At 36.8% G+C, this 72089-nt stretch overlaps 2 protein-coding genes and 1 long non-coding RNA gene across 15 annotated transcripts in view; 2 read left to right on the forward strand and 1 right to left on the reverse strand.

The window, feature by feature from the left end:
* Nucleotides 1-2317: 2317 nt before the first annotated feature.
* Nucleotides 2318-4015, reverse strand: LOC103095384 (uncharacterized). Its single transcript, XR_461547.3, has 2 exons — nt 3775-4015; nt 2318-2769 (listed from the first exon to the last, which is right to left on the reverse strand). It is a non-coding gene; the product is annotated as an uncharacterized LOC103095384 (long non-coding RNA).
* A 104-nt stretch (nt 4016-4119) lies between these two features.
* ZC3H11A (zinc finger CCCH-type containing 11A) lies at nt 4120-58396 on the forward strand. Of its 11 annotated transcripts, none has more exons than XM_007481196.3 (19): nt 4120-4255; nt 12298-12360; nt 13604-13661; nt 17608-17799; nt 20629-20748; nt 24470-24593; nt 39330-39533; nt 39658-39774; nt 40296-40376; nt 42351-42461; nt 46907-46966; nt 50276-50374; nt 50917-50985; nt 51473-51979; nt 52110-52189; nt 52610-52949; nt 54893-55059; nt 55785-55852; nt 56283-58396. In XM_007481196.3, exons 4-19 carry the CDS (start codon nt 17746-17748, stop codon nt 56536-56538), a joined length of 2457 nt encoding a protein of 818 aa, XP_007481258.1. In that variant the 5' UTR covers nt 4120-4255; nt 12298-12360; nt 13604-13661; nt 17608-17745; the 3' UTR covers nt 56539-58396. The 11 variants fall into 11 exon arrangements, with proteins under 11 accessions (XP_007481258.1, XP_056671736.1, XP_056671740.1 ...); XM_056815758.1 differs by having other exon boundaries at nt 51476-51979; XM_056815762.1 differs by having other exon boundaries at nt 42402-42461.
* An 8402-nt stretch (nt 58397-66798) lies between these two features.
* Nucleotides 66799-72089, forward strand: part of SNRPE (small nuclear ribonucleoprotein polypeptide E) — a 5615-nt gene continuing 324 nt past the window's right edge. Inside the window, exons 1-4 of one of the 3 annotated variants that reach the window (XM_001364939.4) lie at nt 66870-67085; nt 67516-67542; nt 69587-69649; nt 71197-71275. In XM_001364939.4, the coding sequence (XP_001364976.1) occupies nt 67032-67085; nt 67516-67542; nt 69587-69649; nt 71197-71275 (223 nt within the window). In that variant the 5' untranslated portion in view covers nt 66870-67031. Of the gene's footprint in view, nt 67212-67515; nt 67543-69586; nt 69650-71196; nt 71278-72089 lie in introns of those variants that run through there. The other 2 variants (XM_007481198.3, XM_016430088.2) reach the window with 2 other exon arrangements.

Here is a 72089-nt window from a genome sequence, read left to right on the forward strand (position 1 = left end):
GAAAAACAACTGCTTGAATACATGGGTCGAGGGGATATGGCTGGGGATGTAGACTCTAAATGAACATCCTAATGCAAACACCAACAACATGGAAATGGGTTCTGATCAAGGACGCATGTAATACCCAGTGGAATTGTACTTCGGCTATGGAAAGGGTGGGGGGAGGGGAGGGAGGGAAAGAATATGATTCTTGCAACCAAGGAAAAAATGTTCTAAATTGACTAAATAAAATTTTCAAAAAATAACAACAAAAAACTCCAGTACTAATTAATCTCTCTCACTTTTGCTCAGAAGGTGACAAGCAGCTCAAGAAGCTCACATTCTCTTGACCCAAACCAGTCACTTGGGAAAGGGAAGAGAGAAGACCTTCTCCACCCCAGGTCTGTTCTATTTGTTCTGTTTCATGATGTTTTATCTCCTCTAGGTGGAGATGAAAGGGGAGGGGCTCCGGAGGGAGAGAGAGAGAGAGAGAGAGAGAGAGAGAGAGAGAGAGAGAGAGAGAGAGAGAGAGAGAGAGAGAGAGAGAGAGAGAGAGAGAGAGAGAGAGAGAGAGACTAGTTTTCCAAAAGTGTATGTTATTCCTGAATTCAACTGTGGTATAAACTCTCTCTGAGTAAGAGGGCCTGAGTTCAAATGCCACCTCTGATTTTTTTTTTTTAATCCTTGTCTTCTGGCTTAGTATCAGTTCTAAGACAGAAGAGTATTAAGGGCTAAACAACTGGAGTTAAGTGACTTGCCCAGGGTTACACAGCTAGGAAATATTTAAGATCACATTTGAACCCAAGGCCTATTGACTCCAGTGCTGGTACTCTATCCACTCTCTAACTAGCTGCCCTTCCTTTTCTTCTTTCCCTCCTACCTCTACCCCACCACTGTCTTGCCTTCCTTGCTGATTGCCACAGAAATGGTTTGTGGTATTTGCCCTAGGTTTAAAAATTCAAAATTCCTAAGCTGAGAATACCTGTGGAACCTACTTTACAGGATAATTGTAAGGGTCAAACGAAATCACCTATGGAAAGTACTTCACAGATTCTAAAGCACTACAAAATATCTGCTGAAATTATAATGGAACTGGCATTTGAGATGGGACTTAAGAAGATGGATAAGATTTGAAAAGGTAGAAATGGAAGGAGAAAATATTCTAGGTAGGAGCTATCTAGGCCCACAGCAGACCAGGCTGGAAGGGGTAGAGTACTTTGACTCATTGTTGCCAAACAATAATGTTACTGTAAGTTAATTCTTTACATGAAACAAATTGTTACAATTCAATATTTTATTTTCTGAGCCTTATCTATGCCAACTGCTTTCTCCTAAACCTTTATGTCAGTGATGGGGAATCTTTTAGAGATGGAGTGCCAGGCCCCACCCCTCAGACCAAGTGCTGTGCCTGCCTCCCCCAAAGAGACCTCATGCTATCCCCCCCCACTAAGTTTGGGGCACACCCTTACCCCCCCTTTACCCCTCACAGAGGGAGAAAGTACTCCCATTGGACTACTAGGCAGAGGGGTGGTTGAAGTGAGAAATGTCCTCAGCCAGCATAGAAAAGAGGAGGGGGGAGTGGCCTGAGCACTCTGCTTCCTTTGAGCTCTGCCACCCGTGAGCTGCCCATCTTACCCCCTGTGCACTCCCATTGGGCTGCTGGGCAGAGATGAGTAATGTGAAAAAATGTCAGGCACAGTGAAGAGGGAAAGAACAGCTCCGCAGGAGTCCCTCTGCCTTTCTAGTAACAAACTGGGGTGGGGTGGGGGTGGAGGCATCATGAGTGCTCACACAGAGTGTTCTGTGTGCCATCTTTGGTATCCATGCCATAGGTTTACCATCAGTGCTCTACATGCTTTGGACCAGTTGCTCCTGGATTGTGACTACTTTCTTACTGGCCTAGCATTTGTTTTTTCTTTTTTAAAAACTTGTCTTCTGTCTTAAAAACAATGCTGTGTATTGGTTCTAAGGCAGAAGAGTGGTAAGGGCTAGGCAGTGGGAGTTAAGTGACTTACCCAGGGTCACATAACTAGGAAGTGCCTGAGGTAAAATTTGAACCCAGGTCCTCTGGACTCTAGCCCCAGCACTTTATCCACTGAGCCACCTAGTTGCCCCGCTACATAGTATTTCTTTATAAATTTCTAGCTTTAGTTTTTGAATGTTACTAGTTAGTTTTTTTCATGAGTTGAGAACAGACTTAGAACAATGCCTCTCTCCATACCACTCTTTCCTCCTTAGTGTTGTTGATTCTCTAATGCATGTTTATTACTCAAAATCTTAAGGATTTGAAACAAAATCCTACTGGTCAACTGGAAAGGTAGAATATCAGACTGAGAAGGATTGAGACTGAGAGTGTACCTGGGTAAATCTGAAATATATTTGGTAGGCAACAGGAAACTTGAATAATTTTGAGCAGAGGATGACATAATTAGATATGTGTGTAAGGAAGGCTTAAAGGGAGAAAATAGAAGACTAAAAATAAACTCAGAGTTTTCTCATCTGATATACTGGGCAAATCATTCCAATTCAAGGTAGATAGGATTGGGTGGGGGTGGGGTGGGGAAGAGTAAGAGAAAGAAATTCTCTTTCCTTTCCAGGCGGATAGAGGTGAAAGTCAAAAGACAAAGATCATTCTCTTCCCTAGAGCTGGGTTCTCCTGAAGACTTCCAGGGGCCATACTTCTTGGAACTCTTGTATCCAGAACTGTAAAGCAAGGTTTTAGAAGTCTTCTTGGCAGTCAATGGCAAATTGTTTTAAATTCTTGAAGCTTGATTCAAGACTTCTTTACACCTTATAGAGGGCATAACAAAAAGTATAAATCTTTTTAAAAACATGTCTAAAACTATAACACCTTAAAACTTTCTAAAATGCTAACTACTACCATTATCTCTGTTATCTGGCCACAGTTTGTGTTATCATAATAACTGGTAGTAATCAGTTGGTTTTCTGACCATTCCCCTTCCATCACAGACATTTAAAGGTATTTGAACTTCAGGATCTCATAGTTATTTTCTGATGAGGACAGTGAGTCTCAGAGAAGTTCAAAGCTATTATGTGCCACAGGTTGGAACTGCTTTTCCTAACTTTCTAAATTTCCTAACTGCAAGTCCATCAATACCTCCACAGTTCCTTTTGAGATGCCTGCAATACTCCAAGACACTTTTGAAAATAAATTTTTATTACCTTTTTTTGCATTGCCAAATTTTCCCATTACCCCTTTCCCCTTCCCAAATATTAAATATTTTTAAACAAACAAAAAAGAACAGAAAAGTCATGCTAATGCTTGAAAAAAGTCTGAAAGCATGTGGAACGTACAACCACTCATGGTGGCCTTCCCACTTCCACAAAGGTGAGAGTATCTCCTAATATTTATTTTTTGTAATTTTTGTGACATTTCCTTTTTTTAACCCTTACCTTCCATTTTAGAATCTAAGTTGCATGTTAGTTTCAATGCAGAAGAGTGGTAAGAGCTAAGCAATGGGAATTAATGACTTGCTCAGAGTCACAGAACTAGGAAGTGTCTAGACTAAATTTGAACCCAGGACCTCAAGTTTCTAGGTCTAGCTCTCAACTCAACAAACCACGGAACTGGTGAGGCATTTACTTTTCATTGTTTTGCAGACATTCTTTCTAGTTACATTGTTAAAATCATTCTGTATTCAGCAAAGTCCCATTTAATACTAATAATAAGCGTCCTTTAAATGGCCATATTATTTGAACTTGCACAACATAATTCTATTGGCTTAGAATCACATTTCACACAATAATAGTTTTGAGCAATGCAAATCCAAATACCTGTATTATTTTTTTCTTCACCCCAAAGCAGGAAACGATTGAATATAACAGCAAAATATGAGGATGGGGTAGATAGGAAATAAAGAAGCCAAGTTTCACTCTCCACTGCCTATCTTCCCGACTCTTAAGTCCCTCCCTTGCCTCCCCCGACCTCTTCAACGTCGGACATTAAGGACGCCATCTTGAACCTTGCCTCTCCAAGGAAACTACAGCTCCCAGAACTCCGTGCGTCACGAGCGTAGTGCTGGCACGGGGCGTGGGCAGGAGCCATCTTGGTTGCTGGCCGGGCCTCGGAGCTGGGCCAGTCGACCAGGCGCCATCTTTGAGGCTGGCAGCCCGGAGGGTCCGTGGCTGGTGCGGGAGGAACGAAAAGTAGTGGCGGCAGCGGCGGCGACAGGCCCTGGTAGCGGATGAGAGAGAGTCGAGGCCGCAGCGGAAGCGGTGGAGAGCGACTTCGGTCCAGTTAAGTCTCTGCTTTCAGGTAACTAGACCGTCTTCCCGACCCCGGAGTGCGTCCGGTTTCGGAGGGTGTCGGGGAGCCCCGGTGAGGGCGGCCTAGGAAGCCCTGAACGGGCCGTCTCGTCAGCCTAGCCGTAACGACCCCGCCCGCCGAGACGCCCCGGCTCCCCTCCCCCCATCAGCTCCGCTCCTGTCACAAGGCCGGCGGGGGCCCCCTCCCCGCCCCCACCCTGGCCGCCCCCCGCGTCACGGCCGAGCCGAGCGGAGCGGAGCCCGGACTCCTCCCCCTGCCTGCGCGGCCGGGCTTCGACCCCTGTTTCGGGCCTGCGGCCAAGTGATGATACCTTCTCTGGCCACCCAGCGTCTCTGGCCCGGCCCGAGCCCATCAGTCCGGAGAAACTCCCCAAAATCTGACCCGGAGGGAGCGGACGAGCTAGAAGCGGAGGTCCCTGGGTTCGAATATCGACTCGGGCCGGGCATTGGGCTTCGTTGCAGCTCCAGTTTCCCTCCTCTGTTTAAAAAAGAAGAAAAAGACGACGAAGAAGAGGCTGGACTAGATGATGACGTGGGGTCCCTTCCAGCTCTAGTTCGGGGCACCCCCTGATCCCTCGTAGTGTTGAAGAAGGGCGACAACCCCTCGTTGCTGTGGCTCCCGGGAAAAGGAATATGTTGTCTTCCCGCCTTTCGTTTGCCTTCGTTTCCCTTAATTTATGGACCTGAAGGACATTCTGTAACCAGCCACGGAGATGCTTTTTTAGGGACAGTCCATCACCATTTCTTAGGTGCCTACTGTGTGCCAAGCTTTGTGTGCTGGGAGATACGAAAGAAAGACTCAATGACCAAAGTAAAACAAAGTTAAGGAACTTTTCCTGGTCTTGAGGTTATCTGGAAATGCAACCTATGAGTTATTTATTTGCAGATTGTAAAGTGTTTCCACTACACTAAGGAGAGCAGAATCTGGTGAATTCTTGATACAAATAGCAAATAGATCTGCGGTTTAACTCTTGTAAACATGTAACATCTTTCTCTTGGCTGCATTGTTTAGGCTCCCCTCTTCCAATCAAATAAGAGGTTGGTAGTTGTAGGTTTTTAGTTTAAAATGGGGAGGGAGTGGGGAGAGAAAAAGACTGGAATTTGCTGTGATTGACCACTATGTGTCTTATCTATCTTGAGGACTGGATTCTTGGGTCTTATTGGCAACTTGGGCACTAAAACTGAAATGCCTGAGAAATAGATTAATGATCTTTATGATTCAAAATCCAAAAGTATTAAAAGGATAATTGTATGGTGTAGTGGAAAAAACACTGGACTGGTGGTGAGGAGGCCTGGTTTCTAGGTGACTGAAAATGACCTTCATTTTCTCAATCTGAGTTTCTTCATCTCTAAAATGAAGGAATTGAACTGTGGTAGCTAGGATTCCTCCCATCTTTTTTATCTTCATTTTAAGACACATTGGAGATGTTTTCTTTTTGTTGCCAATTTTCTCATCCAGGTAGGACCATATATCCAGAGGGAACTTGGAAGTGAGAGAAAAGATGATGCAAGTGGGGAAGAACAGCAGTATTACTCCAATAATAAACCTATTACAAGATTCTTGCATAAGCTTTGGAAACAGGGAAAATACTTTTGGTGTGTTGACATCTTCAATTTCTCCTAACAGCATAGACAGCATTTTTAGTGATGTTGGGATTCTGGCATATGTTTCAAGTATCCTTATTAATACAGGTGAAAAGAACAGTAATTACTAACTTTTTGTGTGCTGTGGACCAACCTGGTCTCCTACAGACCCCATCTCAGAATGTTGTAAAATGCCTAGGATTACAAAGGAAACTATAATGAATGACAGTTTTAAAAATATTTTAAAATAAAAATTCACAGGCTCAAGTTAAGGACCCTACATACACACACACACCATAGAAATAAAGATGGTTGCAAATGAGAAACCTATTGAGATAGTTGTCTCTTAACAACACGAGGGAAAGACAGACCTCATCAAGAACTAGTCCATGCCCCAAAAAATCATTAAAGATTTGAGGTCTGGGGTATCTCAAATGCCACAACTACTACTGCTGTATTTGTGCTGGTGCTCCCAAAGCAGGATGAAGACTGTTTTTAATTGCAGGTCACACAACCAAACAAATCCTGTTACTTAGTATAAGACCTCCATTGTGATACGATTTTTTTTTTATATTAGCACATGATAAACTTGTAGAACTATTTGTAGCAGCTTTCAAAGAAATGTCCCCAAGGACAAGATCACCTGAGCACCTTCACCCTTTAGCAGTATCTTTAGACATAGCTTTCAGTTTCCTGGGGTAATGCTAATAAAGTTGGACTGGCCCAAGGAAGTAACTTTGGAGAGGGAGATTATACCTTCTATGTACTCTTAACTTCCACTACTCTTGGAAATAAATGTAGCACTCTGGACTGAAGTGAGAGCTTTGAATATTCCTCCACTTTTTACTTTACCATTGATAGAATGGAAACTATTGTCAATCATAAGTCTTGCAATAAAAAGAAAACTTACACTACAAGTATAAATAACCCACTCATTGCCAATATAATGGTGCTGCTGGAAATATTTTGGAAGCTGAGAATTTCTCCAAGGACCAAGTGCAATGAACTTGTTTCTGGCCCAGAAAAATGAGCAGTTCTATCCTCTCCATTGGAGAAAATTTATAGACAGAAGATTTAATTTTTCAGAAGTTAACAGTCCATACTTAAGCTCTACCTCCCAAGTTAGGGATTCAGAATATTAATATGAAGTAAGATATGAGCAATACAAAGAAACATGTGTTGATTCTAAGATGTAAGGTAAGAAATTTAAAAAAGAAATACAAAGAAACAAAAGTAAGCAGAACAAACAAAGAGCAATATATAAAATATCTACAACAATGTAACTGAAAAGATCACTTAAAGAGGGTAAATTCCAAGTAATAGAAAAACCAGCTAATGTCCAGAAAAATAGGTAATGAAATTTCCCTCCTCTACCATGACAGAAAGGTGGAGGACTACTAGGACAGATTATTACCTAGATTGTCAAATATATTTATTAGGTCAGCAAGTATTTATTATATTTATCATGAGACAAACACTGTACTAAGTTCTGGAGATAGAAAGAATTGCAAAAAACAGCCCCTGCTCTCAAGGAGCTCAAAGTCTAATCGAAGAAACAACATGCAAATAACTACATACAAACAAAATATGTACAAGGCAAGTTGGAGGCAAATCTCAGATGGAAGATACCAAGATGAAGAACTGGGAAATGCCTTTTTATAAAAGGTAGGACTTAATAGCCAAGACTTGCAAGAGATGAGGAGGGGAAAAAATCCAGTAATAAGAGGACAGCCAGTAAAAATGCCTAAAGTGGGGAAATGTAATGCCTTCACTGAAGAAACAACGAGGAGGCCAGTGTCATTGGATTCCAGCAGATATGGGGAAAGATTGAGGTATAAAAAGACTGGAAAGCTAGAAAGGGGCCAGGTTATGATTTCAGATAGAAGATTTGATCCTTGAGGTGATAGGGAACCACTGGAGTTTATTGAGTAAGGGAAGGGCAGTGGCATGTTAGCTTTGTGCTTTAGGAAGAGAAATTTGGCAGCAGAGTGAAGGGTGGATTGGAATGGGAAAAGACTGAGGCAAGCAAACCAAAGGACAGGCTAGTATAGGAGTCCAGGTAAATTGGATGTTTTGTTTATTTTTCCCTATCACAAGGGAAAGTGTCTTGGTAGTGTTGGTAACATTACTAATGTAAAGACAAAAGGCATCAGTAAATGTATTTTTCAAAATAAAATGACACTTGAAAACAGCATCCCAATGAAAGACTTTATTGAAATTCAAATGCTATATCTCAGTTACTTTGTTAAGCTTCTTGTTATAAAGAAAATTTAGAAGATTTCCTCAGGATAATAATTTAGAAATATAAGCAGATCCTTGTAATTATATGAACCCTGCAGTAGAGGGCTGCCAGGTGATCACTTTACAAACTTCTGGCCTTATCACCTGTAGTAGGAACTGATATGTTTATAGTTTATCCAAAAAAGGAGACCACTCCTTTGCCGGGATAGCAATAGTGGCATGCAAAAGCCTTATATCACTCCTGCTGCAGCAACTGTTGATAAATACTGGAATGAAAGGTGTTCAAAAGTATAATAAGCAATGCTGTCCTGATATATTTGTAGAATAAAAGACTATGGCCAGCTTTAATCCAAGTTGCTATCCAAGTCCTAAATGGCCCCATCCATAGTCTACAATCCAGATGTCTCTTTATAAACTGTCTTATCTCAAAAGTGGATAGACCAGGGGCAGCTAGGTGACTCTGGATTAAGAGCTAGGCCCAAAGATGAGAGATCCTGGGTTCAAATATGTCCTCAGACATTTCCTAGCTGTATACCTTGGGTAAATCACTTAATCCATTACAGTTCTTCTGCCTTAGAACCCATGCACAATATTGATTCTAAGATGAAAGGAGAGGGTTTTAAAAAAAAAGATGTCAAAACTTTAAAAATATTAAACAAATGAGATTTCCTAAAGATAAATTTAAACTTTAACTGTGATTATTGGCTTTTAGCTTGCATATTATATACAGATAGCATAATTTAGAGTACTTACAGTTCTATTTCTTTTGTGCATATGAGGTCAGTAATTACAAGCCAAAATCAGGTAATAGTGTTAAGTTACTACTAATAAACACAGTATAGCTGGCATATGTAGATATATATGAAAACTTTTGATTTGTTTTTTAAATGCTATAGAGATATTTGGGGAAAGAAAGGATTGAGACATACCTCATCAACAATATAAAGATTTTCTAGGGAATCCTAAATAGAAATGGAAGGTTGGCTGAAATAATATCTGAAGTGTTTGAAAAAATTATAAAGTACTAGTTGGCATAGAAAATTCCACCTTTTTTGCCTCTCCTTTTTGTGTAATATAGCACTGAAAGACATTGCACTAGCATTGCCTTGGGGTTTGGGTAAGCAAAACCAGGCAAGTGACTTTTTAAAATACTTAAAAAAAATAAAAGATAGTGATAAAACCATGTAGTAAAGTGAACTGATTTTGGTTTTTATTGTATCTTTGTTGTGTTTATTTTTTTTTTGTCTGAATATGTGAGGTCATGAAAAATAAAAACATTTCTCTCCCCTCCCCCCCTTCCCCCCTTCCCCCTCTCCCTACCTTTTTTGGGTAGAGATTGGCATAGTATCTTTATTCACCTCCCTGTAGTCAACAGTAAGCTGCCAGGTATTATTTGCTTTCCTCAAAAGCATGGGGTTGTTTAAGGGGATCTAATATAATGGAATCCTCTAGTTTCCTTCATGTCCATTACTAGAGAAGAAATATCCTTCACCTTACTGGGGACCCAATATTGTTTTATGTTAAATTCATGGGATATTTCAGGTAACTCTAAAGGTTCCCATCTGGCCCGAAATCACATCTAGTGATTGCTGAAAGGGATTGCACAAACACTGAGCACGTAGCATCCCTTTCTTCCATTTGTTGGCCTCTGTACCACCACTCACCATGATCCTAATGGGGCTAGGGCTTTTGGAAGAGAGCTCAGGCTTGGGTAGGGTTCAGTAACCAGGTGCTTAATTTTCCAAGTACTGTTTTTCAGGTATATTCATGGCTGGCCATCAGTCACTTTCTTATAAATCCCATGTTTTAGAAGCTACATCCAAATCATCTTCTCAAGGATGGTGTTATCTCCTTTCTGCCCCCAACTTTGTGAATTCTCCATTTGCCCAGTCACAATTGTTCCAGCATTCAGCTCACATTTCACCAATTTGATTAGCCTATACATTATGATTGTGTGATGGAGATACATAACGAAAGTCTGAAACCATTCCAGTGAGGATCTACCCAGAAGGCAGGTTCTGCAAGTCCATTTACTTTAGGAACTTTCTTCCCTTCCATAGTAGATCTCCCTCTCAGAGTTGATGTTTGCATCAGAGATTCATTTTTACAAGACCAAGTACAAATAACTCCATATCTTAATCACCTAAAAAGTGACAAAGATCATGTTCCTTGTGGGGACTTTTACAGATTTTGTTGGCTCTGTAAAAAGAGGGTCTCCCAGGCCATGGGAATCCAAAGCAATAAAGCCTTTTAGCACTGGCTCACTTGGGGGCCTTCAAAACTTTTTTTCAATACCCCCCCCCCACACACAAACATTTTATTTATTTTACAGTTGCATATACAAACACTTTTTGACAATTGTTTTCTGGCATTTTAGAATTCAGATTTCTCCTTCCCTACTCTACTCCTCTTTCCCTGAATAAAAAATTCTTGACACCATTTAAAAAATCATTTCAATCATTCCACAACAATTGAGCAAAGCTCAGTCTCCTTATTTGTTAGTTTACTGAAAACTGAATTACTTCCATAATACTGATCAATTTTTAAAATTTATACTTACTGAATTCCACTCCTCAATTTTTAAAATTAAATTTCAAAAAATTAAATTAAAAGGCCCTAAATATCTATTTGTGAATATATCAATTTTTAACAATTGAAGGGTTTTTTCTTTAAATTGATCCCTTGGGAATTTGTAGAACAAGGAGAAACCCAAGTTAACTGGCCAGTGGAATTAAAATATTTACTATAGATGCCTTTAAATAAGGACAGTAAATGGCACTAAACATGCCAAAAAATTTTTTATAATTTATAATGTCATGATTAAAAGATTTGCACAGGATATAGTTAAAGACACACAGAAACAATTTTGGCTAAGTTACTCTTCATTTTCCAAAGAGAATGCTTGTCTGACTTTTAAAGTAATCTGTTAAAAAAAAAAATCCAAAACCCTGGATGCCTCATGAAGCTGGTTTCTTGGCTTGTCAAAAAATTACTTTGGACATTTTTATCTTGACTAAGAATAAACAGTCTGCTTTTTGGTGTGTCTGTTAATTGGTAAAATGAATATGGACAAGGTGATCCTCACCATGTAAAAGTTTTTACATTAAGATGTATTATAGTAGGACTGGATATACAATTATTAAAAAGGGGAAAAGTGTGGGGATTTTCTCTTAGTAAAACTTTTTTAAAACCCATTTTTATTTTAAGTAATACAAGATCTGATTTTTTGAGAGCATTGTGAAATTATAATATGAATAATTCTGAGTACATTAAATTGAAACATTTTCTACAAACAAAAAAGTTTTAAAGATTAAAAGGAAAGAAGAAAAGTGGGGGAAAATTTTTTTCTAGACAATCTCATGGATAGAGGTCTCATATCTAAAATATATAGAGAACCGTGTCAAATTTAGAAGAATAAAAAATAAAAATAAAAATAAATGGGCAAAAGATATTAAGAGAGTTTTCAGATGAAGAAATCAAAGCCAAATATAGGTATATGAAAAATGTTCTAAATTACTACTGATTAGAGAACTACAAATCAAAACAATTCTGAGGTATTATATCAGCCTGGCTAAAACAACAAAATGACAAATGTTGGAGGGGATGTGGGGAAATGGTCACACTAATGCACTGTTGATGGAATTGTGAACTGATCCAACTATTTTGGAGAGTAGTTTGGAATAATACCCAGAGAGTTCTAAAACTGTGTACCATTGCTGGGTGTGTTTCCCAAGGAGATCAGGGGAAAAGGAAAAGAATCTCTTTGTTCCAAAATATTTATAGCAGCTCTCTTGTTGGTGGTAATAAAGAACTGGAAATTATGGAGAAGTCCATCAGTTGTGGAATGGCTAAACAAATTGTCATATATGATTGTAACAGAATACTACTGCACCATAAGAAATAATGAGCAGGTTAATTTTTTTAAAACTTGGAAAGAACATGAGATAATGAGGAGTGAAATAAATAGAACCAAGAGAACATTGCATAGAGCTGCAGATTTAATATTCGAAGAATAATTTGTGAATGTTCACATCCAGAGATGAGCTAAAAAATGGAACCATGAAAGATATCTATCTTTCCACATATATCTGTTGCTGAATGATGCCTTCTTTGGGGTAAGGAGGGAAGAGAAGTACTGAGATACCTGGGAATAAATTCTAATAATAAATTTTTAAAGATCTGATTTTTCCTTCTTTTTCATTTTAGGTTTGGGGATATTCCCTGCTCCAAAAAGTCCTGGAAATTTGACTAGTGTTGTGTGAGTAAAAGGTGTCCACATTTTATTTTAAAATGCTAAATAGTATTTAATTTTTTGTTTCATCTTGGATAGAGTTTGACAAGATTTAGCTAGAGATTGTGCAGCTTATATAAGAATCAACATTCTTTTAAGTTATTGGGGCTGATTTAAAAATCTAGAGCAAACCTTAAGCATAGTAATATTTTTATTTAAACATTTTTGTTACATCATGTCACTATCATTGCAAAATTAAGAGTTCACTTATCTGAATAGACATTTTATAAATTCCTTGTTTGTAGTCAGTGTCTTAAAAAAATTGAAACTGAGCTGCTCAAGCAAGTCTTTGCATGGCTAATACTTAATGCCTTGCTAGTGGAATTATTGATTTAAAGGAAATGTTGTCTTTCCCCAAATGTTAAACTCCCTATGTTTTATAACTGTGTTCAGGATGGCTTCTCTGCTTCTCTGCCTTCTTTAGTTTGCTATACCATACCATTCAGTTGTCACTATTCTAATCATTTCCATCTATTTTGTTAAAGATCATTTGGAAATGCTAATGTTATACATGCATCCATACTATACACATTCATATGTGTAAGACTTATTTCATCAACATTTGTGGGCTGGTCCAAGATTCAGCCTTTTAAAAAAAGATACCTTGATTCTAAGTTTGTATCATTTTTTAAAATGCAGTCAAACCTAAAGATTTTTATGATATGCTTTAAAGATGAAAAATCACTCAGATGCTTTGATTATGCACATTTGTGTATATGTGTTTGTGTGTATAAAACAATTTGTATATATGTATATGATTATATACATAGATATACACATAACTATACTTTCACTTGCAAGTGTATTTTCAGTATACAGATAATAAAGATGGGGGAAGGTTTCTGTTTTTTCTTAATAGGTGAAGAAATCTTGAAGACCAGAATTGGATATTATTCAATTTTTTGTTTTTCTTTTTTTAAAAAAAAATTTAATTGTCCGGCTGTGGAAGATGGATCTTTTTTTGTAGCCCTTTGAATTTCAAGTTCATCTTTAAATGAACTACTTTTTTTTTTTTTTGGAAGAGATAACTAACCCTGGCTGTCTCCAGTCTGACAGAGGTTATTCGAATGGACTTATTCTTCCAATAGTTGGGAGATGTTTAAAAAGCACAGCCTGTGTTTGAATTGTGGCTGAGAGGTGTTTCCTTGGCAATGTGAGGAGGAAAATTCTTTCTGCCCCTTTATTATTAATTCATGGATTGAGTGTTGGTTCGACCTACAGGAGTAATAAATTGGAATTCATTGAAGACAGACGTTCCTGTTGAGGTCATCCAGCTAATGTAAGTATGGAGATAGCTCATTTACCATTTTTAAAAGAAGTAGATATTTATATAATTCAAACTACAGTTATTTAGTATAATAAGTTTACATAATTTTCAGAAGCACAAATTGAGCATTTTATGCTTTTTAGGAAAATGAGCATCTTTTACAATAAGTCTGTAAGAGATGGATTTGTACTTGATTTTTTTCAACAGATATTCTAGCACTGAACTTGACTGTTAAAAAAATGGCTTACTGGCTAATTGAATTTAATTTTATTTGTTATTCTGTTTCTTTTTTTTTTAATGATGAATTTTTCTCAGAGAATACAAAGAATTGTTAATTCTTCTGCTTATATTTTGGGAGAATATAGTTTTCTGGTATAGCACCTACATTATTAAATATTGAAGGCACTACTGTCTGTTACTTAGCCTAGCCATATCACTGAACTTTATATAACATTATAACTGTACTACTTCAAATAAAGTTTTCCTGTGAAAATATATTTAAAAACGCTTCTCACAAGTGAGTGAAAAGTTGAACTGTTTACTGATAGCACCTTTCAGAAGTCTCTGTCCTTCACAATCAATTCAGCAATCTCATTTTTTTCAGTGCCTACTTTGTGCTAAGTACTATAGGCAGGGTAATAACCAAGACAAAAATATCCCATCCCACCCCAGCTTCAAGTATCTTAAATTTTGCCAAGTTAGAAGGAGGAATATAATATGTACACTGAAAAGTAAATAAGATGTAATTTTAGGGTAGAGAGAACTTTTTCTAAGAATTTTTGAATTAGGAAAGACAATCAAAGGTGTCACCTAAACTGTGGTTTGAAGAATGCTAATGATAGTAAGAGGTAGAAAGAAAGAAGGAGTCACAGAAAAATGAGATATGCCAGGGGGGCCAGTTCAAGAATTTTTGTGAACTTGTAGTTAGCATGAAGCTTCTTGATATTTTTATCTTTCACTTAACCAAATACTGAAGCCAAAGAATGCATGAAATGAAAGTTCCATGATTGATCATCTATGAATTACTTCTTAGTGGGCTTGAGTAATAGAGCTGTCTGCTGCACATTGAAACAAGCCTGAACTTGGTGAAGTAGATGTGACAAGGAAATCACTTTAAAAGACTGATATATATTAATTTAAGGTCGCCAAGGAATTCAGCTATGTAATTCCTAAATGAAACTCAAGTCAGCAGTCAACCTTTTATAGAGTTTAATTACAAACAGGAGGAAGAAAGGAATTAGAGATAGAGAGAGAGAGGGGAGAGAAGGGAATAGGGCTTAAATACCCCTTCTGTTTAGGTTGGACCAAAAGGCCCAAGCCCTTAGATAGCTGAGGCAAAGAAAAGAGATCAGTCCCTATCACTCACGTGACCAAAATGGAGAAACAGTCTCAGGGGTCTCCACCTCCAGCTTCCTTCAGAGCAAAACTTCTCAAAGCACCACCTCTCAGAGACAAAAACCTCTCCAACCAACCACCCCTCAGTCCTCAGACCCCTCTATCTTTAAGGAAACCATCCAAGTTCCCTCCACTCAGTTCTCACATCTACCAATCACTGTCCATGTCTTCCCTGTGTCAGTGGTGGCTCTAGCTTAACCCAGGACCGCCCAGAGGTCTGTGGCTTTGCACATGTCTGTTGAAGGTCATATTCTCAAATAATTAAATCTTGATCCTTTGCTGCAGCCCTTCCTAAATCCTGTTAGGACTGAGTGGGGTGGAAATTGTATTTTCCAAGACCTGGTTCTGTCATTCCAAGTATCTCTATTGTATCAATTCTAAAATCAATCATGACTCAAAGAACTTCCTGTTCTATGCTTAAGCATAGGTCAAAGCCCTTTCCATTGTTCAGCAAAAGGTTTCTGTCCTACAGTAATCTTAAGAAGGGAGGAGGAGGAACCTCCCATGCCAATGGGGTTCACATTCCAATAGAGTTCCCACTATCAATAGGAAATTTTTCAAGTATGAAATTTCCCAATGGTGAAATTTTCAACATTTATAAGTCTAAGAAATTTTAAGGTTTACATAGAAGAGAGATTAGGTAATCAATGATAAGTATTGATTAGGCACCTACCCTGTGTCCAGTACTATACAAGTTGCTAGGGATATAAGTGTGAAAAATTAAGCTATCTTTAGTTGCAAGGAGCTTATAATGGTGGGAAGAAATATGCATAAAACATATACAAAACTTACATAAAGTGAATAAATACAAATATATATGGAGTAGTTTATGATAATAAAAGCATGACATAACAGGAGGTAAATAATGTACATAAAGTGTTCTGTAAACATTTTTGTGAACATTAAAGCACTATGCATTTTAATTTTTCCTCTGAAGAAGCAGTGAGTTTTGGTTGTACAAAGTAGTCCTCTCAGCCTGGCAGTATGTGTATCTGTCATCAGTCAGGAGATCAGGAAGAAAGCAAATAACTTACTTTCAGAAGCCAGAGATTTGTCTCTAGAAGGCTTCAATGACAAAAATTCTTCTTTTAGTTCACAGACAGAGCAATTTGAGTTTAAAATATATTAAATTTTATTCTGTTCCCTTGTAGCCCCTATTAATGAATTTGGATATAAATGCAGCCATTTTCATTATTATGTAAACGTATGTCCAGGTATAAGGGAGTTCAGAGGCTTGTGATTTTAATTTATTCCAGTAAAATAATATATACTTTTCTAAGTCAGAGTCATTTGCTTTTAAAATAAGAATCAGATGTTTGTGTAATTTAACAGTAGAGTGATACAGTATAGAGGATGAAAGTTGAATTTTGTGATCCAAGGTTGAATCCCAGTGCTTCTGTGTTCTAGCTTTGTAATCTTGGGAAAGCCACAACTTTTCTGGACCTGAAGTTTCCTCAACTGTGAAATGAAGAATTGGACTGGATGATCTCTAAGGCCCTTTCTAGATCCAGGATCCAATGAATCCTTGTGGAGCAGTTTTCAAATGGGAAAAAGAAACTTAGATTTATTTCTACCCTTGCCAAAATATAGCATGTAGATTGCACAGTAATCATCTAAGCATTAGAAAAATTATTTGGGTCATTCATTTAGTTCACAGCATTGATTGAGCATTCACACTCTTCTGAGGAATATATTAGATCCCATAGGAAATACAAAAAAGAAAATGAAGGTATGGATATTATCTGCAAGGATTTTATAGTCAACTGATTTATATAGTATCCACACAGAAATTATATGAAAGTATGTTTACAAAGCAATATAAATGAAAAAAAAATGGTAAAGCATATATGTGGAAGTATGGATTATCATCATTGAATACTACATATACAACTAGAATAGAGAGACAGTGTGGTTTAGTTTATTGGATAGAAAGCAAGCCTCAGAGTCAGAGAAACCTGGGTTCAAGTCCCAACCTTGATACATACTGACTTTGTGACTGGGCAAATCACATAACTGTTTACACACAAGTGGCACAGGAAGTTCATGAGACTGTAGATTGCATTGAAGGTGCCAATATGCATCAGTAGAGAGAGTTCCCTATACTAATGAAATCATTGGTCTGTTACAAACCAAGAAATAATACAACAAGCATTTATGGAAATCCTCTTATGCCCAGAACATTGTGCTAAGCACTAGAGGAGATACAGAGTATGGTGCCATCCCTGTTCTTGAGATCATAGTCTAGACAGTGGTTCTCAAACTTTCTAATGCCGTGACCCCACAATACAGTTCCTCATGTTGTGACCCCAAACCAAAAAAAATTTTTGGTGGCTACTTCAAAACTGTAATTTTGCTACAGTTATGATTTGGAATGTAAATACCTGATATGCATTATGTATTCTCATTGCTACAAATTGAGAGGTTGAGAACCGATGATCTAGTAGAAAGATAAGATACCAACACAGATTTTGTACTGTTATTTTATAATCAAAATCATCATGAAAAGTTAGGGATTAGGAGATGTTCCTCATATGCTTCAATTTATATTCCCTTCTATCTAAAGGTAAACATTTTAAAGAAGATTTCAGTGGTTGAATTGCCTGTGGAAGATTGAGACCATTTGAGTTGGAGTCTGGTTCTCTTCTAGAGAAGTAGTGGCTTGGTTTCAAGCCTCAGCATTTGATCTAAGGATCTGGCCAGCATGTCTAATCAAGGAGAAGACTGCTACTTTTTTTTCTATTCTACATGTACCAAGGTAAAAATTAAAAGTGCTTTTCTATAATTGATTTCATACATTGGATGAAATTCTCTTAATACTCTAATAGTTTTAATGTTTATGGTTCACTATTTATCTGTTTTATTTAGTTTTTCATGTTCTTCCTCTAGGAAATGTAAGATTTAAATTAATATCAGTAACTCCAAGTATTATATTGTATAAAGTTTATTAATAACTACTTGAGATAGAAAGAAAATAAACTAAATGAAATAGAAGTTCATCCCTAATTATCTAACAAAAATAAAACCATGTAAGTTCTCCTGCCTGCCCAAAGTCTGCTTCCACAGCTGTGATCAGGGGAAAAGAGAGAGAGGTGGGGATAACACACAAACTTTATCTCCAAAACATAAGGACATAATATAAGAGTGAAAGTAGGATGCTAAGATATAGAGTTTTGGGGAGCAGATCCTAATTACACAGAAAAAATAGTGTATAGTCAGGGAATTTGTTCATTTTTTATATCTTTTTCTTCTTATAGTTTTGTAATAATAATTATATTTTTTATATTTTGTCAAGGATGCCTATTAAAGGTACATGACATTAAATAACATTGTTTTAAAAATAGTATGTATATGCTGATTTCAATTATATAAAGATGTGTGCATGAACATTAACATTTGGAAGATAATTTAAATTGTAAACAGTTAATGTTCATTGTCTTTTAATATAAAGTTGCTTAAAGTTATAACTGAAAAAAGTTCAAGGCACATGAAAAAGTCTCATTTTGCATAGTTTATACCATGATTTTTATCCCTCAGCATTTCTGAAATGTTGGAGAACCCTGGCTGTAGGCTATTGACTTTGATTTTACCTGATTTTAATGTTATGTATATGTAACTGCCACATTTCTGGGAGTGTGTAAATTAAGATTTTTATTCTAATTCTTTCCTTACCCAAATTCCCTGCTAACAGCTGAAGATATGTAGAGAGAAAAAGAGAGAGACTGGGTGCTGGGAGGGCATCAGGGGGTGGGACAGGGTGGGATGGGGGGTAGTTAAGTATCTTTCTAAACAGCGCTTTTCTAGCTTCCTTCATTTTGATATATGTGCTGCTTGACTCTTATAATTACATTTCTGTGTCTTCATATGAAAGATTTCCTGTGTCCCTTTAATGACACAATGCTTATTAAAATTTCTAAATAAGGTATATAGTTCTCTTGTTTTAAACAAAGCTCAGTAGAGTTTTATCAGTTCAGTTTTGTCCATCCTAAATACACATACAGCCAATTATGCCAAGGTGGGCTTTGATTTCAAAATACTAACAATGTGTTGAGGTAGCTAGGTGGCCTGATGGATAGAGCTCTAGGCTTGAAGTCCAGAGGATTTGGATTCAAATGTAGCCTCAGACACTTTCTAGCTGGCTGTATGACCCTGGGCATATTGCTTAATACCATTTGCCTAGCCCTTGCCCTTCTGTCTTAGAGTTGTTACTAAGAAAGTAAGGGTTTTTTAAAAACCACACACACGCACATGTATACACACATGTGACAAGGGAATCACTTTAAAAGACTGATATATATTAATTTAAGGTCGCCAAGGAATTCAGCTATGTAATTCCTAAATGAAAAACTCAAGTCAGCCGTCAGCCTTTTTTGGAGTTTAATTACAATAGGAGCAAGAAAGGAATTAGAGATAGAGAGAAAGAAAAAGGGAGAGAAGGGAATAGGGCTTAAATACCCCTTCTGTTTAGGCTGGGCCAAAAGGCCCAAGCCCTTAGATAGCTGGGGCAAAGAAAAGAGATCAGTCCCTATCACTCACGTGACCAAAATGGAGAAACAGTCTCAGAGGCCCCCACCTTCAGCTTCCTTCAGCGCAAGCTTCTCCGAGTCCACCGCAATCACCCCGACCAAACTCCTCAACCCTCCTCAAGTCTCCAGACCCTCCTATCTTTTAAGGAAACCATCCAAGTTCCTCCTCTCAGTTCTCCCATCTACCAATCACTGTTCATCAATTTCCCTGTGCCAATGGAGGCTCTAGCTTAACCCAGGACCGCCCAGAGGTTTCTGGCTTTTTCACATGTCTGTTGAAGGTCATATTTTCAAATGATTAAATCTTTGATCTAGGCTGCAGCCCTTACTCAATCATGTTAGGACTGAATAGGGTGGAGATTTATTCCAAGTATCTCCATTGTATCAATTCTAAAATCAATCATGATTCAAAGAAATTCCTGTTCTATGCTTAAGCATAGGTCAAAGTCCTTTCCATTGTTCAGCAAAAGGTTTCTGTCCTAAAGTAATCTGAAGAAGGGAAGAGAAGGAACCTCCCATGCCAATGGGGTTCCCATTCCAATAGACTATCAGTAAGAAATTTTCCAAGTATGAAATATCCCAATGGTGAAATTTCCAACATTTATAAGTCTAAGGAATTTTGAGGTTTACACACATAAACTTACAATATGTGCTGTCTATGTAATAGAACATATGAATGGGCATATGAATGGTCTGGCATTTAGCCATTTTTATTTTATATCAGGAATTGGCTTTACTTGTAAGTAGAACAGGTTGAAATTAAGCTACCATTTATATATTTTTCAACTTTAATACTCACTATTTGTATTTTATTTTACTCTGAATCTATACTTACATTTTTTGGCCTTAAATGAAATAAATAACAATAACTGCAAGAAATATCTGTAAGAAATCTTTGAGAAGTAGAACCTGTTTCCCTTAGATTAATCCTACTTCCTTTGAACTTTTCAATCTTGACTTATCTCTTTTTCCTGTTAAGTACTTATCATTGATCTACAAAATTTTACATTTATGTAAAATTATGTATGTGCGTCAGGTCATAATTATTTTCTTGGTTACAGGGAGATAGTTGCCCATTCCGGCACTGTGAAGCTGCCCTAGGAAATGAAACTGTTTGCACATTGTGGCAGGAAGGGCGCTGTTTTCGGCAGGTCTGCAGGTTCCGACACATGGAAATTGATGTAAGTCATCAATGTGAATTTATCGACATTTGTTAATCAGTAGTCTGAGGTAAGAAACAATGGGTAGTAGGACAATTAAAATTTTTAATTTATTTGTTTTGTGTAGTTTGATGATTAGGAAAGGCAGTGGATAAACTGACATGCCTTTTTATAAGTAGGTTACCCTGTGTTGTGAAAGCTTACTTCCCAAAGGCCTCAGGAGCAAGGAAAATAAACATCAGATCCTCAGTTGGGGCACTGAATTTCTGTGGTCTTGAAGCAAGAACCAATTAAATACTTGTTATTATCATCATCTATAAAATAGCAATGATGATAACACTAATTAGGCAATTTTATAAGAATTTCTCATGTGTATTTACAGGTAAAAGTTTTGTTTGTGTGTGTGTGTGTGTGTGTGTGTGTGTGTGTTTTTGAGAGGAGCTTTGTTAAAAGCTCTTTTGAAATTTCTACTGTTATGGTAATGACCTGGAAGCTTAGGCCTTGGACTGGTTTTTTGTTGTTGTTTTTGTATCACCATGGGGAAGCCAAGTGAAGAATTGTTTTCTATCTGTGTAGATCAAGTCTTCTGCACTTTATAGTTTTAGGAGATACCCCCAGTACACTAAGAGGTTAAGCAGCTTGCCCAGGATCATATAGCTAGCAAGTGGCAGAACTGGAATTCTAATTCCAATCCTGTGGTTTCAAATCCAGCACCAATTTTTTTTAACCCTTGCCTTTTGTCTTAGAATTGATATTAAGGATCAGTTCCAAGGCATAAGAGAGACAAAAAGTTAGGCATTTGGGGGTTAGGTGACTTGCCCAAGGTCACAAAACCAGGAAATGTCTGAGATCAGATCTGAACCCAGGACCTGGCTTTCTATCCATTGAGCCACCCAGCTGCCCCCAGCACTATTTTTTAAAACTAAATTTTGTTTTCAGTTCCAAATTCTCTACTACCTCCTCTATCCATTGAGAAAGCAATTAAAATATGGATAGTCATGAAAAACACATTTCACCATTAGCCAAAGAGAGGAAGGGAGAAAAGATGCTTCAGTCTGTGCTCTGAATCTATCAGCTCTCTGTCTGAAGGTTTAAAGTATGTTTTATCATGAGCTTTTTGGATTGTAGTTGTTATGGGTGTGGAAGGATACCCTTGGGTTCGGGAAGGATGCCTTTTACAAGCATGCAATGACTCCAAAACTTATCTTAAAACAAAAAGAGATTTATTAATTTAGAAAGTAATGTTGAGAGTGGCCAGGAGGATAGTAAGGTAGAACAGCAAGATGGGGAGCAGTTCCCTGGGAGGATAGCATGAAAGGAAAGGCTGTTCCCCCAAGAGGACAGCATGGATGGAGAGGCTGTCCCCCAGACGACATCAGTTCTGGGGATTTTATACATTCTTCACAACAGTTAGTCACTCAGGCATGAGGTGGGGTGATCATACTGGGGTCTGCCTGGGGACATAAAGATTCCTTAGTTTAGGGGACAAGCAGATGTCTGATAGGATCGAGGTGTGGTCTGCAGGTGCATCTTTCTGACCATCTAGAGGATGATCAGAGGGAGATAGTCATCTCAGGACCCTAGGTGGGGTCATTGGGTGTTTTTAGGCTCAGAGTTAGAAAAACAACAAGGGAGTTAGTTTCCTTCACAATAGTTAGCTTGGGTTTCTGGGGTACAGTGCCCATGTCAGTAGTTAGTCATTATTGTTGATCAGAGTTCCTAAGTCTTACAAAATTAATTATCTTTACAAGGATTTTGTTAATTTATATATTTAAGTTGTTCTCCTGTTTCTGCTCACTTCACTTTGTATTAATTAGTATAATTCTTCCCAGGTTCTTTTGATTCCATCCCCTTCTCTTGTTTTTTGTTTTTGTTTTTTAACCCCTGCCTTCTGTTTTAGAATCAATACTGTGTATTGGTTCTAAGGCAGAAGAATGCTGTAGGTGGCCAGCAGTTACAAAATATTCTAATTTGGGTTGAAGGGTTTAAAGATTAAGGAAGGGAGGACATAAAGAGGGAAAGGAGGCACAAAGATGCAGGATTCATCAGCATAGCATTCAGCCTGTTCGGTTGCTCCTCTGATGGAATGAGAGCAGGGAACTACAGGTGAATACAATTTTTATTGAAATTCCAAGGAATGGGGGGAGATAGTTAATTAAACATGTGACATGGTAGAGAATTTAACATATGTTGCTTGATAAACAACAAGATGAAAGAGAAGGAGGCTAAGACAATATAGTGGCTAACGCCCAACCCAGAGGTTCATTTGACCTTTGGACTGCAGGTGTGGGGGGAGTGGTCAGAATACTGTAAGATTTGAGTCTCTATACAATGCAAGGATCCAGAAGTCAATTATGTGAAATATTAGAAATACATTCATAAGTCTGGTATATGAGGAATTTGCTTATAAGAGTCAGCTTTTGAATACATCTTTAATACTTTCAAGATTTGTTTATACCTAGAACCCTACAAATGGTAAGGGCTAGGTAATGGGGGTTAAGTGACTTACCAAGGGTCACACAACTAGGTATCTGAAGCTAGAATTGAACCCAGGACTTCCCATCTCTGGACCTGGCTCTCAAACAACTGAGCCACCCAGCTGCACCACCACCCCTGTCATCATTTCTTAATAGAAGAATAATATTCTCTCACATTCATATTCCACAACTTATTCAGCTATTCTGTTCTAATACTATTTTCACATATACCATCCTGCCTCTTCTAATTCATAGTCAGAAAGAACAGATAAGGAAATTGTTATAGAAATAGTAATTCAATCAGATGGTATCAGAATTGGTCATATAGCTAAACTCAAAGTGGTTGTAAAGAGTTCACTTTAACCTGGCAGGAAGTCTCCATAGGAGTACCTTAGGAATATCTGTTTGTGCCTTTGCCATTTATAAATGAATAAATCTATAGATAGTATTCTCATCAAATGTATAGATGATACAAAGCTGGAAAGGGATAACTTAACACATTGGATGATAGGAGCCAAAAAAAATCTTATCAGGCTAGAGCATTGAGCTGAATCTAATATAAATGTAAAGTTATACACTTGAATATAAAAAAAATCAATGTCACAAATATAAAATGTGGGAGAATGGTTAGACAGCCATTGTGAAAAAATGTGCAATTTTAATAGACTGAAAGTTCAGTATGAGTTATCATTCCAATGTGGCAAAAAAAAAAAAAAACTAATGAGACTCTGGGCTGCAAAACTTCCAGAAATAGAGAGGTCCCACTATGTGCTGTCCTGGTAAGATCTCATTTGGACTAGTGTTCAGTTCTAGGTACTATAATTGCTAAGAAAGACATTGATAAACTATAGAATATTCAAAGGATGGTAACCAGAATAATAAAGAACTATTTCCATGTTATGTGAGGATTATTGTAGGGAACTGGGAATATTTGATCTGGAAAAGAGAAAATTCAGCAAAACATGTTAGCTGGCTTCAAGTATTTGAGAAGACGTGTTGAGGAGAGATTAGCTTTGTTCTGTTTGGCCCCAAACAGAAACAGGAGAGATTTGTTGAAGTTGTACAAAGAACATTTTAAATGTGTCAGAAAAAAAAAAACAATCAGAACTTCCTGAGAATAGAATTAATTGCTTGGAATGGTGATAGATTCTCCTTCCTTGGAGGTCTTCAGGTAAAGACTAGACTTAATTCTTGAGTGTCCCTTCAAGATAGAATAATCTCATTTCTTATTCTGATTTATCTTTTCCTTTTTTTTTTCTTTACAGAAAAAGCGGAGTGAGATTCCATGCTACTGGGAAAACCAGCCAATGGGATGTCAAAAACTAAATTGTGCTTTTCATCACAACAGGGGACGCTATGTTGAAGGCCTTTTCCTACCTCCAAGCAAAAGTAAGTTATTTTATTTTAAATAATTTCACATATTTCTAGTCACTGTTTTCTGTTTCTGATTTCTTTTTGTACCCACAAAGACTTTCAAAATAATCTTAAATTTTTCAACTATAGCCTGATTCCAATCCAACAAACACCTAGTTAGCATCTACTGTGTGCCTGCCAAAACAAAGCCAGAAACTATATGAATTTAATTATACTGATAAAGTCAGATCTAAACTGAAATTTATTAAAATAGAAAAATATTAATTGCTGTTGAATGGGTCAAGCAAATTTAATAAAAATGATAATTTTATCTAAACCAATCTTTTTATTCAGTGCCATACAAATCAAACTGCCCTAAAATTATCTTACAGAGCTCAAAAATATAATATCAAAATTCATAGGTCAAGAATATCAAGGGACGCAATAAAAAAAATGTGAAGGAGGTCTAGAAGTACCAAATCTCAAATTGTATCACAAAGCAGTAATCATCAAAACAATGATACCGACTAAGAAATTAATGGAATAGATTAGGTACACAAAACCTAGTAATAAATGACCATAGTGATTTAGTGTTTGATAAATCAAAAGATTCAACCTTTTGGGACAAGAATTCACTCTTTTGACAAAAACTTTTGAGAAAATCAGAAAATGATATGGCAGAGATTAGGACTAAACCAAAATCTCACATTGTATCCCAAGATAAGGTCAACAAGATACATGATCCAAATATAAAGGATGATACTATAAACAAATTAAAGGAACATTGAATAGCCTGCCTATCCGATCTATAAATAAGGGAAGGATTTACAAGAAATAGAGAGCATTGTAAAATGGATAATTTTGATAAATATTAAATTAAGAAGGTTTTACACAAACAAAACAAGTGCAACCAAGATTAGAAGGAAAGCAGAAAGCTGAGGGGAAATTTTGTAGAGTCAAGTATCTGATAAAGAACTAATTTCTCAACTACATAGAGAGTAAGTCAAATATATTTTTTAAGTCATTTTCCAATTGATAAACTATCAAAGGGTATAAACAAGAAGTTTCAAAGCCATCTGTAGTCATATAAAAATCCTCTCAATCACTGTTAGAGAAGTTAAAGTTAAAATAAATCTGAGATACCACCTCATACCTATCAGATTGGTTAATATGACAGAAAAGGAAAATGATAAATGTTGGAAGGGATGTGGGAAATAAATGTGGGAAAATTGCAGCAATTCTACATTGCTAGTGCTGCGGTCAGGGTCCAGCCCCACTTGCGACTCCAGGGTTCCCGACTGGTGGCGAACGATCAGTCAAAATAAATAACATAAAATAAATAACAGACGGAAGATAGCTTAAACTGCTTTGCATCTGATAGCTGCTCCGACATTCCTAGGCTTGGGATTTATTTTATATCCATATTCTTGGCTTGCAGGTATACAAAATCAAAGAGATAATTAGAAAAGTGATACATTGACTTTTAACAAGTCACTTGATTAACATTCCATATTTTTGTATTGTGATTACAGACAGAATAAAGGTTGCACACAAGATAAATGATTTCGTCACAGGTGGCTTACTAGGGAGTTTGAGTTACTGATTTGTGTAATTGAGTCACTGAGGCATATTGAAGCTTAGTGTACCTGTACTGTACCTGTACCTATTGTATGGGCCTCTATGATTGATTTGTGTGCTGGCTTCATGAGAAAGTTTTGGGCTTGGCCTATAGATGCAGTTTTGCTGGGAATTATGTACCTAAGTAAAAGTTAACCCACAGTAGTCTTTTTGGGATTGGGTTTGAGGGTCTGATCTTTTGGTGATGTTTTAGGGAATTAGGGTACAGGTGTTTTGCTCTTGCATTATTTCTTTTGAGACTAGGGGGAATAATAATCATGTCAATTCATAGTAGGGGGCATTGATGAAAGAAGTCATGCAAAGGGGATAAAGTGTGTAGTCACATCTCACCAAGGAGAAAAGTGAGAGAACTCTTATACCTATACCTAAGATCCCAATCCTAACTAAAAATTTCTAAAAAAAAACAATCCTAAATCTATCTGCCTTCAAGGGCAGCTTCTTCTACCAGGGCCAAGCCCATGCCTAAACTCTACACTATCTAATAATTTGCCCACTATCTAACTACCTGCCTAAGCTAATCACTAGTAAGGCCTTAAAATCCATTTCTCTATGAAAAAAACTGCGAGCGAGAGAGAGAGAGAGAGAGAGAGAGAGAGAGGGAGAGGGAGAGGGAGAGGGAGAGGGAGAGGGAGAGGGAGAGGGAGAGGTAGGGAGGGAGGGAGGGAGGGAAGGAGGGAGGGAGGGAGGGAGGGAGGGAAGGAAAGAGAAAGGAAGAGCGCATGAGCCACACACTCCTCTGTAAAGATTAAAAATTCGGCCCAGGTGAGATTACAAGGCATTTTGGGGAAGTGGAGCAAGGAATTCTGGGGATTGAAGTCCTGGATTCAAGTCTATTTTTACATTCCACCATTTGATCCTCTGGGGAGAAGGACTTCCCCAAAGGATCATAAAACATAATCAACTTAAACATTACAACAATTTGAGGATAAGAGAAAAAAAAGAACAAAACCAATAACTGCTGAACGCATTGACAAAAAGCCAGTTAGGGGGTAGTCCCTGTTGGCATGAGAGTATACATACAAATAAATGTTCAATCAACTACACCCAAAGTTCATTTTTGTGTAGTTTGTGGTCTGGAGGCTTTTTCATGGTGTCTTCTCCAACAGTTCAGTTTCTGGATTCAGAGAAGTAGCACCTTTCTTTACCTAAAATTCTTCTCAAAAGGAATTTTAAATTTTGCAATTAAAAATAATATTTTTTACATTCCCTTGTTAAGAGGGTGATTGAAAAAGAAAAAGAAAATAAAACACAGGTTCACTTAGGGATGCATGGCTGAGGTATGAGGTATATGAATTAATTGGTAAGAGAAGTGAAAAGACATCAGAAAATCCAAATAAAAAAGAAAAATTTCTGGATGAAAATATAGATTATCAAAGTCTTATGTGTAAAAATTCCAAGTAAAAGAAAAATAAATCTATAACAGGTCCTTGAATCAGGGCCCAATCAAAATGATCTAAGCAATGATGCATTTACCCAGTCAATAGCCAGGACTACAGAAAGTTACCACAGTATGAAAGGCAGAAAAGGGACCAGATTATAGAAGCCAAGGTTTTGGGGATACTCATCTGTATTTTCAGAGTGAGTGTGGACATAAGGAAAGCCTATGTCTAGCATGTTAAACACAGTAACCTCGAGTCTTCACACAAGGTTCAAGACCTTTGTATTGGCTTAGAAGTGCATCAATATATCCTGGATTGGCTTTTCTTTGGCTCTGTTGTGTATATCTTGTCCTGGAATCAGACAGAATCATTAAGCAAAGTCCCATAATCTTTTAAAATAATTAGTGGCATCGTTTTTATAGTCACAAGCTTTTGGGGTATGCAGTGACAAATGTATTTTAAACTTATAGTACTGAAAAATCAAAAAGTTAAAGAAAATCTTAATGCTGGTGACATGTGCTTGAAATATAAAAAGAAGAGAAAAAATAAAAAAATACTGAAAAAGTATATTGCACATGCAAGAAAAATATAATAATAAAGGTGTAAAAATTCAAAAATGTAGCTTATAATCATTGACACTGTGTCGGCTAAGGAAATATAGCATACAAGGCTTTCTCACCAAAAATGAGATCCATTTCCTCTTCATCTGGCCATGATCACTGTGACTTAGAAGGCAAATGAATTGAGCAAGGTAACATTTTTCATTTTTAAAGAATAGTAGTACAAATATGTGGTATCAATAGCCTAATTAATTACAATAGCAAACAAACACACATATCATATTTCACATAAGTTGCTGTATGGCATTTTTTTAAAACCTATGAATTGATGAATATTTGTCACAAGTTTTTTACAAACGTAGCAATCTTTCAACCTTGGTATTTAGAAATCTTTTTTAAACAAAGTAAAACTCATCTTGGGTTAAGAACATAATCAAGAAATCTATATATCATTCTGGTGGAAGTAAAATAGTGAGATGAAGAGTATAAATGAGAGGTGATCCTTTTTTGGAGGCTTATTTAGGGGTACAAATGCCCTGAGATTAACTGCCCAACTTCCATTCACATATTTAGAAATGCGGGGGTTATAATTGTATTTCACTTCAGCTATGGGCCTTACCTCATGGTAGGGGCAGGCAAAAATAACCAGAGATTGTTTTTAAAAAAACCGTTAAAATCAATTGAGATATTTAGCACATTAAATTTTCCAAAGATTGCTATAGCAATTGTAACTAGTTCTGAAGAAGTCCATTTATCCTCTATGTGACAATTTATAAAGGCAAAAATAGAAAGGCTGTTTTTTCATATATGGGCTTATTCAGTAATATTTGTTCAGCACAGTTATAGGGGGAAAACAACAGAATTTTAAAACTCAGTACATTAAATGAACAGTATAACAAAATAATATTGAATCCAGTAATATATGAACTTAAAATCACAAAGTTATATTTTAAGCAAAACAATCAGGAAAATGCAATAGAATACAGAGATTTGTATAAACCATTGGAGTCTGAAATGCCTTAAAAATCATAACTTCCAGTCTTTAAAGTTCCTTGGGTTATTATCCATATAAATTCCTATTGTTGGAAGGCAGAGTGGTAAGGGCTAAGCAATGGGGGTTAAGGGACCCATCCAGGGCCCCACAGCTGGGGAGTATCTGAGGCCAGATTTTAACCCAGGACCGCATGTCTTTAGGCCTGGCTCTCAGTTCGCTGAGCCACCCATTTGCAACTTCAAAGTTGAATCTTTGGGCTGAATCTTTCTTCTGGCACGCAGGTGAAATCAATGAAATTACCAGAACAGTCAAACGGTATCCTTTTAAATAGCCCATTGCTTTTAAGTTCCTGTTTGGAAAAGTCTGTTTCTTCTCCTCTCCCTTTTCTCTCCCTTCCTACACTCCGATCCCCCCATGTGGTCAATACCCCTGTTACCAGCTGGTAGAAATGAGTCCTGAGTGATGAGCAGATCTGCTCCAAGGATCTGGGTGATGAGCTGGCTGGGGTCGTGCTTGTGGGTCTGGGACAGAGAAACAGGCAGGCAGCGGCCAGCGGATGGCTGCAGGCAGGAACACAGGTAGGCAGGGCCAGGAGATTGGGCACCAGGTGAGAGGCCATGAGCGATAGGAAATCAGGCAAGCAGGGCCAGAAGCCAGAGTGGGCAGCCAGGGTGGGCAGGTGAGCTGCAATCTGCAAACACGTCTAGAGCCTGGAGCAAGGGCTGCAGACAAGGACGCACGCAGGCAGGGAGAAGCGTGGCTTAAAAAAAATGTCTAGGCAGTAGCTATTAAAGGCTGAACTAAAGATCAGTAAAAGAATCAGAAGATTGAGAGTATTTCATTTTCCCGAAGTGGTTACGCCAAATTGTAAAGATTAAAAACTTGGGGAACCGAGGCAGGTAGAAATTAGTTTCTCTCTGCAAGGAGTATTATATTTTTATGAGGTTTATTAAAGGTTAAGGATTAAAGAAAATACAGAATAAGAAAGCACATGCGTAGGCCAGAGAGGCCTAGTGTAATATTTATTGGGAAAGGAAATAGGATTGGGAAAAATGGGGATAAATGGGAAATAATGGGAGGTTTGTATAGGGGTAAGGAGGAGTTAAGAGGAGAGAGGGAACACTGTTTGGTGAAGCAGGGGAGGGAGATGCCCCCTGCTGAGAGGAAACCACAGGGGTCCAAAGAGGTCTGTTTGTCTTTGAATGACTGATGAAGTTCAGCTCCCTCTATGATCAGTAAAGATAGTCCACTTATCTGACTGCGTATTCAAATAATATAATGTTTAATAACTAGTTGGGATTGGAGTTTTTTCTTAGTTTCAAACCTGAGGCCAGGCCCCAGAGGCTGGCGGAGAGTTTGTCCCACTCCCGTCTACTCTCGTTGTTCTAATTCAGAATCTTAGCAGTATACAGAAAGCAAACAAGAACAATTCTAACCTTTAGAAGCCTGTGTCTTTGGGCTGAACCAAGAAGAGCATGCTACTCCAGACTGGACTGAACAAGCTCCTCTCTCCTCCAATACCTGGAAGCAAGACCACCCCCACAGGAAGGAAGTGCTAGTCACAAGACCCAACTGCCACTCCCAGTTTGCCCCTTCCCCCACAAATTGTCAGTCTTGTTTCCTTTCCACAATTGTCCCCTTTTTTTGTTGTGACCTTCCCAAGGTCACATATTTATACTATAGTTACCAATTTACTAAATCTACTCTAAGGATTCTTTGCGGGAAAGTAAGGGTAAGGGTAATTTTGGGGGTTTACATTAAATTCAGTACAATAAATGTTGAACAAAACTATTACAAAAATTTGAATCTTAGTGATAATACTACTTATTCTAAGTTAACTAAAACTAATATCTTATTTACATTGTTCTACATCATAATGTCAGTCAACTAGAAATATCTATTGATCTTTCTATTTGCCTAAGACCTTATGGAACTAACTATATGCATATTTATATTTTGCATAAATACAATTTCAGACACTTGTTTATATAAACAAGGTCTCTCAATATATTAGTGATTTTTTGTTTTGTGTCTAATAGCGTTGTGTTGAAATAATACTTATCAAGTTTCTTCAGATTTCCACTTCTCATGTTGACTGATGGATCTCTTCTTTCTTCCATGTTATGTAGTGATGCATGCTATTTCCCTAATATGTGAAATTACTTTTGTTTTATTATTTCAACACACTCAATCTTACATATAAGTCTTGTTTTTGATCTGTCCTCTTCTTATATAAACAAAGTTCAAAGTCTTTGCTGTCCATTTTCAGCTTTTCCTCTTTGTTTCTTGTCTCTAGCATCTTTTCTTGATGCTTTTCCTCTGGGCTGGTTTAAAATCTTTCCCTCTGGGATGCTTTTCCTCTGTGTTGCTTTTCCTCTGTGTTGCTTTTCCTCTGGGCTGGAAAGTTGTCTCGAACATTATGTGTCACTATTATTTCTTTGTGTTGTACTTTTTATGTTAATCAGTTTTTGTTTTCATTTCTCAGCCTTATCTGTTGTCTAATTATCTTCGATGTCTGTTACAGTGGTGTTGAACTTTTTCTGGTTTCATGTGGGAACAGTGAAACCATGAGTCTTTCCCTGCAACTTTTATAGCTGTTGGGGTAGTAAGCAATACTTAATGTAGTCCAGTCCATTTTATGTCTGTGGCCAATTTTCTATTGAAATTTTTTAAGTATACTATGTCTCCTGGTTTGATGTTGTGCAAATTGTAATCCAGGGGTACTGTTTGTTGTATCAAGCCCATTTCATGCAATTCTGCTATTCTTGTCTGTAAAGCTTGTATATATTTTGTCAATTGACAATCTAGTTTGTGAGAAGTTATACGTCAGAGAAAGGAAGATGTGATAGGAGCATTACATTGTTTTCTTCTTCCTTTTGTTTTGGATCAGGTATATGATTTTCTTGTACTGCAAATTTAGTGTCTCTATCCACTTTATCCACTTCCACATACTTTTCACAAAGTTCTTCGTGATTCTTGACTCCCAATGCTGCCAGCATTTCCTCTAATGTGATTGTATAATTTATTTCCTTAACTACCTCTTCTGACTGTATCATTTGTTCTTGATTTGAGTTGTTAATGAAATCATCTGTTTTCCCCTTTTGTAAAGCTTTGTGATCTTGATTGTAAGGTTTGATATATTCAAAAGGTTCTTGGTCTTCTTCATTTTCTCAAACATTATTGAATATAGTGATGCTTTGTGATTCGTGTCTTGCATTGACACTTGCTTAGTGATCTCTATATTCCCCAAGTCTTTTGCAAGCTCTTTAACTTGGACTTAACTTGTGATTTGGCTGTCTTCGGGAGATGTTTTTAAAACAGATTTTGTTGCTCCTGTATCGATAAAGAGCTGGGTAGATCTCATTACCCACTTTTATCATGACCCTTGGTTCTGTGTTCTCATTTTGTTGGCACACTTGGACCATAGGTGCCTCTATTTCTATTTTGTTCAAATCCCAGTTTTGTTCTTCATCTACAAACTTTTCTTGTTGCTCTGAACATTCATTTTGCAATTCATCATCAGTTTGCAATAGAATTGCATTATCACGGAGACGTAAGGATGGCATAACAATATTTGTGTTTGCTTTTTCTTGTGCACTTACTATTAGTTGGAATTCTTCTGCATAAGGATTTAAGGTTGACTTTTCTATTATGTCAATGGTATTTTCTTTTGTAATATTATTCTTGCTTTCAGAGTCATTGTCTCCAGGAAGTCTGCTAATTTGAACATTCTCTGTTATTGCATTTTCCTCCCCATTGGACCCTTCTATTGTTAGCTCATATGCTTCAATTAATTCATTTGCAATTTGTGTATTACAGACTGTTGCCAGTTCAGTTTCTTCCTCTTTCTTTGTAGCTTTTTCTACTGTTCCAAAATTTTTCTCTTTAATCTCTGTTACGTCATTATCTAATTGGATTTCTTCTTCTATCTGTTCCTTAGTTTTATTTTGTGCTTTTGGAACACCAAGTTCTATTTGCATGCAGTCTCCTTACTTTTCATTTTTCCTTTTTCCTTTCCCATTTTTCCTTTTTGATGTTACCCCATGTACCTGGCTTCATAACTGACTTTGTTTTGTAGCGCCTGAGACTACTTGCGAATAACGTGGTTTCGCTCCTTGTTGGATGTACCTCTCCATGGTTTCTAAATTTGGTGCTTGCAATGATATTTTGCAATTACAATCACAACATTTTGCATTTGTTTGTGTATTATTGCTGCTATACTTTGCATTGCTTTTCCAAGATCTCGGTTTGTTATTAGCTTGGAATAATTGTGCCTTTAAATAACAGTCTCAAACCATGTGACCTATTTTTCCACAGAGGAAACATCTGGGTAAATTTCTCCTTTGATTGCTTTGAGTGTAATTTCTTGTGGGTTTGTACGATATTTCTTCAATTTCTTTACATTTACTTGTGCCATTTGCCTCCTTGAGCTTGGCTTTAAGCTCTTTTATTATTTCATCCTTTTCCTCTAGCATTTCTTTATGACCTGAAAATATGTAAGTTGCAGTTTTTCTTAAATCTTCCAGACTCAGTGTTTCCCAATCTGGGCATTGAAGTTTAAAATATGATCTAATAGGTGTGTTACTGCCTTTCACAAATTGTCTCCTTATGTGTTGGAGATTTTGTTCAGTTAAATTTTCAAATCCAAGCACATCCTCTGCTACTTCAATAACTCTATCTAGGAACTTTGATGGATGCTCCCCACTTTCCTGTCTCAATCTCTCAAATTTTCCCCAAGTATCTGGTCTTTTTGAAAAACTTTTCATTGCCTCTAATAAATCTTCTCTGGCCTTTCTTAGGTAATGTAGATTTTCGTTATTAGATAACTCTAAGTCTGTTCCTTCCTCTGGCCATGATGTTAAATTGGGATTTTTTCTAGTTTCGTCAAGGAATTGTTGTTTTTCCCTTTTTGAAAATAATTCTGAGAGAAGAATTTCAGTGTCCTGGAAATCTGGATCATAAAGCCTAATTGCTCTTTTAAATTCTTTTAAACATCTCATTGGTTCTGAAAACCAGGAAGGCATCCGTCTTTTCAGACTTTCAAGGTCAGCTGTTGTAAATGGTTTATGTGTTTTAATATGAATTATGCCGCTATCTGGTTGTAGGCTTGTTTGATCTCTTAGTGGCAATATTGGTATTCCCCCTTCAGCCCCATCTATATTTTCTTGCTGAACTACATTGTTATTTTTAGGTATGTCTTATTGTGTGTTAATACCTTTGCCACATTGTATCTCTTCACTCAGTTGCTTCATCATTTCCTTTAGTTGCATCATCTCCTCTTTTATGGCTAAAATCATCACAGCCATTTCATTATCTTTTGCTTTTTTCCCAAAAATTAGATACACACCTTTTTTTAGGGCATAGTATAATTTGGTTACTATGAATAATGCTCCAGCATATGTGGGAATGAATGAAATCAAGCAATACATACTTATATTCAGCCATTGCAAACTTATATAGATGCTAAGCAGAAAATAAATATAATCCGGAATCATGACAAAAAAATAAGTTGTAAAACATATACAAGAAATATGCAATCCAGGCTAGATAACCCATGGCAAGTAATAGTTTCTTTGCCGTCTTGTATCTTGAAAAGCCTCTTGCAACAGAAAAAAAATTTTAAGTCTGGCCCTTTAAGAGTTGCCTCCTCCCTTCAGGAGGAGTGGTTTCTTTTGGGTGTGGTATTACTAGGCAGATTAGTTGCACTCAGCACTGCTCTCAAAATGTTACTTTTCATAGTCACACAGGCTTTTGAAATGTATGCAGGCCCAACTTCTCTGAAACCTCCAGTTGCTTCCTTTTCCCAAATTCTTAACAAAAATAGGTTGGAAAACCTAGCTGGCTCTGCCAAAAACTGTAATATTTTATTGGGAAAGGAAATAGGAAGGTTGGAAAACTGAGGGATAATAAGGGAGGTTTGTATGAGGTAAAGAGGAGTTAAGAGGAGAGAGGGAACACTGTTTGGTGAAGCAGGGGAGGGAGATGCCTCCTGCTGAGAGGAAACCACAAGAGGTCTGTTTGTCTTTGAATGACTGAAACTGAAGTTCAGCTCCCTCTATGATCAGTAAAGATAGTCCACTTATCTGACTGCGTATTCAAATAATATAATGTTTAATAACTAGTTGGGATTGGAGTTTTTTCTTAGTTTCAGACCTGAGGCCAGGCCCCAGAGGCTGGCGGAGAGTTTGTCCCACTCCCGTCTACTCTCGTTGTTCTAATTCAGAATCTTAGCAGTATACAGAAAGCAAACAAGAACAATTCTAACCTTTAGAAGCCTGTGTCTTTGGGCTGAACCAAGAAGAGCATGCTACTCCAGACTGGACTGAACAAGCTCCTCTCTCCTCCAATACCTGGAAGCAAGACCACCCCCACAGGAAGGAAGTGCTAGTCACAAGACCCAACTGCCACTCCCAGTTTGCCCCTTCCCCCACAAACTGTCAGTCTTGTTTCCTTTCCACACTAGACAAGATAGTCTCACATCATGAAAGAGACGCATCTGTTTCAAAACGGAAGTCCAAAAGAGACCCAAAAGCCTTTCCAATCAGGTTAAATACTTCATCTCGATTCAGAGCGAAATGAGCAGAACCAGGAAAACATTGTACACAGAAACTGATACATTGTGGTACAATCGAAGGTGATGAACTTCTCCATTAGTGCCAATGCAATGTCCCTGAACAATCTGCAGGGATCTAAAAAACACTATCCACAAGCAGAGGATAAACTGTGGGAGTAAAAACACCGATGAAAAGCAACTGCTTGACTACAGGGGTTGAGGGGATATGACTGAGGAGAGACTCTAAATGAACACTCTAATGCAAATACCAACAACAGGGAAATGGGTTCGAGTCAAGAACACATGTGATAACCAGTGGAATCGTGCGTCGGCTATGGGAGAGGGAAAGGTGGTGGGAGGGGGGGTGGGGAGGAAAAGAAAATGATCTTTGTTTCCAGTGAATAATGTTTGGAAATGACCAAATAAAATAATGTTTGAAATTAAAAAAAAATACTTCATCTCACTCTCAGCCCAGGTGAGATTACAAGGCATTTTGGGGAAGTAGAGCAAGGAATTCTGGGGATTGAAATCCTGGATTCGAGTCTATTTTTATATCTCTCCAGTGGACCCAGAGACAAAAGCCCCTTTCTAACAGCCTGCAACTTACTTACCAACTCTCAGCCACACACTCCTAACTGTTATCAACTGACAGAGAAATCTTTTTGCTCCATTGCCTCTTAAAGAGAAAAAGGGAAAATTAGAAAAATTCTCTTAACATCAGGGAGGGGCCAAAGTGGGAAAGGACTGTGGGAGGATCAGAAGGAAGAGAATTTGGAACTCAAACCTTTTAAAAAAATAAATGTTAAAATTTTTTTTGCATGTAATAGAATAAAATAAAATGTTAATTTAAAAAATTAAATATCTGCTGTATGTAAGTCACCATACTGGGTGCTGGGAATACAAAGACAAAAGTAGGAAATTGCTACTATTAAAAAACTTGCATTTTAAGAATGGGGTAAGGGGAAAGAATTATATTTAGGATACAAAGTCTTGTTCCTTCCTCTATCTCTTATTACAAATAAAATTTAGGGGGCAGCTGGGTGGCTCAGTGAATTAAGAGCCAAGTCTTCAGATGGGAGGTCCAAGGTTCAAATCTGGCCTCACACACTTCCTAGCTGTGTGACCCTGGGCAAGTCACTTAACTCCCTTGCCTAACCCTTACCATTCTTCTGCCTTGGAACCAATACATGGTATTAATTCTAAGACAGAAGGTAGGGGTTTTAAAAATATATCATTCAATAAATGAATAATAAAATAAAGTTTTATTAATGCCTTTTGTTTTTTTATATCACCTGAATATCCCAATGTACTTTTCTCATTCCTCCTCTCTTCTTACAGTCTCTTGAAAAATAATTTAAGCAAACCAAAATTTTATCATTTACTTGGCTTTTGCTAGAGAGAACTCTAGCAGATGTGAAGGTAATTAAAGTCCTTCCTCACAATTATATCATATCTGAACTCTCCATCTCTTTTCAGGTGGTCTATAGTATACTGATGCCAATATTATTTCTCCTTCTCCCCCATTGATCTTCACACAAATATTCTCAATCTTGCTTTCTTATCCAGTTTCTGGATTTTCTGTTGTGAATGTATATTTTCTAAAAAATTGAATTTTATGTATAGTTTTTTGTTTTGTTATTACCTACATTTCTTTTGTAACTTTTTCCCCCTCTGCTCTTCCACAGAGACATCCCTTGTTGGGGGGTCAGGTGACTTGTCAAGGGTCACACAGCTAGGAAATATCTGAGGCCAGATTTGAGCCCAGGACCTTCCATCTCTAGGCCCGACTCTCAATTCATTGAGCCACCTAGCTGCCCCCTCTTTTTAACAGTAAAGAAATTCAGCAAAACCAATGACCATATTTTAAAAAATGATGTTATATATAATGTTCCACATTCATTAATACCCTCCTCTGCAGAGGAGGGATATGAAGTATATTTTTATACCTTGAGGCACTGCCTGGTTTTTATAATTTTATAATTTGGAATCATTCAGCTGTGATTGCTTTGTGATTGTTCTTTCCACTTAACATTGTTGTAATCATTGCTTATTTATATACTTTGCCTCAGCTCACAAGCCTTTCCATGCTCCTCATTTCTTATATCACAATTTGTGCCATTACATTTATGTAGCACAGTTTGTTTAACCATTCCCCAATTGTAATAACCCTAACTGGCTATTTCATTCTAACATCTGCCTTTCTTTTCTGAAGCCTCATGTTCATTCTGCAGCAGTGATTTAAAACACTTCTGTGTCTATACAGTCTTTAGTTTTTTGCTTGGACTTTTACAAGCCCTAATAGAGCTTTCCTGCAAAGTTCAACTTAATTCCCACCTCCTACATGTGGCATTTTCTGAAATACACTCCAGCTGCTCAGTGCCTCATCTCCCAAATCAGTCTTATTTTGTATTTATATTATTTTTTATATATTTCATATGCAGTTGTATGTTTACATATTGTCTCTCCTAATAAAATAAAAGCTTCTTTAGATTGGAGACTTTTTTTTTGTCTTTTTTATCCCCGTTGCCTAGCATATTACTTGGTGCATAGTATGTGCTTCTTGACAAATGATACTACAAGAATCAATCAATCAGCTTGCTTCCAAGCAAGCAAGTGCATATCATATTTGAGAAGTATGGAGGATGATTTGTCCCCTTTTTATTTGTACTATATCTATTTTTAGTATAATCCCTGATTGCCAACCACTTGGACTCCTAATAGATCTCATTTCCACTGTCTTATTCTTCCAGTTCTTTTTATCTTAGTTAATTTAACATCCTTTATGTATGTAGCTGATTATGTCAATCCTCTCTTTAGAATCCTTTAATTGCCTATCATAAAAGGTCAGGGTATTTAATTTTTAGAAGACTTCATGGACTGGCACAATTCTATACTTATTCTTATCTCATACTACTGCCCCTTCACATATATATCCTATACATATATATATGTATATATATATCCTATATGTTGTGCTTTATTGTCACTAAGCTTGCCTTTGCTTGTGCTGTTTCCTATTCCTGGAATTCCCTTTCCTTTATTCAGGCTTTAAAAATTCAGCAAGATAACTATGTCATCTGTAAAACATTCTCTGATTTTCTCCACTCTGTGTTGCTTTTCTTCCTTCTCTCTCCCAACTTGGCATTATGTATTTCTCCTAGCATTCAGTACTATTCTTCCAATTAGTACATACTAACTAAACATTTGTTGAATACATTTGACTTGAATTCCATAAAATGTTTAATAAAAATTAAGTAAATAACCTGCTGTTTAACAGTTAAATGTAACATAGATTTTGAAGTGTTATATACCATATTTTTTTCCACTACTCCCTTGCTTAACAAAAGTTCTGGTTTTTAGAACTCATAAAGTTGGTTATAAAGATTTAGTAAATGTAATTATTGAGACTTTGTATATCTTGAATAGAATTGCATATTTGTTAATTTCCCTAATGGAATACAGGGAATTACAAAGTAGAAGGCAGTTAATTCCCTTGAAAAGCATATATATTCTAACTAGAGACTGAAAAAGACATAAGAAAGTTTTATGAAAACTTCTGAGTCTAATATGTGTAGGCAAAGTAACTTAAGTACTTTGGGGTTCTATTTTTCAATTGTTGACTTAACTGCTGATTTTTTCCACTTTTAGCTATTTTACCCCTTGTGCCTGAGTCGCCAGATGAAGAGGTGAAATCTAGTCAGCTCTCAATGCAGCAGAACAAACTGTCTGTTCAGTCCAATCCCTCTCCTCAGCTTCGAGGGGTAATGAAAGTGGAAAGTTCAGAAAATGTCCCCAGCCCCACACATCCTCCAGTTGTAATCAATGCTGCAGATGATGATGAGGATGACGATGGTAAGTGTTACCATTACAGGAGAATTTAACTGAAAGTCACTTTGTGAATCAGAGGTAGAACCAGGAATGAACCTGTGAGTCTTCATCATTTTTAATTTTGTTTGACTTAAATATTGTTTTCTAGATCAGTTTTCTGAAGAAGGAGATGAAACTAAAACACCTATTCTGCAACCAGCTCCTGAAGTTCATAATGGATTACGCATAACTGGTGCTCGGAAGCCAGGGGTCAGCTTAAAGCAAGGTAAGAGTAGATTTTAAATGCTGATCTTTTACCTGAGAGCTTCTTAATCTTTTTTGTAATGAATGCCTTGTCAAAATAATATTTAAAAATATAGGATTAAGGAAAATAATTATCAAAATATATTTCAAAGAAATTCTTGGACTTCTTGGCCCTAATTTCTTATAGAAATATTCACTGATTCCTGACCATTTAAAAAAAATTCTTCTCTTCCCTCTTAGAGTCAATACTGTGTATTGCTTCCAGGGTAGAAGAGTGGTAAAGGGTAGGCAGTGGGGGTTAAGTGACTTGCCCAAGGTCACATGGCCAGGAAGTATCCAAGGCCAGATTTAAACCTAGGACCTCCCTTCTCTAAGTCTGGCTCTCAATCCACTGAGTCACCTGGCTGTCTCCCATTCCTGACTATTTTTGGTAGTTTCTATTAGGATATGTTGTTGACTTAGCAAAAAAAAAATTCCTGGGCAATAGACCCTACCTCTTTACTGCCTCATTTCCTAATTACATATCCTCTTTTGGCTTTGTAGGAGATAGTTTGAATTTTGGAATAAAAACCCTTGAAGAAATCAAATCAAAGAAAATGAAGGAAAAATCTAAGAAGCAAGGAGGTAAGTTTGTGTGAATTTTTTTCATAGAGAAAATTGTCCTGATATTGGAGCATAATATCTTTCTTAGCAAAAGAACTAAAATGAATAAGTTGTTTTTGTGACATAATTCTTTTCCTGGAAGGGTCACTTTTGTTTTAAAGTTAAGGAATGCCTTATGCATTTAATCTGACCCTGTACTAATCTCTAAACAATAGAAAGTAGGCTTAAATGGAAAATCTGTTCAACATTTAACAACAGGATTTCAAAGAAAGGCCATAAAAATTGGAAAATCTGACTTTGTACTAGAATTGCCACCCCTCAGATGGATGAGAGTCTTCTTATACAGTTGTCTTGATTTAGTTGGTTAATATCCTGAACTATAATCATCATCATGACAGTAATAACAGCTAGTATTTACATAAAGGTTTAAGCTTTCCAATGTGCTTTATATATGTTATTTAATTTTCATAACTCTGGAAGATAGGTGTTCTTATTATCCTGATTTACAGATAAGGAAATTGAGGCAGACAGGTTAAGTGACATACCCAGGGTCACATAGTAAGTATCAGCATAAGGATTTGAATTCTAATAATAATCATTTCTACTCAGTTATAGAAATCTTAAAATGCCAAATTTGCTTATGAACAATCAGTTTCTTAAAAATGCTTATCAAAGCGTGTCCTATATAATGATTAGCTTTATGAGTCTTATCATCATATGCAGAATTCATATCTGAAAAACTGACTTGGCATGCATAAAAATGAGGAAAAAAGGGATGAGTATGGTAATGTAAAAGAGGTAATTCTTAATCCCTTGCTCTAATTTAACTGGGGAAAGAACTAAATTCCCTTTTACAGTAGCTAAGAAAAACTGAGGTTACCTATAGAGTAATTTTTATTTTTGCCAAGTAAATAAAGGCAGGTTAAATTGGAGTGATTTTAGACTTGGTCCTCTTACTATTTCTACAGTGTATTGGTTTTACAGTAACACTTTGAATTTTATTAGTATCTTTTTCATATATGGTATATTCTTTCATATGTAGTTTATTTCATATACAGTACATTCTTTCAATTATTTTCACAGCATCCCTGGGAGAAAAAAAAGCTAAGAATGATGATCTTCATTTGACTGAGTAGGGAATCTTATGATAGAGAAAGAGCAGTAATTTGCCCATGATACTGAATATGGAATAAAACCTATACCTTCTAAATTGCATTGTTGGTTCTTCTCTGTAAGCTATATATCTCACTAGGCAACATTTAGAGTAATAGATGTGAAAAATACACACTAGCGTAAAAATTAGTCTATGCTAATAAAAAGGAACATTCATTAGAAGATTATAGGAATATAGATTTAGCACTGAAAAGAATCTTAAGGACATATCTAGTTCAACTCTCATTTTGCAGATAAGGAAATTGAAGTCCTGAAAGTTTAAGTGACTTGCTCAGGGTTAACACAGTTAAATAAGTGGTAGAACAGAACTCAAATCTAGATCTTCTGATTCCAAAGCCAGCCCTGTTTCCCATTTACCATATGTTACTGAATAACTTTCTTGAAAAACTAATGGCATCTGAATGCATTTTGAAGCACACTGTTTTTCTTTTCTTTTCTTTGGGTTTTTTTTATTTGTTTCATAAGTTATTCCACAATATGACCAATGTGGAGACATGTTTTGCATGATTACACATGTATAACCTATATCAAATTGCTTACCATCTCAGTGAGGAGAGAGGGAAAGAATTTGGTAGTCAAAATTTTAGAAAATGAATGTTAAAAATTGTTATTGTGTGTAGTGGAAAAGAAATAAATTATTATATAAAAAATAAATAACTTTCTTGGTTCTTAGACACCTGATTCTATATCATTATTCACTTTAGGAACCCAAGCATGAATTATTGTTCTGTGGAAGACTTACAGTGAGATACTTAAAGTCTTAGATTTTAAAAATAGCTTCATTGTTTTCCATGAACAGTTCTTTTCTTTTGCCTTATTCAGAAGGGCCTTCAGGAGCATGTGCTCATTTACTTCAACCTCAACCCATTCCAGGTCCTGAAAAAGAGAATGTCAGAACTGTGGTGAGGACAGTAACCCTGTCCAACAAACAAGGTGAGGTGTGAGTTGGGTTGGAATTTATCATTGTTCTATTTATATAACTGGCAAAGTAAAATGATGGTGTTTTCCACCTTTGTTTATGGTGAAAGATTCCTGCATATAGAATGGTGTTGATTTTGAGTATGTTGCGTTTTTTAAAGCTTTCCATGTTTACAGGTATGCATTCATTCCTGAATATAAATATTTGCCTACCAGGCACAAGGCACTGTAGTGTATGTAGGATGGTTTCTGCCCAAAGAGTTTAAAATTTAATGGAAGAGATAGAGAAATCCATTTTTGATAAGCTGGTCAGGGACAATTTTGTGAAAGAGTAGCATTTGAACTGGGCCTTATTGGCTGGGAAGATAGTGATGAGAGAGGAGGTGATTATTGACAAAGGGAACAGCATAAGTAAGGCATAACATGTCTTTCAGAAAATTAGCTCAGGGCAGTTGAGTAGTTTAGTGGATTGAGAGCCAGGCCTAGAGACAGGAAGTCTCAAATCTGGGCTCAGATACTTCCTAGCCATGTGACAAGTCACTTAATCTCTATTGCCTAGCCCTTACTACTCTTCTGCCTTGAAACTGATACATAGTATTGATTCTAAGGCAGAAGGAAAAAAAAACTTTTTTAAAAGTTAGCTCCATGAAGTCAGGAGTTGTTTATTTCTGTGTTTATTTCTATTACATCTGCCAAACACAAATGCATAGTTGGAATAGTTTCAGATATCTGCTTTTTAATTCAATTCAGTGAACAATTAAATGACTGCTAGTTATTGGAGATAGAGATTAACAACAACACAGCCTCTTCCCTCAAGGAACTCTATGTAATAGGAAGAAGGTGAAATATGCACAAATGCTATAACATTTTTACCTTCATTTTCTCTCTCTCTGCATTGTCTTTCTCCACATTCTTATTCATTCTCATACCTTTAACCTATAACTTTATGTTGGTGGTCTCAAAGTGTATATCTCTTGCCGTTACCTCTAGCTTTAAATATTTATTTCTATCTGTCGTACATCTTGAATGGGCACCTCAGCATATCCAAATCAAGGATTTTTAAAAAGTTAAGTCCTTGCCTCTAAACCTCTTTCTTTTCCTGACTTCCATTATTTTTTTCAGTGACATAAAAATTTACATGGTCTCCTCTAGTTAAAAATGTGCTTTTTTTTCCTACCTCATCTTTCCTCTTCATTCCTCTATTAAGTCTTGCTGGCATTTCCATGCTTTGGTGAATTTATGATGGCTTTTCCCTTCATTGATGCAGAGAGTAGCCACCTCCTTCTATGTGATTTGCATTCCATGTTTATCCAAAGAAGAATAGCTCACTGCACGGGTGGCGATCCTCTAATCTTTTTTTTTTTTTAATGGTACCAATGTGGGTTCAACATCTGTGGTATCTCTTACCTGTCCTGTTCTTTCTGTTCCCACTGACACTACACTAGAGTGTAACACATTTTTTTCTTTTTCTTTAATTTTTGCTTCATCGCTTCCAGAAGTTCTAATTGAACTATATATCTTTTTAGTTTATCTTTGAGACTTTGCTTGTAGATATTTTAAAGTCATTCTCTTCTGAATTTGTGTCTTGAGTGTCTCCTTTACTATAATAGCTTTTTATAGTGAAATTCCTTTGTTTGCTGAGTCTTTCAGCTTGCTGCCTAACTGAATTTTATGTTAAAACTGGGTTCTCTTTATTTCTGGAGAGAATGACTGAACTGAACCTGTACCCTGCTGTATCCTGCTATTGCTTTCTTAGGATATGGAGTGTTGTATTATTTCAGGATCTCAGGAACAACTCAGGTTGAAGGCCTTTAAGCTTTTAGAGTTCCCAGAGTGGTCTGATCTAATGCAAAGTCTGATAGCTGCCCTACTTACCTGAATCCCACAAGTTCCATGACTTGGCTTGAGTTTAAGCAACAGGCCTGTGGGCTTGCCGCTAGTTAGATTTCAGTATATTACTGCTAGATTCAAGCACTATCAGTGGGAAATCTCTACAGTTTCAGAATGACAGCTGCAGGCTCTCCCTTGATTTGGGGTTCCTGCACTGATTATTCATCTGCAGACTTCAGACTGGGCTGGATGATAGGATGGAGACTGCGTTCCTCTGGGCAGTCACAGAGTTGCTGATTACTTCCAAACTTGACTCTTAGCTTAGTACATCACTTAGGGTCCACAGTTGCTCTTCATTTCACCCCTAGTTGAAGATACCCTCAGTCTGCCCTGGATCTGTGACCTGGAATTGAGTAGTAAGGAGCAGAGCTACCAGCTATCATTTCTTCTTACATTCTGCCTAAGGTCAGGTCCCTCTGACATGGATCTAGGACCTCTTGCCATGGCATATAGCAGCATTAGCGAAGTATTGCCACACATGCCAGCCCTGGCACTGGGGAGCATCTGCATTCCCCCTCTTCCCAGTGCCTGAGGGCATTTTTTGCATTACCCACCCCTAGACCAGCTGCCCAGAGCAAGCACTTCCTCCACTCTCTCCAGTAATTAGTTGGGGGAGAGGGGAGTAGCTCACCCGACAGCTCAAAGTTGCCCTCTAGGTATGCGAACTCAAAAACCTTTGCCTTTGCTCTATCCTCTGTAGTTGTTAGAATGCTCTTTGCTGCCTTTTCTGGGTATACCCCAAATCCAGCTCCTACAGACCTCTTTGTCTATCTGCCTGTGACAGTCTGGGGTGGAAAATGACTCATGATTTTTTAAAATTGGTTTCCTGATTAGGCCTCATTCTAGTAACTTTTCTAGGTGTTTGGAGGAATTATGGGGGAAGAGTTCAGTTGTGCTTCATTTAACTCCACCACCTTGGTTCCACACATTTTCTTTTGAATATTATTTTTGGTTTGTGATTGGTTGGTTGTCATACTCCTCTAGTTAATTCTAAGAGTCATAAGGGCAAGGACCATATTTTATCTATCTACTTCTGCTCTCCACAGAGCCATCTTTTATAATATGAATTTTTTCAAAAGGAAATAATATATGCAATTATTACTCGTCTATAGTCAATTGCCTCTGCAAAGAAGTTAGGGAGATGTATTTTTTTTTCCATCTCCTTTTCAGGGCCAGCTTGAGGGACCATGTCTTTTCTAAACAATGTCTAGTGCAGAATTTTGCCCACAAATATTTGTTGAAGACATAAGTTTGTTGCTTTGGAGGAGAAGACATGAAAGAACTGATGCTGGCTTATTTGATTCTTTATTCTGTAGACTATAGTATGTATTGCTTCATGTCTTCCAGTTGTTGATTTCTAGGCCTTTTGTGTTGTCACATTATTTAATAAACTGAATTGTTGGGGGGGGGTGATTCCCCCTAAAATTCTATCTTGTACTCCTACCCTCCATCCTTATGCAAAAATAGGGGACCCAAGGAAAAGGAACTTATATATTATGTCAGGTTTTTTTCTATGTTTATCAAATTTGCTGAATCTTTTTTTTTCTTTTAAAAATTCTTTTGTAATAGAAGGTAACTTTGGGAAATGGGATGAGGAAAGATAACAGATGGAAATCTAGATGATGTAAAAAAAATAGACATAATATGTCTTGCAGAGTAATACAATGGAAAGAGTACCAGATTTGAACTCAAGAAAGGCTTGGATTCAAATCTTTTCTCTAGCACTTATTAACTGAGTGACTATGAGAGCTATTCATATAACTTGAGCTTCTGTTTTTTTCTTCCATAAAATGACATTAATAGTTGTTAATACCTTTTTGTGGTGACAAAAAATTGGAAATTGAGAGGATTGCATCAATTGGGGAATGGCAAAACTAATTATGGTATATGATGGTGATGGAAGACTATTAACAAGATGATTTCAGAAAGACCTGGAAAGCCCTACATGAACTGATCCAGAATTAAATAAGCAGAACCAGGAGAATATCTTATACAGTTAACAGCAAAATTATGGAATGATCAACTGTGAAAGACTTAGCTACAATTCTAAAGGATATGTATGACAAAGAATGAGATCCACTTCTGAAGAAAGAACTGGTGGAGTTGGAATGCATATCAAAGCATACTGTTTTTCACTTTAGTTTATTCTCTTATAAAAATGAACAATATGGAAATAGATTACATGATAATACATGTATAACCCAGATCAAATTGCCCACTAGCACTCGGAAGGGGAAGAGAAGGAGGGAAACAATTTGGATCATGTAACTTCATAAAACTTATGTGAAAGTAATTATTAATTATAATTGGTAAAACAAAATATCGTTACAGAATTTCAATAATAACTGCAATAACTAACTCAGATTTGAGCAAATCAAGTGAAAAATTTTATGTCAGCACTTCAAAAAACCTTCAAGTGCCACATAAGCATCAGCTTTTATTATCATTTGAGTATTAGACTACTGTTCTAAGTATTTTCTGACTTACTGCCAAGTGCCCCTTGCATTCACTAAGTACTAATGATAGTTAAGGATAATAGACTCTAAGCTGTTTATTGTTTTCCATTTTAGGAGAAGAGCCCTTGGTACGATTGAGTCTCACAGAAAGACTAGGGAAACGGAAACTCTCAGGTAAGGACATTGTGTGCAAATATTTTTTTGTTTGCACATGTTTCAACCTGTGGCATGTTAGAAACACTTCAAACAGTATACATTCCCCAGAACTTCCCTCATACAAAAAAGCTATTGATGTTGCCCCACCACTTCTCTATATAGTTAAGTCCATTATCATCAAATTTACTTCTCCAGATTCTTTTTGCCCATATTCATTTCATCTTTTCAACAGTTATGTGATTTGAAGTTCAAGTTTTAGTTTCATTCTTAGTAGTTCTTTAAAATTCCTGAGCTAAAAAGACTATGGATAGTCCCTACATTATTTCTTTGTACAAAGAAAGTTTAAGCAAATTTTTTTTAGAGCAGGGATGAAATTTAGATTTAGTAAATTTTTTAAGTGAAGATTTTAGGTATTATTTGAAAATTATTTTAAACTTCCCATTTGTTAATGATTAATTTACTTTCTTAGCAGTATATTTTTAATTTAAAGAATAGAAGGGGGGTGTGGGTGCAGCTAGCTAGCACAGTAGATAGAGTGCCACTCTGGAATCAGGAGAAATTGGATTCAGACACTTCCTACCTGTGTGAATCTTGAGCCAGTCATTTAATCCAGCTTTGCCTAGTCCTTGTCCATCTGTCCTAAGCTTATTACTAGGGCAAAAATTATAGGTATTCCACATCATGGGAGGTAGGGGTGTGGTACCTCCATGATCTGGAAAATCCATGTAAAATTTTTTTTGTCCCTACATACCAAAGAAGAAATCTGGATTTTTTTTCTTTTTCTTTTATGATGTATTTATAGTACCTTATTGTAAAATTTGGGTTAATATTTGATCATGGCCTATATAGGTCAATGTTAAGTTAAAAAAAACTATGAAACAAATTTTAAAATGTGAAATAAATATAAAAAAATGTTAATGAAACATTTGAGAATAATTCTGAACATACTATACAGGTAATGTTACATAAAACAGTACATACATTTTTTGCATTTTTGAGTTACTAAACTTTTAAAGAAATCTACATTTCTAGCTTTTTATGTCTGCTGGCTTTTACATTCTTGCAAACAAATTTTTACTTGTTTTAGCTTTAAAAAATATGTTGATTTTATACAATAATATATATATATAATGCATTTCTGAATTTTTAAGCTTTTTTTTGTCATTTGTGGCTTCTGCAAAACTCCCCCAAAATTCCCATTTAATTTCTTATGCCAACCTTTGATATATCAAAACCTTTGGGAAAAGTTGTAGTATTGAAAGGATACATGTAAAGGCTTCTTTTTTTTAAAAAAGAAAAGAACTAAAATATTTGGCCCATCTTTTTTGAAGGACATATGTTTGATAGCTGCCTAACTGTAAAGTTGATAAATACTCCCTAACATGGGAAAAAGTCTCCTGAATTCAGAGGTCTCATCATACTATTTTATTTTATTTTCATTTTTTATTTAATTAATTTAACATATTTTTCCATGATTACATGATTCATGTTCTTTCCCTCCCCTCATCCCTCCGCCCTCCTGGAAGCAATTCCACTGAGTTTTACATGTGTTACTGTTCAAAACATATTCCTATATTATTAATATTTGCAACAGAGTGATCATTTAAAGTCAACATCCCCAATCACATCCCCATCGAACCACGTGATCAATTACATGTTTTTCTTCTGTGTTTCTACTCCCACAGTTCTTTCTCTGGATGTCATCACACTATTTTAAATAGTATTGGCAGGGCAATTAAAAAGCTGCCTGTGTGGGCAGTAATAGTTGTTTTTATGGACAAATCTTTAAAATTCTTTTATCATTTAGCTGCCATATTCCCAAAGGATCAGAAAACATAATTGTAATCTTAGTCAAGTTTTTCAGTTCTTGCTATTAGAAAAATAAAGCTTTATAAAATGCCTTTGCAACCTAAATACTGACTAGAGCTAGAAAAAAGGAAATTGATATAAGCCCTTGGGGGTTCATAGTTCATATGCTATTCTTTACTAGCTTTAGATACTTACAAGTACAATAGAGTCCCCTGTATCTGTGGAGGATAGTTGGTTGAAACCATGAATATAAACAAATACTTGCTGATTCCATTTATAATGTCATTTTCTTATACATTCACAGATATTTTATAAAATCCAGTTGATAAATAAAAGACATTAGTAGTATTAAATACAATGATAATAAAGTACATTGTACTATTATTACATAGAACTTACAGTAGTCCCTCCTTAACCATCCAAAATTCACCCCCCATGGATGCCTGAAACTGCAGTTTTCACTTAAACTTTTAACACCTATGTTAACTTTATAGTATTGTATTCTCCCTCCTTTCGATTGCCTCTTAGCTTGGTACTTCATGGCCTCCCACCCTTTTCCTACCCAAGTGTGAGTACATAAACATACATGCACACATGTAAAAAAAAAACCTTCGTGTGAAAGCAGAAAGCCTTCTCTGGGCTGATTGCTGGTGCAGAGAGAGGGGACCTTTGCCCTACTCCACCCATTCAGCAGCCCAACTGACCACACACATTTGACTTCCATCTGTCTGTGCTCAGGTCCCTCCTTCAACATGTCCTTGATTTTTTTATGCCAACCCCATATCTCATTCAGTGGCAACCCCATTCCTGCCTCCCTTCTTCCCCTAGAATTTATGGTTGTTTACAGGTAACTGAAACTGCAGAAAGTGAAACCATGGATAAGGGGAAGACTGCTTTATATCCTTAGGAAAGTTGTCTTGACAATCTGGAAAATAATTTTGACAGCTTACACCAGACAACGCAAATGAATGAGTGAATTGAATGAAATGAACGAATGAATAAATGAAAGAAAAGAGCCCCTGATTAGTAATCAGAAGGCCTACATTTTGGTTCTGAGTTTCTCCTCCCAATTGTTTAAATTTTAGCAGACCACATTATCTCTCTGAACCTTATCTTCCTCAGTTGTAAAAGGAGAGCATTTGTATTAAGTAATCTCTAGGGTTCCTTCTAGTTCTGAAATTCTATGCTTCTTGGTTGTTTATGGGGTTACTTTGGTTACTGGAATTCATCTGTTAGTCAGTTAGAATTTTTTGCACATTCTTAGTCTTGCCTTTAGTTCACTTATATCGAAGGTTATCTTTATCTTATTTCTCCCCTGTCCTAACATCTTTCTCTGTGAAAATTGTATTACTTTCTCTGAGGTGGAGTTTTCAAGTTCCAAGGATATTTTACTGCTATTTATCAGATAAAACAGAAAAAAATACTAATCTCCATAGATATGTTTGCTTTTTCCTATTCATGGTTTTTCCTTTTAAAAATAGTTTCAACTAAATTCATTTTGTTCCTTTGATTTTAAAGGTGTTGACAGTGACCCTCCACTGAAGCGAAGCCTTGCTCAAAGGCTTGGGAAGAAAATTGAGTCTCCAGAAATGAATACTGACAAAACACCAAAGAAAGGTACCCTGGTTTCATAATTTTTAAAAATTACCACACATCTTTACATTTGCTATTTGCTTTTGTTGGCAGTTAAGACTTTCTTTGTTTTCTAATCTATATGGGCAAACAAAATGAAGGAGTTTTAGGGACAAGTCATTTCCTTTCCATAATTCTTAAAATAACAAAATAATTTCCCCATACCCATCAGTTTATTTGCTTTGTCATTTGTGCAAAAATAGTTTTTCAAATTTATTTTCCAGAATATTCTAGGGATGTGTGTTTGATATGGAAATCATTTTTCCAGAAACAGGTTGTGGGATTAAGGACTAGAAAGGAGAATTTTTTAGAGAAAAGAGGTAGCTGTATAAATGGAAAAGGTGAAGCCCCAAGAAAATTCAAGGGCACTAACAATAAAAAAAGTGTAATTTCATTATGAAAATTGAAAAGGAACACACAAAATTCAATTAGATACCAAAGAGAATACTGAATTTAATAATTTTGTATCATACTGCCAACAGAATTATCTTTATCACTTTTATTATTGTTATTCTTTTCATTTTCAGTTCAAGTTTCCAAGTCTCTGAAGGAGAGATTAGGAATGCCAGCTGATCTAAACAGTATGGAGACAACAGGTAATTATTCCTAAAACTGATTCCCTTGTTTTCTCCCTCCCATAACAATGTATTTGTTTTCTTTGATTTGGCCATTTGAGCCATGTTAGAGGTTAGATTTTGAAACAACTGTTGTCTTTATTCACTTATAAATAATTCAGTTTTCCTTTATTCCTCTACCCTCCCATTTCCAGTCATTATTTTCACTTTGTTAGACATTTTTCATTTACTATCTTCCCTGTAGGAGGAGAGAGTATCATTTTTAGTCCATAGGCATCTGATTTGTTTATATTTTACCAAAAATGGCTATGTTTACAATAAGCAGAAATGTATTTTTATTTCAAAAAGCATGGCTGATCTTTAGATTCTGTGACAAATAATCATTTTCTAATATTTTGAATACAGAATTCATAGCATCAAATGCCTTTTACTAACATGCCATTTAGAAAACAGCTTTCAGGTAGCAAAAAGTACATATTGAAACCAAAACTTATTTTTCTTGTGTTAGCAGAAAGATCTGCTAAAGGTGGAGAGATCCATGTGAAGACACTAGAAGAAATACGTCTTGAGAGAGCCAGCCAAAAACGAGGAGAATTGCTTACCAAAATCAAGAATGAAGGACCCCATAAGCCTGAAGATTCCAATTTGGGGATGAGGAGCTCCTCTGCTATCCGAATCAAAACATTTTCTGAGGTCCTGGCTGAAAAGAAACACCGACAGCAGGAAGAAGAGAGACAGAAAGCTGAGAAGGAAAACCCTTCTGTCAAGCTCAGAATAGAGAGTGAGTCTAAGAAACCAGCCATCTTGCCTCCCAGCACTACCAGCAAAGGGCAGCTGGAAGAGCCTGCAATGAAAACCAAGCCCATGCAGGAGGTACACATAAAAACTTTGGAGGAAATCAAACAGGAAAAAGCATTGAGAGTGCAACAGAGTGCTGAGAACAGCACCAGCTCCCAGACACAGCCTGAGACTACTCCAATCATAAGACGACTTCTCCGCATCACCAAAAGAACAGGTAGCAACATTATTTTGTTTGCAAATTAATCTTTGCTATCCTACCAAGGTATCCATTCAGCTAAAGATTAATTCAACACAAACTGGCCTGAATTTAAAGGTTAATGATTTGGAGTTTGATTTGAATACAGGTGTAAAGGAAGAGAAGAAACTTAGTGAAGCAGGTGAAACCACATCTCGAATTGGTGTTAGCAGGACAGAGGCTGTTGAGGTAAGAGCATTATCAACATGCTTTACAAATAGTTACTTTCCAAATAAAAGCCTTTTTCTTCTTATGTCATAACTACTCCCTATGGTATTTTGCTTATTGGTGATTAGAAGTGAACATTTTTCTCCCTCCTTCTGTTTTATAAAAAGACACTTTTTTTCTTCTGGGTAATATAGGGTTTAGGGAGATGTTTGTATAAACCTTCTTAATCTTCTTTTCTAAGAGATATACTAGCCTTTGAGCATAAATATTGATTAGGCTATAGAAGATAAACATTATGCATCCTATATTAGTCATTACAGTATTCTCCTTGTGCCCCATACTTTTTCAAAGCAATACCTTCAGTCTTTTGTCTTGGTGATAGCTTTTGGCTGTAGTCATGTTTTAAAATGTTAGAGTTAAATTCTCTTGCATCTTTTGTAGGTTTCTTCACAGACTTCTGATGAGACCACAGGAGATAGCATTTCCAAAGTTCAAGTCAAGAAATTCGAGGATATCATGAGAGAGAAGCGCATGCAGAAGCAGCAAGAGGTAGAAATGCTACCAAAGGATAAGGTTCTGACACCCCTTCAGGAAGAAGCAGCACCCAGTAACACCCAAGTGGTAGAGAAATCAGAACTGAATACTGTATCAGGAATCACCCGCCAGCTGACAAAACGCATGCCAATAAAAGCCCAGCAAGTAGAGCTAGAAACTTCAGGAATTGGGGATTCAATCCTGAATGTGAAATGTGCAGCACAACCCTTGGAAAAAAGGGGTAAAGGTAAGAGTTTTAAGAGTAGTATTATTTATATAGTGAATCACTGACTAAGCTGAAATAGTAATTGATAGGTTGCATTTAATTTATCCTCTGCTCTTGGTGGAAAGAAGGAGAAATGTTTTTGAGAATTAAAAAAAAAAACAAAAAATATTTTTTCTCTAAATTTATAACACAGTATCCTTAGAACCTCTATTAGTTCACTCTTCCAAGGTCAGCTAAATATCCATTGGGTACCAGTTACCTATAGAGACTATAGGATTTAAAACAGAAAGACACTTTAGAGAACATATATTATAAATCCACTCATTTTTATATATGAAAGAAAATGGAGGAGAAACTGTTTAACCCAGATAAAACAGGTAGTTCATAGCAGACTGGGGATACTCAGATCTTCTGAATCTATGTTCAGGATTTTTTTCACTATACCAAATCTTGGTGATAGCTGTGGAGATGGTATTTACCTCTTTGCTCTAAAACTTCAAATTCAGATGATCATAGACTTATAATTGAAAGGAACCTTAGAGGCTTCCTACTAAACAAATGAGAAAACTGAGACCCAGGAAGGTTCTGTGACTTAACCAAAGTCACACAGAAAAATATGTTTCAGAGCAGAGATTCAAAGCTAGATTATCTGGTCCATGTCTAGAAGTCTTTTCTATTTATGATTCAATCTCAAGCCATGAATATTATTCTCTCCCCATTTAGTGTCACCTCTACTATTGTTCCTTCTTTGTTGTTAAGATTTTCTTATGGTTTGGACTTTTGAACTTATCTAGGTGTTTTTTTCCCCCTCTCCTTCATTTTCAATTTAGTCTTTCTTGAACAAATCATTAAATCCTCCAAGTCATTAATGCTCAAGTAAACATGATCTTCTAAATCCTGATGTGACATATTTCATTCCTAGCAAGTAGTCAATCATTTCAATATCTTAAGCCAAGTAGTTTTTAATTTCATCTGTCCGGGTGATTATTTGTTTTCAGTATCTTTTTTTTTTTAACCTCAAAAGTCCTAACCTTTATAAGGAAAAAAAATGAAAATACTGTTGCCATCAAGTTTTTTTAGTGTTCTACACAGGATTCCAATATAATAATAGTTAGGATTTATACACCATTTTAAAATTTGCAAAACATTTTACAAATATTCAGACATTTAGTCTTTTTTTAACCCATACCTTCCGTCTTAGAATCAATACTGTGTATTGGTTCCAAGGCAGAAGAGTGGTAAGGGCTAGGCAATGGAGGTTAAGTAATTTGCCCAGGATCACATAGCTAGGAAGTGTCTGAGGCTAGATTTGAACCCAAGATCTCCTGTTTCTAGGCTAGCTCTCAATCCACTGAGCCACTCAACTTCTCCCCAAAACACACATTTAATCTTCATAGCAAATCTGTGACCTAGGTGCTTCTATTTATCACCATTTTATGAAGTTGGTAGTAATCAATAAGCTTAATAATGGGAATATCAGGAGTTAGAGAGTAGTAAGTGATGGTTGTCTCTGAAGTTAAATGATGGTTATCTGTGGAGTTTGTGGCAATTTTTTTTTTTTTATCAAAACTCTAGGGGGCAGCTGGGTAGCTCAGTGGATTGAGAGCCAGGCCTAGAGATGGGAGGTCCTAGGTTCAAATCTGACCTCAGACACTTCCCTAGCTGTGTGACCCTGGGCAAGTCATTTAACCCCCATTGCCTAGCCCTTACCACTCTTCTGCCTTGGAACCAATGCACAGTATTGATTCCAAGACGGAAAGTAAGGGTTTAAAAAAAAATTTTTTTTAAAGCCAACTATTAAAAAAATAAGTCACTTAAGGGGGTAAACAAATATACATGCATTATGTCAATTATACAATAAGTCATGATTTATACCTCTATTTTTTTAATACCATTATCTTAATGCCTTCTAACTTCCTGTCTGTACAGTCTAAATACTAACCAAATATCATCTTCCCCCGTAGCCAAGCCCAAGGTTAATGTCAAGCCATCTGTGGTTAAAGTCATTTCAACCCCTAAATTGGCCACAAAACGCAAAGCAGCTGAAGTCCACCCTGCTGTCATTGCAGCCGTAAAACCACTTAGTTCCGGCAATATTCTTCAGGAAAGCCCAAGCAAAAAAGCAGCTGTGGTAAGAAAATTATTTTTGATCCATAGTGGGAGTGTTTTTATCTCTGTCAGAAAAGATGAAAGTCTTCTACTATCTCTGTAACTTTGATAATATATGCTGTTATTTTTTAATATTTAGGGCAGGGGTCCCCAAACTATGGCCTGTGGGTCACAGGTGGCCTGCTGAGGCCATGTATCCGGCCCTTAATGCACTTCTGGAAGGGGCACCTCTTTCATTTGGTGGTCAGTGAGAGGAGCACTGTATGTGGCAGCGCCACAAAGCACAGCGTCACATACAGTGCTGCTTCTGGTGACATAATCCTTTGTGTGGCGCCTTAGAACAAGGCCACACAAAGGATTATATGGCTACACAATGGAAGATGTCAGCATGGTGAGCGGCAATCTAGGGGAGGGGATTCTGTGCTGTGTATACTGCCGCCAAGTTAGGGTTAGGTTTTTATAGTCCTACCCTCCAATGGTCTGTGGGACAGTGAACTGGTCCCCTGTGTAAAAAGTTTGGGGACCCCTGATTTAGGGTCTTCACGATATAAATTCTTTTCATGAAGAGAACTAATATTTACCTGGATGGAACAAGGTTGTATGAGCAAATACCAGTTACCTTCCTGGAGTTGAAAATTATTATCCTCATCCTTAAGACCCATGCATTGAGTAGGGGTTAGGCAATAGAGGAGAGCTTATCTTCCTGGAGAAAGTGAGAGAACATTGACATACATTATATTTTTACAGGCTGCTGTTCCAGTTCTCTCTGAGGATAAACCAGTCACTGTGTCTGAGACAGAAAAAACTCCAAACAGGTAAAACATTGCTTATTCCTTTTCGTCAAACTTTGTCACTGCAAATATCTGTGCTTCCAATACTTGTTTTCTCTGGAGAACCTTGTCACAAATCAATTCTTACAGACCCTCCAGATTCAACTAGATAATTCATAAGTGAAACTACTCATTAAGCCTTATAATACTGAGAGAAAATGTAAAAGACAGGATTGATGTTCATTGTCACAGCATGTATTCATACATTACTTTTTCTATACTTCATAGTTTTGAAAAGATAGTCTTAGCACCTAATTGAGTGTCCTAAATAAGAAGATGCTTGACTCCATGTTACTGAATTATTGTCAGACTCAAACATTCTTGTGTTAATATGGTATCCTAGGGCCTGAGTGATTTCAACTAACCAGTGGGGAAAGACAACTTTGTAATAATGGATTCTCTTTCCTTCTCATAGTCTTGATCTGCCTCCAAGCCAAACTTCTGATCCTCTACCACCAGAAGTATCAAGTCCTTCTTCATCCCAAGTGGCCACAAAAAGCCGCCGGCTCAGCTCTGCCTCTTCAGGAAAACCCCCCCTTTCTGTGGAGGATGACTTTGAGAAACTGATCTGGGAAATCTCAGGAGGCAAATTGGAAGCAGAAATTGACCTGGATCCTGGGAAGGATGAAGATGACCTTTTACTTGAGCTGTCAGAAATGATCGATAGCTGAAAGTGGTGACAAGATTATTTTTTTTAAAAAACTCACCAAAAAACTGGATTTTGTTTCATCTATTATAACATGTGCCTGAGGTTACTATTTCTCTAGGCCAAGATTTGCCCCAATCAGAAGCATACCTCAGAAGTACCTATACTTGTTTGGGCCTCCTGTGGGTCAAATTAAAGAGAAGGCCTTTGGGTAGCCATCCTGTCTATTATTGTTTAGCTTTGAGATAAAGTTTCTTGTCTCACCCCATTCCCTTTTTTCCCCATCCTCTCCTTCCCCTACTTTTTAAAAAAAAAGTGGGCAATAGAGAGAAAGTAGAAATGAGTTAGGTTGGGGGGACAGAAAGGAGCTTAGAGGTTTAAAGTGTACATTTGTTAATTCTGGCTTTTTTCTTTGGATCGTCTTTGTTGTGTGTATGAATAGATATATATGAAAGGTTATCGGAGTTTTCAAAAGATATGAAGATAGCTGCTACTACTCTTAAGGACCAAATTTCATTTCTGCCACTGTATTTAAATTGTTAACATAGCTTTAGAGAAGGCTAAGCAGCTACAGGGAGCAAACCAGAATAACATGGACAGTTTTTTCAGCTCCACATTTTGGTGCTTCTGTTACTCTGAAGGCTTCTAACAAGCAACGACTTATTTATTACTACTGTAATTTTAAAAGCTTTTTTTTTTTTGCTTGAAAGTGCCTCGGTGGTCTCAAGAACTACTGTTAATGGGATCCCCTGGTTTCTTCACAAGAAGTGACATGATTTGAAGAATCCTCTTGTTAGCATGAAAATTTCTGCACCTCCTGTCCCCCCCATTTCTCCTGCCCCACCCCGCTCCCCCCATTTCTCCTACCCCAATACTTTTCCACCACCACTGGCATTGAGTCACCAGGAGTTGTGTGAAAGGTTATGATTTGTTTGTTTCTTTTTTAAATCTCTGATGCTGCAGTTCCAGCAAATTCTCCTGCCCAAAAATTCTCTGTCCGTGACCACCTAGAAAGAAAAGCTGAATCAGCTGCTGATTTTCATATGTGAACTATAGCAATACACTGAACCCACTGTAACAGGGATATTGAGATGCTTTGGAGGTGTATTGTGTACCTTCCATTTTTGTAGATGATTTTCTTTACTACTTCTGAATTGACTTTTTTTGTTCTTGACAGTCCTTTTTACATCCCCACAAGGGTTTTAGACTTGTCCTAGAATTAGCCTATTCAGGCTTGTGTTCTCAGAAGAGGATATATTGCATTGTAAATATTTGTGTTCATATGGTATTTTGAAGAAAGAGGAAAAAAAATACTTGTCCATTTTTATAATTCATTATAGGTGGTATCTTGGTTCCCTTAGGGAAAATTGACCCACCTGTCATATTGGCTCCTAAGGAACTGCTGTTGTAGGCGGCTCATCAAAAGGAGAACTTCATGTAATCTCATGGAAGGGTGGAGAATGCCACAGGACTACCCATCTGGCCTTGATGAGGTCTGAATGGTTATTCACAAACAAAAGTAACTTGAGAAATTTATATATTTTTAAAAAATTAGACACACTCCCCATTCTTCCCTCTGTAATTGAAAGTATTTGTTGTATGAGGACCCCTCCCCAAGGCCAAGCATGGAATGTTCTGGTTCTATTACCAATTGCCTCCTCCTCCTTCCTCTTCCCATTTCACTCTTGAGATCTGTACGGAGATCTCTAATCCCTTTTGTAAATAACTATTTTATTTTCATTTTTTATGATTTTGTTTGTATCCTATTTAAAAGCACTTGTAATTATTAATCTGTGTCTGAATCATTCATGTTCAGCATCATTTGAACCATTAGTCATTACGGAGAAAGACATTTGTGTTTTAAATAAAACTGGTGTAGGAAATTCTTGGCAGTGTGACTTGTATATAGCTTGTTAATATCACATCAATGCCTCTGATATGGCAGAGGCCCCAGACAAATGACTGTTCCTCTTCTATAGCTATAAATGCCTTTGTCATTCACTTTTTGATTTGTTCTCTAAAATCTTTAATGATTACATGTAAGCAAATAACCAAATGTATTCAAAGTGTAACCATAATTTAGCCGCATTATTTAAAGGAACTTGTGGATCATTATATGCATATCACCTGTTTTTCTGTAATATATGTAAGAAATGGTCATTAGGATGAATACAGGTGTGCTGCACTTTTAGAAAACATAATTTTAAAAGCAGCTATATAAGGAAGTCATTATACAGGATGATTATTAACTGTGTAATTCCCTAGGAGTTCGTAACTGGCATTTATATAGTATCTTAAAGTGGGCAAAGCACTTCACAAATACCTCATTTTATCTTCACAACAACCCTGGAAAGTAGTGGCTATTACCATTTTACAGATAAGGAAACTGGGGCACGTAGGTTGAATGACTTCTGTAAGGTTATATGACTAGTAAGAATTAATATACTTTTAGTGGCTAGGCTGATAACTGTAACTTCTGAGAAAATCTGCCCATATCCATATATCTAAATCCTAGCCAATTTTAAAGGTCTAATTCAAATGCCACTTCAAGTCTTCAGGACACCTTTAGCCTAAAGTAACCTTAAAATTGCTTCATTACTTTGTTTTCCCCTCAATTATTGGATTTATTACATATTGCTTTATATTACAATTATGTATATATAACTTTTCTAATATGTAGAGCTGTCAGAGACCATAAGAGTTCATTTAGTTCAACCCCCACATTTTAAAGTTGGCAAAAGCTCCTTGAAAGAAAAGATTGTGTTACCTTTGTATTCACTATAGCACCTAACACAGTGACTTGTATGAAGTAGGTGTTTTGTCAATATTTTTTGAATGAATGACTAGATCTTTAAGATCCACCTGAGCTTTAAATTTCTGCAAGAGAGCAAAACTAATAAGGCTGCGTTTAAGTTCCTCTTGACATATTAGCTATGTGATCTTGACCAAGTCAACTTTTTGTGTTGTCAAGCAACTGGCTAAAAGTTGTAGAACAGTTGCTGATCTTCTTTAGTAGAGAGGGAGTTTCTTTGTGGGCATTTCCCTACACCAGTGAAATAACAAATCTGGACCTATTAGCACAAGCTAATCATAGGGCTACATTTAGCAGATAGGAGAATGTGAAGCATTCTGATCCACATTGATATTTCTCAAATGCTAGTTTCTCAACTTCTTTTGCACAATAGGACTTTATAATCATCTAATTTTTTTAAACTTTTATATATGTATCCTATTAGAAGATAAGCCTTTGAAGGGGAAGTTCTGTGTTAAGTACTCAACCTTCATGATACCCTAGTAATATATGGAGGATCTGTAGTAGATGCTTTTTTAGTTCAGCGAATTTAAATTCAAGGCAAAGGGAACCTTATCCTCTACAAGAGAACTTAAGCAGAACCATGGTAAGAATTTGTTGTTTTTTGCTTCACTGATGAAAACCTTAAGCTCCCTTTTTCTTTAGCTTGAATATGTATCTGTAGTAGATATTACTATATATACAAGATGTATGTATATATACACATATATTTCACTTGAAAGATAATATATCAAAGTCCAGATTTATGAAACATTAAATGGAAGAAGGCAATTATTTGCTTTCAAGGAGTATACACCATAGCATCCTTTTAAATAACCAGGGCCCATTTGCATTAAAAATGACTTAATGAAGATACTGTCTACTCAAGTTAGCTACTATATAACAGGATATAATAGCGACTAATCTGGGTGAAGGGGTGTTCAGATTGGTATACCTCAAACCTAGGGACTCTGAGGTCCTTAGCACTCTATCCTGAGTTGCCATTAGAAGACTCTGAAGATTCAGGGTTCTGAACCCCACAATCCAGCAGTGCCTTAAACCTACCAGTACTCACACTCCAGGAGAGTAGAGGTCAAAATAGGAACCCAGGGCAAAACCAATTAGTGCTGAGTACCCCACTGAAAAGCACAATAGTGGGCAGCCTGGCCCTAAGACTGGAGATAAAGTAACGAGGGAAATTACCATAAAGAATTTCTGTAGATCTAGAGATACTTCAAAATCCAACATTAGAGAGTAATTTTGTAATAATTATAAACAGAGGGGAAGAAAAAAGTAATTTCCACAAGGATTATATGAATACCTAGAAGAAACAAAGCAAGACATTTAAAAAACTTTTGAAGGAAAGAATTTGAAGGAAAATAAATAGCTTATACCAGAGGGTTAAACCTTAACTCTGAAAAGTAGAATAGACCAAACAGAAACCAGGGACTTCACAAGACAGTAAGAAACAGAACCCAATAAAAGACCAAAAAAAATTAAAAAAGTAAAACAGCAAAAACAACTCATGTAGAAAATAGGGATTTTGAAAAAATCATTACTTCTTTAAAATCACGTTTGATTTTAAAGGCCAGACACTTTCTAAAATCATAAATGAAAAATTTTTAAGACCTATTAGAACCAGAGGACAAAGTGAAAGTATAAAGAATTTGATAAACACTTCTTGAAACTCTAAAGGAAAAAATCCCTATAATATCAGCCAAAATCCAGTACTTCCAAATCAAAGAAAAAAATAATTCAAGCAGTCAGAAAGAAAAGAACAAGAGCATTATCATAAAAGAAGCGATAATTTCTACTTTAAACAAGATCTTGTAATTTTGTGATTCAATAGTCTAAAAACCAGAAGATTCAGGCTTATGACGTAAGATTATTTGCCCTATAAAGGTGAATATAATACTATTGGAGGAATTGGGAAATTAATCTTTAATTGGAATAAAGGACTTTCAAACATTTCTTGTGAAAATTACCAAAGTTAAGCAGGAATTTCAAAATGCTAGCACAAATTAAGAGAAAGCTAAAAAGGTAAGTTTATTTGAGCAAATGGAAGAAACTATTTGATGATGAAATGATAACATTCTATAAACAATTATCCTTTGAGAACCTTAATGTCTTCATGGGTATTGAGGGAATTGGGAAAGAAAAAAAAACGTGGGATTTGATGAGTTCTGTTCTGAGGTTTTTAAGAGGAGGGGTAAAGAGTAAAGAAATATACTAGTGTAGTAAAGGTGGTGGAACAATTTCACTTTTTCACATAATTGAGGTACTTGAAAAGGGGTAGACAAATAGGTAGGATAGCAGTGAGGGGGGCCTCAGATGAGCTCTTATCTAAATAGAAGGATCCAAGTAAAGTATGATGTAGAAAAACAAAGACAATGGGGAAGCAAGTGGGAATAAGAAGGTGGATTAAGAGGAAAAATAATTGTGGTTGTAAGCAAAATAAACCTTTTGATTCGGAAAAGGTGTTTTTTAAAAAGGGGGAAAAGGACTTAAAAACTAAAGGAGAGTCAATGAATTGTGGAATTGTTGAATAATTATGTCATGCAAATGTAACGGAAAATTATTACTTCATAAGAAATGAGAAAAGACAAAATTTTAAAGAAACCTGGAAGTATAAAACTCATGAAGAGTGAAATGAGGAAAAGTAGAATAATTTATATAGTAACACATAACATTGTAATGTAAAATAATTGAAAGACTTAACTCTGATCAAAGCTATCACTAACTTTGTAGAGGACTTAAGATAAAGTATGTTTACTTCCTTAAAGAGAAGTGATGGATCCCAGGTGTAGAAAGAAGTATACATTTTTAGTTCACTATATCAATTTATTTTTACTTAATTATGTATTTTTGTTACAGGGATTTATCTTCCCCCCCCCAAAAAAAAAGAAGAGGAAGAAGGGCAAATAAAGTGATGCCAAAAAAAGAATAAAACAAAAAGAGGTTGTCATCGAAATAGTTTTTAAAATTAACAGAAGAAACTGAAAGGAAGTTCAGAAGGAAGTACAAATAAGTTTTGAAAGTAAAATGTTGAATTATACTTTTTTAAAAAGCAAAAGTTATGGAATGGAAATTCAATTTAATATATAATCTATATGAATGTTCATTTTGAATAGTATTGAGCAATTTTAGAACAAAATTTAAAACAAAACAAAAATGCAGGTTACACAACTTTTGGGGAATACTTTTATTAAGCATGCAAAATACAACCAAAGGAATATATTTATGATTGCACACCTTCATGGGTTAATTGTAGAGCTCCTTAAACTATGACTACTGCAATTAATTTCAGTGTCTGGTATGTGATTTTTATGACTCATGAAAAAGTTTACTTTTTTTTTTTTAAACCCTTACCTTCCATCTTGGAATTAATACTGTGTATTGGTTCAAAGGCAGAAGAGCAATAAGGACTAGGCAATGGGGGTCAAGTGACTTGCCCAGGTTCACACAGTTGGAAAGTGTCAGAGGTCAAATTTGAACCCAGGACCTCCCATCTCTAGGCCTGGCTCTCAGTCCACTGAGCTACCCAGCTGCCCCCATGCTTCCTTTGTAAAGAGCCATACAATCTCTAGGAAATACAAATGAATTTCTATTACTTTCTAGGAGGGGGGTGTGTGTGCACATGTGTGCATGCATACATACACATACATAGATTATATAAATATGCATATACACAGCTATAATTATAACTGAGTTTTAGCATATATATGTGTATATATATATATATATTCACAATGTTCAATATATTTATAATTTCCCTCAGGGTAGACTTGTGTATTGGAAGTTCCCATGTCATTGCTAGACTTTTTTTTTTGCTTTTAATAAAACCCTTACCTTCCATCTTAGAATCAGTACTGTGTATTCAAAGGGAGAAGAATGGTAGTGGCTGAACAATGAGGTGTGACTTGCTCAGGGTTACCCAGCTAGGAAGAGTCTGAAGTCATATTTGAACCCAGGACCTTTTGTTTTTAGGCCTGGCTCTCAAACCCCTGAGCCAGCTAGCTGCCTCCCATAGCCTCCTTCTTATAGGTGAATATCAGAAGATTTTTATTTTTATTTGAGAAACCAGTAAAGTCATTCTGGCAATGGCTAATTGATTTAGAGTTATTAACTCCCTTAAAATACTTATGCCCATATTAATTGGTTACGTTATATACCTATTTAATTTTTGAATTTTTATTATTTATTATTTTAATATTCTTTTTTAAGTCTTGAGTTCCAGCTTCTCCCACTCTCCAGCCCTTTCCTCACCCATTGAGAAAGCAAGCAATACATCAATTATACATATGAAATAATAAAAAACATTTCTATATTAATCAGGTTGCAAAATAAAAAAGTAAAGAAATAAAGGAAACATTTGTTTCAATCTATATTCAGTTTCGTTGGTTATCTCTCTTTGGTGATGCATAGCATTTTTCATCATAAGTGCTTTGAAACTGTCTTGGTCATTGTATTAATCAGAGTATCTAAGTCATTCACAGTTGTTCATCATTACACTATTTCTGTTACTATGTACAATGATCTACTGGTTCTGCTCACTTCACCTGCATCAATTCATATAGGTCTTCTCGGATTTTTTTCTGACACTTTCCCCTTGTCATTTCTTAAAAGAAATTTTATTGCCTCACAATCATATGCTACAATTTGTTTAGCCAGTCCCCAATTACTAGACATCCCCATCCATTTCTAATTCTTTGCCACCACAAAAAGTTATTAATATTAGTAGTGGTATTGCTGGTTCAAAAGATAAGTATGGTTTTATAACCCTTTGGGCATAGTTTCAAAGCATTCTCCAGAATGGCTAGACCAATTTACAATTTCACCAAGTGCCCTTACATTTACATATCCCCCAATATTTGCCATTTTTCTTTTCTGTCATGTTAGTAGATCTGATAGGTCTAAGGTGGTACCTCATAGTTGTTTTAATTTGTATTTCTTTAATCAATGATTTGGGCAATATTCCCACATAGATCACTTTGATTTCTTCTGAAAACTGTCTATGTATCCTTTGACTATTTATCAGTTGGGGAATGACTCTTATTTTTATAAATTTGGCTCAGTTCCCTATGTGAGAAATGAGGTTTATATCAGAGAAACTTGCTATAAAAAGTTGTTCCCAGGGGGCAGCTGGGTGGCTCAGTGGGTTGAGTCAGGCCCAGAGATGGGAGGTCCTGGGTTCAAATCTGACCTCAGATACTTCCCAGCTGTGTGACCCTGGGCAAGTCACTTGACGCCCATTGCCTAGCCCTGACTGCTCTTCTGCTTTGGAACCAATACCCAGTACTGTTACTGATGTTATAAAATGTTTCTTTCTCTGGGGGCAGCTGGATAGTTCAGTGGATTGAGAGCTAGCCCTAGAGACGGGAGGTCCTAGGTTCAAATTTGGCCTCAGACACTTCCCAGCTGTGTGACCCTGGGCAAGTCACTTGACCCCCATTGCCTAGCCCTTACCACTCTTCTGCCTTCTGAAGGTAAGGGTTTAAAAAAAAGTTGTTCCCAGTTCCCTGCTTTCCTTCTAATTTTGGCTACACTGATTATGTTTATGCAAAACCTTCTTAATTTGTGTAAACAAAATTAGTTATTATGCTTTTTGTGATCTCCTAGTTGGCCATAAACTCTTCCCTTATCCATAGCTATGACAGGTAAATTTTTTCATTCTCCTATAATTTCTTATGATATTGCCCTTTTATGTTTAAAATAATGTACCCATTTTCACCTTATCTTGGAAGACATAGATCTAGTTTTTTTACCAAACTTTTTTCCAGTTTTCCTAGCAATTTTGTCAAATAGGGAGTTCTCCCCACCCCAAAGCTTGGTCTTTGGATTTATCAAACATGTTCATTTATTACTGTGTATTATATCTAATCTATTTCACTCATCTACTAGTCTGTTTCTTAGTCACTACTAGATTGTTTTGATGATTACAGCTTTAAGATATAATTTAAAATCTGAAACTGCTAGGCTGCCTGCCTTCCTTGTTTTGTTGTTGTTTTGTCTTATGATGCTTTGTGACCCCATTTGGGGTTTTCTAGGCAGAGATACTATAGTAGTTTACCATTTCCTTCTCCAGCCCATTTTACAGATGAGAACACTGAGGCATAAAGGGTTAAGTGATTTTCCCAGGGTCACACAGCTAGTAAGTGTCTGAAGCTAAATTTGAACTCAAAGATGAATCTTCCTGACTCCAGATCCAGAACTCTATCCACTGCACCACATAACTGACCCTGCTACAACAATAACAATTGAATACCTAATCTATTCTTTTGATCTACTATTCTATTCTTAGTACAAGATTTCTTTGACGCTTACTAATTTGTAATACGGTTTGAAATACATGACTGGTAGGTTGCCTTTCTTCACATTACGTGTCCCCCCTCCCCATTAATTCTCCTGATATCCTTGATCCTTTTTTCTTCCAGAGGCATTACTATTTTCTAGATCTTACAAAATAATTCATTGATAGTTTGATTGGATTGGCACTGAATAAGTAAATGAATATAGGTGGAATTATTATTTTTATTATATTGGCTCTTTGCCCACGAACAATTACTATTTCTCCAGTTGTATAGATCTGTTTTTAATGGTGTAAAAAGTGTTTTGTCATTGTGTTAATATAGTTCCTGGGTTTGCCTCCGCAGGTAGACTCCCAAGCATTTTATTTTGTCTGCAGTTATTTTAAGTGGAATTTCTCTCCTAGGTTGTTTTAGCTGCTTCTTGCTTTCTTTTGCTTTCACCTCTAAACTCAGTCAAGGTCCCTCCATTTCCTGAATTAGAACTTCATACAGAAATTTTCTCTTGGGACCCAAGGGTCCCACTACCTCTAGCATCAGGATTAAAATCTTACATTTCTCCTCGTTAGCCAACCTCAAAGAGATTGGGAAATAAATATTCCAGTCCGATGTTCTTACCCTTTTTAAACAATGATTGTTCAGAGATTCACGGTTTCCATGCTACGGGTGTTCCTTGTGGAATTGTTATCTGGCAGGAAGGGAGTTAAGCTTTCGTTGGGGTCCTCATTTCCTCTCTCCAGCCTTGTGGGGAGACACACTGTAGGACGGAAAGGAGTGAGCAGACTAGAATTTAAATCCCGTTTTAAACCTGTGTTCTCCAGTCGGGGCTTAATAAATGTTTATTAATTGATCTCCCTCAACTTCGGGGACGAGATAGGCCCTTGCATTATCTCCCCAAGTACTGAGGAAAGTGATTTGTAAAGTTGAAGGTGCAGTATAAACATAAATCAATATTGTGTTCTGCAAAGACGCAGAAACCAGTGTTAAACTGCTTAGTCACCCACTTTTCAGAACCAGGAGTGGGAAAAGGTGGTCATTGCTCTCCTTTTCGCCACATGATAGGCCAGGTTGTGAAGCGAGGGTTCTCATAGGTTAAGATAGAGGAGGGGCGGGGCGGGGCCGCTTGAGCGCCTTTCTGGCAAGAAAGTTGGCGGGATAACGGGACTGGCCCTTGCTTTTTCCTCCCTTCCCGTAGGGAGCGCTGTGGGCACCTCGACGATGTCTCGGTTCTTTGGCTCCTCCTCCCTACCACGCCTTTCTTCTTTCCGCTTCCTGAAATGCGGTCCGTCTGGAGGAAGCTGAGAAGGAGGGCTCGGTTGCGGAGAGGCCGGGTTCCAGCGTGCAGCGCGGCCGTATTTCCGGTTCCGCTCGTGGTTTCCCTGAGGCACCCCGTGCCCAGCGCTCTCATTGTACGCTCCCGCCATGGCGTACCGCGGTCAGGGCCAGAAGGTGCAGAAGGTGATGGTGCAGCCCATCGTATCCTCCACTGGTGCTGGGGTTGAGACAGCCAAAGGTTCTGGCCGGGGAGTGTGAGGGGCAGCCGGCCCCCCTAATCCCCCAGCAGGCCCGGCCCGGGCTCCTCCAATGGGGCCCCTCGGCCAGGTATAGGGAGCCGCCTGTGTGGTCTGGGCGCCGGGGGGCGGGCGGGAGGCCCGGGCGCGGGAAGGCGTGAGTGGAGTGGGGGAGTCTTAGGAGAACGTGGGTTTCCTCTGCTCGCGCCTACTCCCCCAGTCTTAATTCGCAAATTCATCTCACCTGAAACTTTAGGAGGACCGGGATCCCCCGGGCCGCGGGGCGGTGCATGCCCTTGTAAACCTTTCTAAACCAAATTCAGGGACCCCCAACCCACTAAAGGTTTCCTGAGTACTATTCGTTCAGTAGTTTTCCTTTAACAACCTTTGAACAGAACCTCATCTTCAGATATCTCCAAAATGTAAGTGAAACTTTTGAACTCTTTTTTTACTCGTCTGGCTCCTTGTTGCTTTTCGTAATGGGAAAAAAGAAGATTCTGTGTGGATGTGTTTAGCTTTTGGTCATTAACTTCTCTTTAAAACTTTGTGGCGTTGCTTCTTGAAAATCACAAACATAAAGCTAAGCTCTAATGCATCATTGTAGCAAGCACAACATATATTGCTTGGAATAGAAGATGAAGCTTAGTAACTCCCTTGTGAGTACAGTGAGTCAGGGTAGCAGATAGGGAAGGCACAGGGATGGTGGTAACCTGGACAGTGATCCAGTATTGAGGTCATTGGGCCAACCGAGTGAGGATTCCACCTTCAATGAGTTAGTTCCATCTTCGACCCTCCAGAGCAGAAGGACCCCTCTATTCAAATCACACTACAGACTAGTTCCTAAAATGACATTATTAATATGAACCTAACTTTTTGAGCATTAGCCAAACTATTTTGTTTTATATTTATTTATTTTAAACCCTTACCTTCCTCTTAGGATCAATACTTTGTATTGGTTCCAAGGCAGAAGGACTGGGCAATCTGAGTTACCTGACTTGTCCAGGGTCATATAGATAGGAAGTGACTGCGGTAATATTTGAAGGGCTTTGGTCTCTGGGCCTGGCTTTCAGCACACTGAACCACCTAACTACTCCTGAAGGAATGGAATTTAAGAATCACCTGGAAGACCAAGTTGAGTCAACTGACAAAATGCTTTTTATATTTTTTATATGTACTCACTAAGCAAATAAAAAATGGAATAAAAATTTTTATTTCAAAGTAGGTGTTGCAGTAGATAGCACACCTGCCTTCCTGCCTTGGGGAGGCTCTGCTTTGTGAGTTTGAATCTGGCATCAAACACTTCCTAGTTGTGTGACCCTGGACAAGTCATTTAACCCTGTGTGTCTTGGTTTCACATCTGTAAATTGAGCTGGAGAAGGAAATGGCAAACTATCCTGGTATCTTTGGGGAAAAAAAACAGGTCACAAAGAGTTGGACACAATTAAACAAAACAACAAATTATGCTTTTGAGTGACATATCTGATCTGTGTAATGTTAAATGCATAAAGTAGGATTGCAGAGGAAACCAAATATATTAAAGTACAATTATCAAAATATTAAAGCAGACCCAGATTAAGAACCTCTGATATAATGGCTTTCTTTAAGTTTCCTGACTTAGTATACAGTAAACCATAAAGCTTTGTTTGGATTCAGAAAGTTTTAATAGCCCTTTGAACCAATTGTATTGCTAAAGTCATTGGTCTGATGTTGTGGGCCCCTTATTTTATTTTTTTAAACCTTTACCTTATGTCTGAGAGTCAATACTGAGTAGTGATTCCTAGGCAGAGGAACAGTAAGGGCTAGGCAGTTGGGTTTAAATGACTTGCCCAGAGTCTCACAGCTAGGAAGTATCTGAGGCCAGATGTGAACCCAGGACCTCCCATCTCTCTAGACTTGGCTCTCTATTGAACTACCTAGCTGCTTCCCCTCCCCCTTTATTGCCTTAAAAAAAATTTACTTCATTTTCAATTGCTTCCGCAAATTAATATGATATAAAAAGTGGTGGGGGAAAGTGTTCGTCTCTTTGCTCTATAACCCTGTTGACATCTTGCACTAGATTTTTAGGATACCAGAGAACTTTTAAGAGAAACATTTTTTATATATATGAAATATATATAATTAAACAAAATTACTATAGCTTTTGCTGTGCAGAAAACCATGTAACTCATTATGAAAAATGTTGTGACTTAAGACCTAAAACAATAAGAAATTATTAGCATGTATAATCCCAGTACAGCATTTGTCAAATGGAAAATGTCTTTGGGAATAATTCTAACCTCATATCTTAGTATAGTCTAAATTTTTTTAATGTTTTCTGGTATTTTACAAAATTACTTTTGGGAATTTTCATCTCACTGAATTATAATTCATAGGTATATATCAAGACTAGAGATGAGTAGGTTGTGGTAGTGGGTTTTGGTATCTTTTTTTTTCTTTTTTTTAAAAATATTTGCCATTTTATTTCAGCGGTCCCGAATTCAGGTTTGGCTATATGAACAAGTAAATATGCGAATAGAGGGATGCATAATTGTAAGTATCTGACATTTATGTTCTTTTTTCAGCAGTGTATCATAAGGAAAGTCTTGAGAAGAATCAAAAGCTAAACCATAGGAATGTCTTTGAGACGTGTGTTGAGTTCACAAGCTGAGAAAAGAGAAGAGTTTTTTAGTGCTAACTATACATAACACTACTAGCTTGAGGCAAAATAGTGACAGGAAAGAAAATATCAGTCCTTAATTTTATTAAGCATATTAATATGAGATTCACAGAATCTCATATTATATGTGTGTGTATATATATATATATATAAGATACAAGAAAATACAAATATTTAAGTGCAAAATAACAATACAAAGTGATCAGAACAAGATAAAAGTTAATTAAGGAAAGCCTCCTGGAGCATATGGGCTATGAATCATTCTTAAAGAAGTGATAGTAATTACAGTGTTTCACTACTGGTACATACGCACTCTTTAGAGTGCCACAGATATATCCTTGCAGTTTTCTGATGTCCTGAATAATCTCATTCCCCTTTGCCAATCTTTGATGAGGGTAAAGAAAGGCTATAGGATAGTCGGCACATGTATACACAATAAGTTACTATTTGAGGTAGGCAGAATGGATTCCTAGTGGATCCTGAAAGCTAAAAAAATCTGGGAAACACAGGCTAGAACAGAGATTCTTAGATCTATATATATGACTTTCAATATAGTTAGTTTTCCTTTGCAAACCTATGTATTTTAAATATTTTAAAACTTCTGAGAACCATTTCATAGACTTCACCAAACTATCAAAATGAATTTATTACACAAAACAAGGTTAAGAATCTGGGAGTTAGAAGAATGTAACTTAATTTACATGGAAGAGTAGTGGTTGAATAGATTTCTTCTGAAGAGCAGTCATCAAAGTTTTTAGGTCTTCCTTTTTTCATTATAAAAACCAGTAGTGGGATACAGGTAGGCAACTCAGTGGATTGAGAACCAGGTCTAGGGACAGAAGGTTCTGGGTTCAGATATGACCTCGGATATTTCCTAGCTGTGTGACCCCAGGCAAATCACTTAACCTCCATTGTCTGTTCCTTACCTCTATTATCCCTTGGAACTAATGCACAGTACTGATTCTAAGACAGAAGGTTTGGTGTTTTTTTTTAATTAATTTAAGAAAAATTTAAGAACAATGATTAGGGAAGCAGCAATGGATAGAGAACCAGACCTGGAGATAAGAGTTCCTGGGTTCACATCTCACCTCAGATACTTCTTAGCTGTGTTAGTCTGGGCAAGTCACTTAACCCCAATTGCCTAGCTTTTACTTCTCTCCTTAAAGCCAATACTTAGTATTGATTCTAAGACAGAAAGTAAGGGTTTTTTAAAAAAACAAACAAAATAAAATAATGGTAGTATGTGTACTATAGTAAAGCATAGAATATATTGGTATTGGATTATAACAGAATGCCTTTAAAATACATAGTTTCATATGCCTGGGATGATTTGAGTATTCTGCCTAAAGAATATAATTTCTCAAGTTTTGAGTAGAGTGATTGAAATTGAAGAGTGACAGTTTATGTTATTATTATCTAGGGTTTTGATGAGTATATGAATCTTGTATTGGATGATGCAGAGGAGATTCACTCTAAAACAAAGTCAAGAAAACAACTTGGTAAGAGCATACCTACACTTATGAATTTCAGATAATTTAACCATTCTGAAGAATTTACTAGTTTCTTTTTAAAAGCATTCCTTTGTCCACCTAATAATGACTATAAGGATTCATGATCTCATTTCAACCAGTGAAAAAGAATAGTTACATTGGGGACTCCTCTCCCTTTAGTATATTCCAGGCCTTTACTCTTTTCTCTCTTTCCCTCTCATCTCTCTATCTCTGGTCACAATCACCTTTTATCAAGACTTCACCTTTTATCAAGAAAGGTTTTTTGCTAAAAATGAGTCTCAGCATTTCATGTCTTGTGTTCCTTAAAAAGTTTCAGTTCTGATTGAGAGCCAAGCCTAGAAACGGGAGGTCCTAGGTTCAAATCTGGCCTCAGACACTTCCCAGCTGTGTGACCCTGGGCAAGTCACTTGACCCCCATTGCCCAGCCCTTACCCCTCTTCTGCCTTGGAGCCAATACATAGTATTGACTCCAAGACTGAAGGTAAGGGTTTTAAAAAAAAAGTTTCAGTTCTGTAAAGCTTGCTTTTGAGAAGCAGTAGAATTGATTTAACTATGCTTCTTATGACTTAGATTGTTTTCCTTGAAGCCTTGGATTATTTTTAAATTAAAACCAAATTTTTTACATGATAAATTTAAAACTCAAATCAATTAGGGCTAGATCATCCAATTCAGTTAGCGTCTGGTGAGTTAAAAGTTTTTTTTTAAACAAAAGTTTTTTTCTGTCTCATGAGAGGAAGATGAAATAGATATTAAAAAAGTTTTTTTTTAACCTTTTTAGTCCTTCTTATGCTATATATTTGAA

Source organism: Monodelphis domestica, chromosome 2, assembly GCF_027887165.1.
Source record: "Monodelphis domestica isolate mMonDom1 chromosome 2, mMonDom1.pri, whole genome shotgun sequence".
NCBI lineage: Eukaryota > Metazoa > Chordata > Mammalia > Didelphimorphia > Didelphidae > Monodelphis > Monodelphis domestica.

Coding starts and splice junctions, on each gene's coding strand:
- ZC3H11A (XM_007481196.3), top strand. CDS start 17,746: ATGTCTAATCAAGGAGAAGACTGCTACTTTTTTTTCTATTCTACATGT. Junction 40,377..42,350: donor AAAATCTAAGAAGCAAGGAG/GTAAGTTTGTGT, acceptor TGCCTTATTCAG/AAGGGCCTTCAGGAGCATGT. Junction 55,853..56,282: donor ACAGAAAAAACTCCAAACAG/GTAAAACATTGC, acceptor TCCTTCTCATAG/TCTTGATCTGCCTCCAAGCC.